This window comes from Miniopterus schreibersii (assembly GCF_964146895.1).
Source record: "Miniopterus schreibersii genome assembly, chromosome: 9".
Lineage (NCBI taxonomy): Eukaryota > Metazoa > Chordata > Mammalia > Chiroptera > Miniopteridae > Miniopterus > Miniopterus schreibersii.
Genome location: NC_138118.1, coordinates 77125918 through 77177169, shown reverse-complemented (window position 1 = coordinate 77177169; position 51252 = coordinate 77125918). Strand labels below are relative to the sequence as shown.

The 51252-nt window shown below is 42.9% G+C and overlaps 1 protein-coding gene across 1 annotated transcript; it reads right to left on the bottom strand.

The window, feature by feature from the left end:
- Positions 1 to 10632: 10632 nt before the first annotated feature.
- Positions 10633 to 43856, bottom strand: GARS1 (glycyl-tRNA synthetase 1; the record flags this gene model as incomplete). The annotated part of the gene is made up of 17 exons (XM_081147135.1): positions 10633 to 10810; positions 12153 to 12343; positions 12971 to 13064; positions 15483 to 15592; positions 17545 to 17630; positions 20724 to 20869; positions 21582 to 21689; positions 23822 to 23986; positions 25065 to 25227; positions 29756 to 29905; positions 31914 to 32059; positions 34795 to 34871; positions 35255 to 35343; positions 36367 to 36508; positions 37892 to 37994; positions 38759 to 38860; positions 43344 to 43856. 17 exons carry the CDS (start codon positions 43854 to 43856, stop codon positions 10685 to 10687), a joined length of 2511 nt encoding a protein of 836 aa, XP_081003261.1. The 3' UTR covers positions 10633 to 10684.
- Positions 43857 to 51252: the final 7396 nt, after the last annotated feature.

The window sequence follows — 51252 nt, the reverse complement described above, 5'->3', positions numbered from 1 at the left end:
GTGCACTGTTCACTGGGAAGGCGCTGGGATGCCCTGACTTTGTCCCTTCCCGAGAGACTCGGAAAGTCTTCCTGCGTACACAGAAGCAGCCGATGGCTGCTTTCTTTGCCATCATGGGGGCTCTTGTAGAGAGAGGAGCCATCAATGGCCTGGCCCCAGATGCTCAAGGCTCCTCAGACGTCCCAGCTCAATACCCCACCTGCTCCCTGAAGGGCCCGCCCTGAAGGCACGAAAGTCTCTCACCTGTTTTCAGCCGGAGGTTGCCCCACTCCCCCTCCGGTTAGGAGGAAGCGCCTCCTTGGTCCCACGCTGACCCTGTATCTCCTCATTATGGGGGCCCCTGGTCATGGTTCCCGGTGAGCTCTGGCCATGAAATGCCACCAGAGCCATTAGGCCCTGTCCCCTACTTGTTGGTCTCATAAGGCACCTGTTCTGGTAGCCAAGCCCCGTCCTTGTTAGTGGCTGACTCCATGTGGACAGCCCCTCGCTGGGCTGCCTTCCTGGAAAGTGTCCTTATTAGCAGGCTCCCCTCTGGGGTTCGGCACCCAGACCCCTGGACCCTAGGCTCTCCTGTTTAACTTTTCACCCCCTCCTCCACCTCTGCAATTAATAAAGCTGGAGGAGGCTCACAAGGTATTCCTCACACCAACCGCTGGCCCCAGGCCCACTGAGACCACCGAGAGAGCCCTGACCCCAGAGCTGCCTCCAAGCCCCAGGCCACCATGAGAGTGGGGCAGGAGCCAGGGAATGACAAACATGCCAACAGGAGTGGCAGGCAATGTCACCTGGGGGAGAGAAGGTTGTGGTAGAGGTCTCACCCGAGGGCCGAAGCCACAAGCCCCCCAGTCTCCTGGACTGATGAAATGGACGTAGGGTGGCGCAAAGACACTCAAAGAAACTGACCTCTCACGTGGGGACTAATGTGGAGACGTGGATACACACAGAGGCTCTCAGACCTACAGGTGGACACTCCTGGGCCATAGAGGGACTCCCAGGAACACACAGAGGTGGGCCTGGAGGCTAGAGGCAAGGGGCTCACCAGTTAGCCATCCTCACAGGCCAGGTGTGGAAACAACACCGCGTGAGACCAGCTTCCTGCTTCAGGAAACTCGGAGACTAGGGAGAGGAAACAGCTCCCACACAGAGCCAGGTGCAAGCAGGAAGGTGTGTGCTCGGTGTCGTACCTGCGAGGCGCTCTGCCTGTCCTGGTGGGGAGGAGGGGGCTCAGGCCTGAGGACTGAGCACGTGTCAGCTTCTGCCATCAGCACGTGCTTGTTATGTGTCTCCGAGCCACACCCACAGTGGCCCCAAGCTAGTCAGGTTTGTGGGACACAAGAACCTCAGCCGCCCTCCCCCATTTCTTTCCTACTTCCCACCAACCAGGACTGGGACATCCCAGACTTAGAGAGACAGATGGGGAAAGGAGCCCAGTGTTTGCTGCTCCTACTTCCTGTGCGTTCTCAGGGCCCCAGGCAGGTGGGCCCATGGGCAGTGAGGCAGCTGGAGCTGGAGGGAAAGGGGCAGGTTTAAAACATATAAATCTATTCATCAATACGCTCAGTGTGGTTTACCAGGCTCTGCCTCTAAGGTACCGCTAGGTCTCCTGAGGGGGCAGCTCCACGTAGGGATGTTAATCGAAGGAAGGGGCAGAGGGTGGGTTCAGATCTCTGCCTGGTGTTGGCTGCATTTCCTCCAGATTTCCTCCTTAGGGATTTCTTTGCTTGGAGCTTAGGGCCCTCCCACAGAGCTGTAGTGTGGCTCCCCCAACACAGAACTATCACAGTGGCCTCCATGAGCAAGTCCCGTCTGTCCTACAGGACCCAGATCAAAGTGCCTCTCTCCCATGAAGCCTCCAGCATCGGGTGGATGTGTCCCCACCAGGCTTCAGGATGGGCAGGGATTGCTGGAGGCGTGGGTTGTGACACCCATAGAGAGAGTTCTGCACCCAGCAGGAGCTCTAGAAACACGAAATAAACTAGCTTTTCCTATTTGTTCCGCCCAGAGCTGGTTAACTCCCAGGCCAGAGTCTTGGGCTAGCAACACAGACCAAAGGCACAAAGAATCCCAGAGATCTATTAGCTTTGCACAGAGAAAACCCATCCTCCAATCCATACCCACCAGCAAGAGAGGCTAGAGGCCTGGCCCTGACCCCTTCCCCGCTTCACACATCAACAGAAAACTGGAGGACAGCCTGCAACATCCTACCAGGGCACCAAGGTGCCACTGCAGGTGTCCACAGAGCCATTTCACCCCCAGGGACCTCACTAGACAGAATTAGCCTTCACCAGGCCCTCTGGAGGGTGACCAGCCCTGGCCAGCTCACCTAGGTTTATGACTGTCACCCTGGTGTGATGACAAGCACATCCCCTCTACAGGTGTTGCGGTTTGAACTATCAAGACTGTGATCACCCTACTTAAACCCCGCATTTGTTGGTGGGCATAGGAGGGGCGCAGATGCTGCTTGAACGGATAAGCGATGGAAGCCAGCTGGGCAGAAACGTCCATGTCACACTGTGGACCTGAGGAGAAGGGCCCTCTGAGGCCAGCTCCCGAGTCCAGCCTTGGTGACTGCTTGTTGGACAGATGAGTGAGCGGGGATGGGCGGGGAGGAGTGGTTCTCGGTGTGGGAGGAAACTGTCCCCAGCCTCTGCTGTGAATACAGCAAAGTAATTAATTGTGCCTCTTAATTAGTTCTGCAGGACACAGAGCAGGTCTCCTCTGCTCACCGAGGCCCAGTCCTGATAAACAAGCCAGCGTCAGGGATTCCCACCAAGGCCCCTCTGCCCAAGAAGGCGGAGCAACTCAGCCACAGCGGTTCCTCCTCACCCCGTCCTGGTTCCCCGTTCTCTAGGGACCGCTGCTGGGGTTCAGGGAGCAGGCCTGCTGCTGTCTCCCTTCCTCCTCCTTCCAGTTCCACCCAAACACCTTGTCCTTTCGGGGCTTTTCCAAAGTGTGCACTACAGAGTCTATGCCTCAAGGCCCTAAGCAAAGGACACCCCCAGCTGTGTCTCAAAAGGCATCTCTGCCTCGGCTTGCAACAGATGCCAGGCTGCCCCCCACACCCTCAGCACCGCAGACTCGGATGTTAGGCCTTTGCAGCTGGACGCAGGAGGAAGCTGCCCAGAAATGATGGGTTCTTTTCCTTAGAAAAATGTAAGTGTATAAGATGTAAAAATACAGCCTATTCAATAGTGCATGAAACTTCTACAGATTCCTCAAAGGAACCACGGATCCAGGTTTAAGAGCACCTGCCCTCAGGGTAAAATTAAACTGCTCTAATTTAGCTAAGTTTTCCCTAATTGGTGGTGCTCAAGCCTGCCTGTTAGAAGCAATGGGCCCTTTAAGCCTCTGGGTTTCTGAGCCCGCTCCAGACCTCCTGAAACACAACGCGAGGTAGGAACTCGCCCTTCTAACAGCTCTACAAGCAGACCTCACACAGGGGGACCCTGGAAGCCACCAGCACGCAAGGCTCTTCGACTGCTGCTTGCTGTGTCCCCCATGGTGCCCACCACCCACTGCAATGGGAGAGCTGGGCCATGCTCTCCTTGATGGCCATTCACCTACTGGACAGAAGGCTGGGTCTGGGAATGGCTTTAAGGCAGGACTGTGTCTGTCCCAGCCCAGAATTCTGAGTACCTGGGAAATATCAGGGTTCCAAGACATTTCATTTGGACAAAAGATTCCAAAAGCATGGATCCGAAGACCACTGAAGCACACAGCCTTAGTCCCTGAGACGCTGCTCTCTTCATGCATAGGGGTAGGAAGTCGTTTTCTAAGTGAGGGGCCTTCTCCAGAAGTTCAATGGGATCAAACAAGACCAGTCATGAGTTTTTGCACTTAGTTAAGACCAGGTGCATCTGGATGGTAGTCCCATTCTGAACATCGAGGGAAGGTGGAGTTGATGGCCTGGACGTAGCACGTGAGAGAAGACGGGCCAAGACTGGCACCCAGGAGCTGTCACTAACCGAGAGGACAGCTAAAGAGAGTGGACCAGCTCACATGCTTGCTTCAGAATCCTTTCCAGAAAAATGGAAGTTCTGCTTTCAGTTTTAAAAAGAACATTAATAAAAATTTTTTAAAGCCTGTTGGTGTTTTTTCCCCTTTCCCACAGTCTCATTTTGCTTAATCTCACTATCAATTAGCTCGCACTCAGATGCAGAACAGTGGGTTGCGATGAGCCAAAAAAGGCTTTAATTAGAGTAAGTGGGTTTAGTTAGCACAACTGCTGTGGCACTAATTGTTGTGACTGAGTTTTAAGACCTAATGAAGGCAGACACTGGCTGGGAAAATTCTATGCGATCATGTCTGCACCAAGTCCTGACCTAGAAGAGGAGAGAGCGAGCTTTGGCTCCAGAAGAGGGCTTTCTTCCCAGCACCAAGCTCATGAAACTTCCATTAGGTTCAGACTCAGGCCGTGGCCTGCACCCAAGGCATGGAGGGTTAGAGCAGGGCTACCACAGAGATTCTGGGACTGGAACCTACTCTATTTCCAGCATGGGGCTCCCAAGTCCCTGTGCACTTCAGCTGCAGCCGCCCTGTCCAACGGGATCAAGGCTGGTCCGACCACCCCAGGAAACTAAAATCCCACTGCTCACTCCCCCGCCTTCACACCTGTCTGTCTAGTTGCCTCACTAAACACAAGGTTCGTATAATTCATACTCTCAAAGGGAAACCCCTTTCCGGAGAGCAGTGGGTCCAGCATTTGCATAACGCAGGCGTTCCCAATGGCACGAGGGTGGGAAACACTGAAAGGAACACAACCTCCTCTGAGGGAGCTCCTCCAGCTCATGACATCATCCCGTCGCCAGGCTCAGGCTCCCAGAGCAAAGGGCCAGTTCACACCTGTGGATTTAAATGGTGCCCTTTCTCCTTGAAATTGCACAGGACATGGAGTGACGCCTCCTTACCCCGCATCCAGGCTGTGGCTCTGCAACATCCCCTCTGGCCGTTGTCCAGTGGCCTTGGATTTAAAGATACACACACACACACACATCCCAAGCTGGAAGTGGCTCGCCAGTCAGCCTTGTTCACTTAACAGAGCCAGTCAGCCCACTGGGCCCCACGCAGGTCCTACACCTCTGACGGTGGTTTTTTCTTTTCTTTTTAACTGAGGACTTAAAGTTTCTGTCATGGTAAAGGACGGTCCCCTTCAGGTTATACTGACTGCCCAGGGAACACTACCTAGGGTGTCAGAGCCCAATTCACGTGTGGACGTGTCTGTCTCCAGCATCTATCATTTAACTGTGATAGTACCTCACCCACAGGAAGTGACACTGAGCAGTAAAACGCAAATGGCTGCAGATTCCTAACCCAGCTATTAACAAGTGCAGGGGAGCCAGGCAAGGGCAGGAGCCTCCCTCTCCACCAGCTCCGACGGAAGCTCCAGGGAGCGAGGGAAGACGTATGACTCAGCTGTTTCATGGACAGATGGACTAAACATTGAAATCATTCCATTCAACTACCTTCAGAAAAAGAAACGCACCCTCAAGGAGGGGAAGAAGGACCGAGTGACTCAGGCGATAACTCAGCTCTCCCCTCTCCAAGCAAGGGCCTTTCCTCACAGTTCCTTCTGTAACGCAGCTCTGCACAGGTCCCTGCCTGGCCGGACGGACCGCTGACTCAACGCCCAGACACATGGTTTCACAAATATAACTCTAGGTATCAAAGCAAATAGGAATGCTCTGCAAGGGCCTTGTGGTGCCAAGTGCTTTGGGTAACTGCCCCAAATGGGCTAATGCTGAGCAGTAAACAGGAGATAGAAGCAGCAAGATGAGCAAGGGCCGGATCAGAGCGAGCGAGAGGACGGAAGCCGGGCACATGGAGATGGAAAGTATCCGTCCTGCTGTCCAGCAGTGGCCTGTGAACAGCCTGGCCCCTTCTCCCTGGTCCTCTTTGGGGTTAGCCACACCCTCCTCCCCTCCTTGAGGAGAGGTCAGCAGACACAGCTTCTCTTAAAACAGTCATGGCTGATAAAATGAAGCCTTCCTAGCCTGGCTGAGAATCTGCTTTGGCCAACTCCAAGGCGTGGGACAAGAAGGAAAGGTCCAGAGCTATAGGGCAAGCTTACAATAGAAGTTAGCACGTCCTGATAGCAAGAAACAGCTTAAGCTTTTTAAGCCTTGCAATAGGGTACAGAGGATGGCTTGGGTGCAGTTGGGACAGTGACAAGGACAGGGAAAGTCAGTACCAGGAGCTCCATCCCTTACACACCTACCAGAAGCCACAAAGCCAGCTCCAAGACTCCACAATAGCGATTCAGTGACTCTCAGCTCCGGGTCAGGCATGTTGATGGTGAGAGATCAGGCTGCCCCTGCGTGTGAGACGGTGAGTGTCCACAGCTGTCGGAGTGATGTCCTCACTCACGGAGGCTGGTAACCCGGAGCACCTTTCTTTCTAAAGAAAAGGTTCCTTAGATCCTTCAAGGCACTTTCTCAAGTCACCTTCATCCCTATATAACCATGTACTTTCAACTTGGTTCAAAATTGCTCCTGCCCCTGCTAGCGAAGTGAACCTGAGAAGGCTTGGTTTCCTTTCCTTTCCTGTAATAGGACAATTATGACACTTCAATTACTGTAAGGATTAAAAGAGATGACCACCTAGGAACCCTCTTAGAACACAGCCTGGTACATGGTAGGCACCCAACAAACAGCCTTTCTCCCTGGAAACACCAAGGTACAGTCTCAGCGAAGTCCCTGGGGAAACAGCAGACCAGGCTCGTGGGGCACAGGAGAGGAATTCATTCACCCAACACTACGCAACAGAAACAGGATGTAAGCTTGGAGTTCATGAGGGCTCATTTATGGTCATCTCAGTAGAGCAATACAAAAACAACGCCCTCTAAACTCATCTTTCCTGGACACTTTGGTGTTGACAACTTGACCCCTATGTCAGAAGACACCCCTCATTCAACAGACCTTCACCCACTCTGGGGGTTCAGGCTCTTTAGGGCTTGAGCAGAGACATCCGCTATGGCATGTTTCTCCTAACGTGCTTTCCAAACAACTTATCTATCTGTCTGTCTGTCTGTCTATCTATCACCTATCATCTATCAATCACCTATCATCTATCTATCTATCAATCTATCTATCTATCATCTATCATCTATCAGTTCATCTATCTGTGTGTGTGTGTGTGTGTGTGTGTGTGTATATATAAATATATACATGGTTTTTTAAATCCTCAACTGAGGGTATTTTTTCCATTGTTTTTCAGAGAGAGTGGAAGGGAGCGAGAGAGAGAAACTTCGTGAGAGAGACACATTGACTGATTGCCTCCTGCATGAGCCCTGACCGGGGCAGAGTGGAAGGGAGCGAGAGAGAGAGAAACTTTGTGAGAGAGACACATTGACTGACTGCCTCCTGCATGAGCCCAGACTGGGGCCAGGGATCGAGCCTGCAACTGAGGCATGTGCCCTTGGCAGGAATCAAATCTGGCACCCTTCAGTCTGAAGGCTGATGCTCTAACCACTGAGAAAACCTGGCTAGGGCTCCAAATAATATCGATGCCCAGGTCCCAGCCAGGAGACACTCATTAAACTGGGTTGAAGGGCACAGACATGAGTATTTCTGTAAAGCTCTAACATGCAGCCAGGATTAGAACCACTGCCCTGGCACTGTTTACTGCTGCAACAGGTTTAAAAAGGTGTGTCCTTGGATCTGCAGGGAAGATACCCATCAAGCTGGGAGAACAGCCTGTCACCAGCAGGAGGGCAGAGCCACAGGCTGCTTCTCAGGCAATTCGGGCCCAAGCTCCCAAATTATATCCCAGCTTCCGGAAAAGACATTAATTCCATCCACATGGTCTCAACACAATTACTGCTTAGAGGGAGCACAATTACCAAGAATTACTGAAGAGGCAACAAGAGGTGAGTTTTGAGGCGCAGCAAAATTATTCATCTATTCACCCACTGCATCTTCGACTAAATTTTTGTGGTGTTGGCCAAATGCCAAAAAACTAAAACAAAAAAACCTGCCTTAAACAGACACCATCAGCAAAAACACTGGTCAAGGCTCCTTAATAGGAGCAAGGCTATCAAAATCTCACCCCACCCCACTCAGGAGACAGGTAACAGTCTTCCCTGGTGATAGGCTAATTGAAATGCAGCGGCATCCAGAGATGATTTGGGTTTATTTCCAAGGCATCTGGTTCTCTTATGAATAGACTCCACTGGCTAAGACAGTCATTGCCATTACCCTAAGTTTATGCTGGTTAAAGGAACAGTAAACGAAGGCCTAGAATGAATCTATGTCGTGATTTACTGAACAAAAACTTTCACAAGTCGTCATCGCCAAGAACGTGGACGTCTGACATCTCTGGTACGATCTCATGCAATGAGTAAGGTCACTTCTAGGCAATGAATTCCTTTTCTGAGCCATCCATCGACATGCAGTATTTCACTATAATGAGCTGTGAGGTGACATTAAGGCTCTTGTCTCCTGCAGAAATCAGGCACAGACAGACCACTTCTCTAGACATAACTCAGGAGTATTTGACTGGGAGGGAATCAATGGGGACAAAAAAGGGGACATCAGTAATACTTTCAACAATAAAGATAAACTTAAAAAAAAAAGTCAACAATAAAAAAAGAGCATTTGACTGAATGTCCTGAATTCCAATCCAAGGTAAGTTTTAAAGAAACCAGTGTTCTTATATATATTCCACGAACACCAGCTAGAATCTGAGCCTTCCTCATCACTATTTGTGGGGGGAGAGATTTCAGTAGTAATTTCTCTGAGACAGTGCTATTTATCTGGCTCTTATTGAGCTAGTCCAGTGATACATCAGATTCATAAATAATAAAAAAGGCTTCACAGGGCATCAAGCTAGAAAGACCTTGGCTTTATTTAAATACACATTGGGCTTGAATAAAAGAGGTGTGTGCGTGACTGTGTGTGTGTACATGTGTATACAACTCACGTACAGAGCCTCTTTGTTTAGAAAACAGCTCTTTACCTGCCTGTACTAAGAAGTGAGCCTACACAGCACAGACAGAACCAGACAGCTCTGCTGCTGGCCCATCCTTCCCCACTCAGGTGATCAATCACTTTACGGACAGTGGCGTTCTCGGGAGAAATCGCGCAGTATCCCTGGAGGAGGCACAGACGAAGGGAGGGCTTGCGGATTTAATATCCAGCATCTAACTCAGGACAAATCTATTTGCCAATGAAAAGTGAAGAGAGCTTTGGTTCCAATCCCTTTATAATCCAAAGTAGGCAAATCCCACTACATATTTAATATATCTTTTCCTATTAGTGAGCTCATCACAATGTCTGAGGTGGTGGTGGTGACTGACTAGGGAGGCACTGGCTGTAAAAAGGAGAAAATGAATGAGAGGAAGACATCTCTTCCGTGGGGGAATTTGGCTACAAATTCCTTGTAGCCACAGTAAGAGCTACAAGGAATTTGTGGTAAAGGGAATTCCCTAGAAAATGAAAGCTCAAATGTATTAAAATCGAGTTCCTTCTCGTAATGAATGCTTTAAAAAGCACCAAGCAGAAGAGAAATTAGTTTCAGTATAAGACTCTTCCCCAAGAGGTTTGTTCAGAAATTCACAACTCACCTGCCTGCAGACTGAATGCTTGCTGGGCAGTGCTGCGGTGGGCGTCGCCGGAGATGAGACGCAAGGAGAGCGGCTCTGGGGATTCTCCACCTCCATGGCTCTTCGTACCCAAGACAAAGGCCAACATTCCGGTCACCCCTCCCCTCCCTATACTGTGAGACAGGAAGCTGGGACACTAGGCAAGGTCTTAACTCTGCCAATAAAGAGCTGTTCAAATTCACCCATCCTGGAATTTTTTCCTAACAAATAAGCCCATGTGCTGAGTGTTCCATACAAAAATATAATAAGAGTGCAGCTCCTCAGAAAACTACTTGGCTATAATGAAGGCACCGTGGTGGCTGAGAATCGCCAAGTTAGATAAGACAGGTGGGGCTCCTGCAGCATTAGGGGTTCAGTGGTTTCCAGGGCTACTTGGGAAGCTAAGTTCAAGCACATGTCCTGCCCATGTACCACCCCCTGGAGACTAAAGAGCAAAGATCTCTGTCCACAGAACATTCTGGTGGCTGCCCTTACATCCCCCACCAGAACGCCTCCTCCTCCTGCTCTCTGCACCTGGGCCTCCCCACAATGCCATCCTCAGCTGTGTCCTCAGCACAATACATCACTTTCTCAGAAAAAATAAGTAGAAAGGCGATCTATAGAAACAGAAAAAACATACAGTCGCTTGGCACTGGGGCTGGAATGTGGAGTGAGCTAAACGCACAGATTTCTTTTTGGAGCGAAGGGAATGTTCTAAAATCGGATTGTGGTGGCTGTTGAACAACTCCGTAAATCTACTAAACGTTACTGAATTACTTCACACGGCTGAATCTTATGGTATGTAAATTATACCCCAATAAAGCGGCTAATTATAAAAATGTATCAGCTGTGTTTAACAGAAAGCTATGAGTGTGTGACCCAAAGGTGGGAGAAACAGCTTTGCTGAGAATGCGGAAACAGGAGCACATGGATGACAAGTTTGTTCGGAATTCCTCCAACTTTAATTGGGTAAAATCAGGCAGCCCCTGAGGATAAAATGCAGTCCCTGGGAGCAATCGCAATGCTGTTTTTTTGTAAAGTGGACATGAACACGGTAAGAGTTATTTTTTTATTAGCGCAAGTGGTCAAAAGTTACCGAAATTTTCCTCATTCCTCGATTGTCTCTTTTTTACCGGTTTCTTGCCCTTCAAAGAGAGGATACCTGGTCTCCACATCGGCCCACATGATGCTGCCATTGGCCAGATCACGGACTACATTGGGCAGTTCAGAGACCTGGGATAAAAGGAAAGAGAAGTCCAAGAGTCAGCCAACTTGATTAGATTGTCAAAAAGGATTCACCCCGAATTCAGGAACCCTTAGAGCCAAACCACTGTTTAAATAATGACAGGATCCCTCTACAAACTGATCCCCAGAGAATGTTTCTTGTCCATCCCTCTACATTCCCCTCATTTATCATACACACCTCCCTCCCAGACCTGGGTTCCTGCTCTTCTTCCAGCCGAATGCCTGCCAAACCCCCGAAAACCCAATTCTCCCACACAGCCCTTTCTAATTATTCCAAGTCTCTGTGTCACGTGCAGTTACTTCACGTGTGCTAAATTTAACTTTTAGAACAGGGGTAACTCAGGTAACGTGAGTGCGGGAGCCAGGGGACACTCGTACACTGGAGAGCCCCAGCTAAGGGGGCAGGCTTAGTCCCAATTGTAACCAACACTAGCCACCACACAGCAGCAGGTCTCAAACCTGAGCAGCAGGACCACTGGAAGATCTTGATAGAATAGTTCTGCCCCTTCTTCCTCTCCCCCCCCAACCCCAGCTTCTGATTCAGTAGGTCTGGGGCAGAGATTCTGCTTATCGCACAAGCTCCCAGGTTATGTGGATGCTGCTGGCCCAGAGACTACCTTTGAGAACCACTGAGAGATGGGAATGTAGGTCCAGAGGAATCAGATCTGGTTTTGTAAAAAGCCAAGCCAGAAATCTGTGACTTCTGAACTAGACTGTAAACTCCTTTGGAGAAGCAGTCTTTACCTCTATTTCTCCTATGACTAACTCTCTGTACCAAGCTGAGCAATTACCAGGCACTTTAAATAAAAACCAGCTCAAGATTAATAAATTAGGAGGCTGTCAATTAAAGTGGCCCCCCCTCTCCTTTCCCTTCTGTACTTTTTCTGTCTCCAGTATTCCATTCTCATTAAGTAAAATTACTAAAACATATGCACTGTTTCAAATGGATTAACATGGAGAAGTTTATACATACACATGCATACATTTATACTGAAATGTAAAGATTAAAAAATCTAAGTCCCTCAAAGCCTGCCAATAAAACTATGGCAACAACTGCTTGGGGTCCTATTTCTCCTGTCCAAATAAACTAACAGGTATAAAAGCAAACTGCCAGAGAATGAGCCCAGAGTGATCCAAGTGGCCATAAAATATTAGAGAAGTGTTAATGGATATTTTCATAATGAAACCAAGGGGACTTGGCAATCTGTGCTCTAAGCCTATGATTAAAATTAAAAAGAAAAAAAAGGAGAGCATAAATACATCAACACCCAGCTCAAATGGGAAGGAACCAGCACATTTCTACAACTACAAAGGCCAAGGGAAAAGGCACCTCTGCTCGAATCTGCCGCATGGAGTCCCGGTCCCGCAGAGTTGCAGTGTGTGGGGTCTTGTTCACGGTATCGAAGTCGATGGTGATGCCGAAAGCCACACCAATCTCATCAGTCCTGGCATAGCGTCTTCCAATGGACCCAGAGGAATCGTCGACTTTGTGGGAGACGCCATTCTTGGTCAGGGCTTCCGCTAGCCAAAATAAATAAAGTAAATTCAAAATAAAATCATGGAGAGTCCCAGTGTCATCTAAATGTTGTCTTACAAGTTGAGGAAACTTGTAAAAGGAACTGAGACAGGAGAGTAATAAGTTACAGTTCCAAGAGAAAGAAAATTCACCAAAGTTTAGTAAGTCCCTTGCTGGAGCCCAACCCCTTACTCAGCTGCAGGGGAGTATCAGACCAACAGCCAAGGCTAGAGGCTGGTCCTGACTCCACCACCTCCACCTGCATGACCCCGAGCTGCTCACTGAACATTCCTGTTTCCCAAGCCTGAAATAAATGAGCCACTCCAGGTGACCACAAGGCTCCTTGTTGGTGCTGTGGGTTCAGGGGCTGGAGATCCACTAGGGACTCCCATGAAGTGAGCAGAACACCAAGGTCAACAAGAGAAGCTAGGCTGCTTTCAATCTGACTACTGGGTCCCACCTCGACTCATTTCTATGCTAGGAGAAGACATCCTGAGCAAGCACACTCACTCTTAGAAATAAGAGCAGAGGGCTAAAATCACTTCGATTTTATTTAAAAACAAAACACATTTCCTAAAGTTCAGTCTACTTGACTGTGTTTCCATGAAGATCGCTCAGTTGGATTTGCTTACATAATTCCCTGACAAATGGCATGAACTCCTGGTTTTGGCTCAGTGGAAGGACGGAACATTTGAATGGAGCAACCACGGCAGGGAAACTGAAGAACTGGATGAAAGAGAGAAATACCAACATGTGAGTTAATAAAAATCTAATTGCTAATGTCCAAATTTCACTATCAAAATAGCAGAACACACACTAGGAAAACTGGCATGACAAAAAGAGAAAAAGGCGGCTAACCAGAACCAGAAAGGTCTGCTTTTTAGCTCAGAATTCGGACCAACTCAGTTGAGCTCTCTCTCTGGACCTTAGTTTCTCATCTGAAAAGAAGGTCTCTACCGCCTGCTCTGCGTGCTCACAGGTCTGCTGTAAACCTTAGGTGATTGGAAAGCACTCTCAAAGGCACCACAGAAGATGCCAATTTTTGGGTACCCTATAAAAACCCTCACAGCCTTCTCTTTCTGTGGAGATTCCTATAGAACCTCCCTCCAATCACCCAATAGTAAGTGGGAGTGGTCCTGAAACAAAACTCTGCTCTGTCCTTGAAGAATTCCAGCACCGCAGACAAACCTATGGGCCTTAGTGTCTGAGTAAAGCCAGCAAGTTTAATTAGCTCACAAGTGTATGTCCAAAAGAAATAATATAAAACAAACAAACAACAAAAAACTGTTTGTGCACTTCAACCAAAAAGTACAGTCCTCTAAAACTGCTCCTGAAACAGGCTTCGGAGTGACTCGGAAATAAACGAAAGTGAGGATGTTCTTTGGAAGGCAAAACTTGCTGCCGTCTGGGGTTGAAAATGAGTTCTTAAATAATGTTTATACCAAGGGTTTGCTTGCAGGCGAGAATATGAAACTCAGAATGAATAGGTCCCATAAAAATAATAAATGACACGAGTTCCAGGTTAGCTCACCCCCAAGACCTAATCAACTTCCGCTGGGAGTAAATCCTGGGCTCCAGCGGTGCAGCTGCCAGAGTCACACACTCAAAATCCTACTTCTCACCTCCATCTGTGATAATTATATGTGAGAGGGAAATGGGGACCTGCCTTCATGGAAAAAAATTTTTTTAAATCTTACTGACAATGTTTTTATACCAAATTCACAGGGAAATGGATTTAGGAACTAATGTACTAATAACTTAAAAACATTTTTGGCTTCCCACAGTCTAATCAAATTTCTATTCGTGACTAAAATCTTCAATTCATTAAACACTGTCACTAATTTACTCTGGCTTAGCCCTTACACAACTTCTACCAGAACTCTAGTTTTATCGATATTGTTAGATTCAAATGAACAGCTAAAAGATCTTTTAAAACCTATTGAAAAAAACACAGAAAAGCTTGAAGCAAACTTGGCATCTAAGAAGAACACATTCAGCTATGAATGCCATAACTCTGAGAAGAGCCAGCCTGTGCCTGCCTGCCTGGTGTCTAGCACAGGTCCTCACTCTGCTGAATGAATGAAAAGCTGCTCCTTAAATGTCAGGAAGTGAAGGTGCAACTTTAGAGCAGAGAATAAAATAGCAAACTTATTAGCTACCTACTACAACAGTAAGGATGCCAGACTGCAAAATACTGGCACTGAGTGCTCATTGGTCCATTCTTTAGGGTTAAATGTTCCAGAAAGAGCTGCAGAGTTATGTCCACCACAACACACACACTTGGCTTTAGAGTGCATGGTCGTGCGGATGAGAATGCTCCTTCTAGTTAATCTAACATACACAGCCCCTCTTCTCTAGCCATTCTTCCTCTGAATTTCTCCTATAAATTAAGGAGTATCATTTCCGCAGGCAGAGGCGAGGTGAGAAAGGTGAAGGAAGGCAAAATGGAGATAAAGTGGCGGACATGAGGCAGTAATTCAGAAGCACCAGAGCCAAAAGGAAACTTATGCAGTTAACAGACTTCTTATAAATATTTCCCTTCAGCAATGCTTGAGTGGTAAGGCTATATCACAAACACCAGTGCCCAATTTACGATCTGTCAATCTCCCAGACTGCAATTACCTGGATTCCTATAAAAAAAATACAGATCCCTGGATCTACGACTTAGTAAATCTAGTTCCCTGAACTAGAACCTAAGAATCTGTCTTTACCCCTAAAGTACCCCAGACAATTTTATGCCATTTAAGATTCCCCTAAATGCGTTACCAGTGCAGATATGTGGTTCTTTTGGTTGGGCCAAATTCTATAGGCCATCCCTTCCTTTCCAATTTTCTAACAATATGAGTATATCCAAAAACTATCATTCCTTCCAACATAGACAGTTCCCCCAAAGTGGTAATTCTATCTCTGGATAGAGAACACCAAGAACTAAACCACTGGCATTGAGAAAAACCACACACCCGAAGCTCAAGTGAAGTAACGTGAGGCAGTGCACTGCTCTGTGGACACTTGACACAAAGATGAGCGGTAACATCCCTAGTACACGGCAGTGACTAACAACTAATTGATCACTCAGTCTTTAATGCGCTTTAGCAAGTTTCATTTCTGACACTGTAAGGAAGATACCTGTATGGGACAGCTTACCGTTCTCTGTTCGTCTCCCTCGCGCACATGGAATGTATGTTCTAATACCGTATACATGATCCTGCCCAGGCCGAAGGAGGGTTCAATTACATTTGGAACAACTTCTTCCACTGTGCGAGAGAGAGATTCAGTAACATTCTCAACCCCACATAATGCATTTCCTCTAAACTATCCTCATTAGCACTAAAAATATCTCTTCTAGATGAAATTTGATCAATCTTGTACATCAGAATGAAGAAACATTCCCAAGAACTACTCTCGGGTAGGAAACATAAAGCCTTTCAAGAGAAAGTTGGGGTGAAAACAATCTCATCAAATTAAATTCTTTGTTAGAATTTATATGCATATATGCACAACCCAAGGACACGGACAATGGCAGGGAGAGTGACTGGGGAGGGGGAAGGAACGGGGGGGAAAAGGGCCAGTGGGGAGAAAAAGGAACATCTGTAATACTGTAAACAAAAATAAAAATTATAAAAAAAAAAAAATTAAATTCTTTGTTTACAGAGTGTAAAAGTGAAACAAGGAACCCCGGTGTTTCTTCCCCCGGGGGTAAGCTGTGAATAGCGGCTATACTAACTGCCTTGCCTGCACAGAAGTTAGTAAAACTCTAGAGCTTTTGTTAGGATTTTTTTAGAATTAACAATCTACCATGATAGCTGGCAAAATTAACTGAAAGAATTCCTACACACACAAGTATCAAATGGTTTGTTTTGCTTCCTATCTTGCTATCTGAATGAGAAGTCTTTAAGACAGCCAAGTTACTGCTGCTGCATTTCCAAGGTTCTGGGGTCAGGGGGCCCCTAAAGAAGAGTGCTCAGGGATCAGCACTCACTCAAAGACATTCATTTACCAGGCACCCCACAGCATTTCCCATGGGGGAGGCTGTAACTGTGGTACACATAGGAAATAGACTCATTAGTACATTTTACTCAGAAAAGAAGCATGGCTAAGCACGTCCAGGTCTAAGGTAACTGACCTTGGAGAGTTTACTTTTCAAGGAAAATGAGGTAGTTAGAACTAAAAACTCACATATGTGGGAGAAAAGAGAGGCTATTTCTTTTGTCTATGTGATAAAGTGAGAAAAATGTATTAGAAATACCATCAAGGCATTTTCTGCCCCTCCTTCCCTGGCATTGAGCAGTGGTATAGTACGGCTCAAAGAGATACTGGATGGTGACTAAGAAGCCCCAGACCATGAAGAATCCCCACTTACTGCGACCACTACTCTGACTGCTTCCACAGCTCACTGAAGCCTGGCTACAAAGCAGGCCGGAAATGAGTGGAAAAGCAGGCCTGCTCTCTCCACTGGCAGGAGCTCCCAAATACCCACTACGATCAGCTTCCAGGACCTTTAGTGCAGCCACAATTAACCATGAGTACCCTCCAAAACACTCATTTCCCAATTCATAGAATTTGTTCTGTAAAAAAAATACACCTCCCTGGATTTTAAAAAAGCATGAAAGATCATTAATCTGCCCGGCCAGGCATGGCTCAACAGTTGAGCATTGACCTAGGATCCAGCAGATCGCGGTTTGATTCCCAGTCAGGGCACATGCCCAGGTTGCAGGCTGGATCCCCAGTCGGGGGCATGCAGGAGGCAGCCGATCAATGACAACTCTCTCATCATTGATGTTTCTCTCTCTCTCTCTTCCTCTCTCTGAAATCAATAAAGATATATTTTTTTAAAAAAAAAGGATCATTAATCAAAGTGAATTTTAACAATTTCCCCTCCCCCCAAAAAAGCAGAAGGGTTGTGAAATCCCTCTTTTGCTTAGGAAACGAAAGCATTTTCAGGCTATTCTTCATATGCACCTGAGGTCACAGGAGGTATAAAGGTGACTTCACACATTATTCTCGGCAGCAGTGCAATTATGTTTCTTAAAAAAGCCCAAGATAATGCCTTATATGCAGTCATCAAATTTAGGGTTATGGCATTAAAGAATTTATGCTTCCTCTTCAAAGTTTCAGTAAAATGGTTATAATATAAAGTAAAACAAAACAAAACTTTAAAGAGTAATAATATTTTTGGTTTGTTTCTTAATCATTTCTACAAACTTACCATATAGTGTTTTCTGGAATCTCTTCACACTGACCATGTCTCCTGTTAACTGAAATGTCTTCCCTTCAGTTTCAATAGTGAATTCCCTACAAGGAAACATTACATATTAGTGAAAACAGGCATCCCTGTGTCTGAATTCAAAGGAACTTTACAGGCTGCTAAAATGTTTTTTACTTTAAATGTAATACAACTTAGTCAACTCTCCAGATATAATAGCTGAAGCCAAACTTAAATTATTTCATAAGAAACACCAAATTAAATATTATTCTAACAATAGCACCAGTGTTCTGGGAGGCACCCCAAAATATGCCTAGTTTATAAAATTCCATAAGTGCTTTAATGGTCAATTCCTTCGGTTTTGGGATCAAGGTAAAACCAAAAACAATATTTTAAAAATTTAGTTTTAGAATAGTGACAAATTTTCAGAAACAGGCCTGCTGACAAAGACCACTGTTCTCTTTATTGTCCCAACAATTGTAAGAATGACCAGCTTGTCACTGTACAGAAATTAATTTCAAAACTCCCACACTATTTCCAAAATAAACTTTGACATTCATGTTGATGATCAGCTGAAAGTTTAGTTATTGTTTGTCATGTCAATATAAAATATCACTCCCCACACCCCTAAATAACTGACCACAGTATATTCCTATCCTGAGATACACCCATTCAGTTTCAGATTAAAGACTTCATTTTTATAAAGCGCTTAGGAGGCATTTTCTCACATTATGAAGATCAATTTGGATTTCTCACAAGCAGCTCAGTGCTCGGAAAAGAGAGCCCTCCTATGGTTGTCTGACGCTGTATGGCTGTGTTTTGCTAGTTTCTAGTAGTGATAATCTCATGCATCACATCAGTGATTTCCATTTATTCCCTCCACTTGTACATTCTGTCTGAAGTTTGTGTGTGTGCGTTAAAGATCCCACTACATGGACAGTATCATATATATTCTCTGTGCAAGCACAGTCTAAGTATAGAGTAGGTAATAGTTATTAAAAAGCTGAAATGAGCGAGGAGGAAGCCATTACTTGAGAATTTAAAAAAGGAAACTGTCTTATTTGTGGGTAACAATATCTAACTGGTGATCTATATCCATTTTAATAAGATTTGATGTTGTTTTAACATAAATAGATGTTAATTCTGGGAGACCAGAAATATTTTAAAATTTCCTACTGAAATGGACAATTGTATCCTCAACTTACAGGGATTCCTCTTGCGATGATTCTCTTGACAAATGTATATCGACATGTAACCACCAAGCTCCAGAGGTTCCCATGTCCCCTACCTCAATCCCCTCCAGCCCCAGTCAACCACTGACGTGCTTCCTATCACTATAAACCAGGCTTGTCGTTCCTAGAGTTTTGCACATAATCTTTTGTGTAAGACTTCTTTCACTTAGCCTAACGTCTGACAGGTGTTGGCAAGCTTTCTGTACAGGCCAGATATAAAACACTCCAGGGTTTGCAGGCCACATGCAATTCCCTTGTGTCCTTTTCTCAAACAACCCTTTGCAAATGCAAAATTCATCCTTAGCTGGAGGGCTGTACAAAAACAACATGGAAGATGCTTCAAGTGCACTTAAAAAAATGTGTATTCTGATTAGACATTCTCCGACAATAAATTAATAGTGATCTTCGACTTCCTATTGTTTTTTGTCTACTTGCTCTACCAATTACTGGGAAAGGGGTGAAGAAATCTCCAACTGTAATTGTCTATTTTTCTTTTCAGTTCTGTCAGGTTTGCTTTATGTATTTTGAGGTTGTTTTTAGTTGCATATACATTTAGAAGTCCACTATCTTTTCAAGAAATTAAGAGATGTCATTTTAAAGAAATCAATGAAAACATCATTTATATTTACCTACATCTTTGGCATTTGTAGAGCTCCTAATTTCTTTGGGTGGATCTAAATTTCCACACTTCTGCTTGAAGAACATCCTCTAACATTTTTTGTTGATAGGTCTGCTGACAATGTATTCTCTGAGCTTTTGTCTGTCTGAAAGCATTTTCTCTTCATTTTTGAAGGATATTTTTGCTGCGTCTAAGATTTTTGTCTGTAAGTACTTTAAAAAATTTCATTCTATTGTACTGTGGCTTGCCTAGTGTTTGATGAGAACTGTAATCATTCCTATCTTTGCTCCTTTTTATGTAACCAGCCTTTTCTCACCAGGCGTTTTCTATTCATTACTGATTTCCAGCAATTTGATTCTTATGTGCCTTTATGTGGTTTTCTTTGCTTATTCTGCTCGGGTTGAACTTCGTAAATCCCTGGGTTTATAGTTTGCATCAAATTTGGAAAATTTTTCAGCTACTGATGTATCTTCAGATATTTTCACTGTATATACTCCCTGTGATTTGCAATTACATGTTAGACTGCCTCTTATTGTTCCAAAGGACATTTTTTTCTCCCAGTCTCTTTTTCTATGATTCATTTTATTCATTTTAAATAGTTTCTATTGCTACATTGAGTTCAATCTTTTCTTCTGCAATGTTTAATCCACTGTTAACCCCATTCAGTGAGTTTTCAGTTGAGATATTGCCTCTAGATGTTCCATTGGTTCTTTTTCTATATATTTTCACCTCTCACCTTATTTGTTCATGAGTTCCCTTATGTCTTTAAGCATATAAAGCATATTTATAACTGTTTTAATATCCTTATATATTTATTCCATCAAGTTTGTCATTTCTGGGTATTTCTTTTGACCAATTCTTCCTCATTATATGAGGGTCACATTTTCATGTCTACAAATTTTTATTGTTTGCCAGACACAGTAAATGTTATACTCTTTAGTGCTGGATTTTGTTGTATTTCTTTAAAGATTCTCCTCTACTGTTTTTATATTTATGCTTAAAACAATTGCAGAGACTACTCCAAAGTTCAAAAACAGAATACTGACTTGAAGACAGAAATAAGTTTCTAACCCTTCCTCAGTCACTACCTTGGACAAGTCTCCTCCTCTAAGAAAGTTATTGGGGGGGAAAAAGTCTTTATAGTCCATTTCAAATCTATTTCCAGCTATAGTATCTAAATCTCAGCAAGCCCAGTACTTTAAATGTAGCCAAGAGATAGTACTTACCTGCAAAGAATTTCTGAAGATACTAATCTCACCCTAATTTCAGAACCTGGCAGAAAAACCATATTTGACTGGAGCCCATGTAAAAGTACACATCTTAAATCTTACCCTTTTTCACTCAGTAGTTTCTCCATTTCTGTAATGTAACACTCATCACAAATGGCAAGGTACTCCATTACCAGCTTTGCGTCCTTCTTATACGCCTTACCAATTGCTCCCTTATTGGGTTCAAACTGAACAACATTGACTGTTTTGTATGAAGTAGTCAAGGAATCCAAAAATGCAGAACTACCTCAGAATTTCGGGAAATGATCTTGAGAACCACAAAAACATTCAAAATAAGTAAAAACCATCATGTTTTTTTCCAAGTTACAGCAAGATAAAGGGATTTATTATCTAATCAGCAATACAACCCCATACATAGCATAATAACTTCTGATAATAATTTATTCATTTCTAAAAGATTCCAACACCGCTGGCCTAGCCCTAAGATCAGCTCACAACTTCACTGTCTGGTAAAGGAAAGAAATGTCCACTGTGCTGATTAACATAACAAGTGAGCTAAATTATCATTTTATCTATCATAAAATGGCAACTCATCTTTTAACAGAGAAAGTATTCACCAGGTACTCTTAAGGTAAAGAGTATGGAGATAGGTGCAGGTGCAGAGAAATGCATTTTAAAAATGGCTGACAACAATTGGTCCATACCCTGAAAGAAATTTAGAGCATATTCGTGAAAATACCTCTTTTTAAGAACCAAACATTGAGTTGGCATATGTCAGATTATAAGTAGAGAGAACAGGAAAGGAGCAGTGATGGGTGAAATAATAGGTTTCATTAACTGTCACCTCAATATCCAACATTCCAGTTTACCCACAGAACAAGGTACAGACCTGCACTTATCTACTTCCAAGATGTTCGTTCACACATTAGTACTGAGTTGAGAAGTAACTAGAAAGGATATGGGCTCTTTCAGGGGCTTCTCCGCTACAAGTGGGACTTTGGTGGCTCGCGCGTGACAAGAAAGGTCATAACAGGACCGATCAGCACATCCGACAATCTCAATCCAGCCCTAAGAAGACAGGATAGATAAAAATGTTCGTTCCTTACATTAGGGTCATTCACAAATGTACGCAGATTATAACTAATCCTTTCATACACTCAGGAACAAATCAATTACAGAATCTCCACTCCACTTTTACAAGTGTTTGAAATGGGGATAGTTTTACATGTGAGGCAGCTAACAGCCTTTCCACACGTACACAAAGCAGTCTTCTTACTTCCTGGACAGGTTTATTTTGCCACACTGAATGTGGGCAAAACTAACAAATTCTAGGATTTAACTGTGGAAATAAAATGTGAAACAAGAAAAACCGCCGGTTTGTTTCAAATTTGTGAGCAGGGTTCAAAATAAATCTGGCAGAAACCACTATGCTCTTTCGATGAAGTGTCTACAGCTCTCACATCTCGGCATCAGATGGCTGTTTCTTCCCCAACAGAAGAAAATTCCGTTAAGAGCAGGAAATGTCTAGGTCACAGAATAAAGCTTAATAACACTTGGGTGCCAGGTTCCATTTCTTGTTAGTACCTAAGATACTTTTCAAAGCACAATCTAAATTGTTTACAAAGACCCTTAAGAATCTGCTCTTTCACCCGGCCAGGCGTGGCTCAGCGCTTGAGCGTCGACCTAGGATCCAGGCTATCGGGGTTCAATTCCCGGTCAGGGCACATGCCCAGGTTGCGGGCTTGATCAATGACTCTCTCATCATTGATGTTTCTATCTCTCTCTCTCTCCCTCTCTTTTCCTCTCTCTGAAATCAATAAAGATATATTAAAAAAAAAAAAAAAAAAAATCTGCTCTTTGAATAAGAACAAAAGTAAAAGGCTTATTTTAGTAAGTATCCAGTTAGTTCTTAGGATTATTTACCATCAAGAGCTTTCCAAGTGCATGTTACCAACATGGGGCACTTGAAATAAAGAGAGCAAATAAAAAACGCATGTAAGCTCAGAAACCGCAACACAAATAACAAAAAAACACACCAGAAAATAAAGAACGAAGCCTAAAAACATGTAACTTGACCATCTGATATTCACTAAGATGTGTATGTTTGCGGTGCATTTTATATGCATCTGGATCAGGGATTGACAAACCAAGGCCCAGGGGGCTAAGAATGGTTTTTACATGTTTAAATGGTTGTAAAAAACCCCCACCAACAACAACAAAGAAGACAGGCAACAGATATCTGTAAAGCCTAAAATATTTGCTACAGAAAATGTCTGATCTAGAAAAGAAACATGAAACACTTTGGAAGAGAGGCATACAATTAGAAGTCTCTTCCTATATAGTGTTCTTCAGAATTACTTTTTTGCTTTTTGTTTTACAAAAAGGAGTAACTGGTTTTTTTTATGACTTATTTTTAATTTAAAAATTAATCTTAAAAAAAAAAAAGACACTTAAAAAAGTACAAAGTGAAACCAAGGGCATATGGGACCATGACCGTGGGCTAGTCTCTACATAGGTGAGAAGACTCTTTAGGACCAAAGGGCTGCGAGAAGGCTCTCCCCCGGGTCTGGATGCCACCTTGTTCCCACTGACACCAATGCAGAAAGTACCTCCTAATTCCAAATGCCTTCCAATCCTAAACTTCAGTACTGATGGTGATGGTTGGGGGACGGGGGTGGAAAGGTACAGTGAAGAGATAACCTGGAGGTCTTCTCTGAATTATTAAATGCATAGAATTTGAGAAAAGGCAGTTCCCAAACAAGAGCTCAGAATCTAGTAGTCTATCCCCCAATCACCAAATAGTTCTCTAAACTCAGAGCACTATGGCTTTCTCTAGTCAGCTCCACCATTTCCAATGTCTGCTGGGGTCCTTGTCAGGAGGGATGCCACCGCACCTCAGCTGCACTCAGGATATTACCAATAACACTGCTCACCCCAGGAATACACACCAGCACTGTGCCATACAGGTGCGTGTTCTCTCTGTAAAAGACATCTAAGTCTACACAGGGATGCTGGGACACAGAGTAGACCCTCCTTATAAGAGCACAAGGGAAAATGAGTTTTCCAATTTGCTCAGGAAAAGATCTCTTATCTTTTTGTTCTGCTCTGACATAAAGCACACAAAAGGCAGACTTTGCTCTCCATGCTTCTAAGTTAACAATGTGAAAACCACACACTAAAAACCAATCCACTCTACTTACATAGGACGTTTTGGATTCGGCATCCCAACAGTCACAGGCATAATGGGCCATCTCGTTCTCCATGTGCTGTCGGAAGCGGAGTTTATCTGGAGATACTCCAACCTTCGTGAGGTAGAGGTAGATTCGGCCAATGAAATAGCCTAATACTGAGTTGTTAATCACACCCTAAAAAATAAATGAACAAACAAATAAGTAAATAACTACGCAAAGCAAGCATGCAAGCAAGCACAGAGAAAGGAAAACACACATTAGCACTTTGGAAGGCCAAGGCACTATATTCCATTGCGTTACTCATAATGTACTGAAACACATTTGAAACACAAGGTAAACTAACTTATCCAGCTTTCCAAATAATCTCAAAACCTAGCAGGTGATCTTGGCTATTTTTAAAGGGGTTAATGTCAAGTTAACAAGTTGATAATAATGGAGTTACTAAACGCCTTTCTACCATACTCAGTCAGTAAAAATTCAGCCCAATACCTTATACCTCCTAGATCTACAATGCTAAAAATGGTGTTCGCAATAATTACCCTAAGGAGTGACAATTATGTTCCTTCTGAATTAACAAAAGTAATAAGGAATGTTAAGTGTTAAGGGGATTTTAATGCATTCTTATCCCCTGATATCTGTGAGCCCCATACAGTATTATATGTAATCTCACAATTTAGTACTGAAGGATCTTAGAAATCATCTAGCCCCATCTCCTACCCACTGAAGGGCCAAGAAGTTATTACCCAGCCTCTACTTGAGTATTTTCAGGGGCAGGAAGCTCATTGTTCCCTGGGGTAATTCATGCCACTACAGGGAAGCAACTGCTATTATAAAAGTCCTCACTCACGCATTTCTCTAAGCAAATAATTAGAAAAATTCTATTACATGTAAGACTCTCTTCCAATTGCCATGAGTAATAGAAAAAGAGTTTAAAATCCAGAGAGCCTGCTCTCTGTGAGTCAGAATGTCTCCCCCAAAGTAGTACATATTGTTGATAAGGCGCAGTTCAAACCAAGATCTTTTCCAAGTGGTCTTCTAAACATTTTCTCACGTTAGCCCCAATGGCCCACCAATTGTCACATTAAGGTAATTTCCCCCCACTGTAATAACAGTGTATAATAAATATTTTATAAAAACAAGTAATAAAATGACTGCTAAAATAAAGTATTTGTCATCCAGTATACACAGATTTGCTAAGTGCTACAAGCCCCAAATAGGTACAATCTAAATTAAGGTACCTATGGAATCTTACCTGTTCAACAGCATCCCCTAGGCGCATTTTCCGAGCAGACTGTCCGCTGACCTGGGCTTTTGCTGAATACAAACAAAGGTGGAGGTCTGCCACATTCTGGAACTTGGGATGGTCTTTCTCACTGGGGTCTACAAAGTGCTCGATTTCTGCCATTGTAAATTCTCTGAAAGCAAAAATATAAGGGACAAAAGTTGCATGAAAAAAAGAGACAAGGCCCTTATTTTCAACTTCATTCTATAGTGATATAGGCTGTCACACTACAGGAATTTAGTGATAATTTCCTATCACTAAACAGGAAATTGTTTCCTAAGGGAACGGCAAAAAAAAAAGTCACATTAGGTTTGTCTTAAGTGGTTGTTAATTTTAACTGCATTAATGAAAACTTTACTACTCACTTAAATAGTATTTTAAATAAACAAACACAATCAAACTTCTCTCAAACATTAATTCCTTTTGTCTAGTGAAAGATTCTTTACTTGACCAAACTTTACTCGGGCTCCTGAACCTTCTCGTAGGCCCATCTGTGCAGTTCCCTGTAAAATCTAGTTTTAGTAAGGACCCTGCTGGTCATCGTCATCCTCCACTGTCCCCCAGCTGATGTCTGATGCCCTGGCCTGTCTTCAGCAAGAACCCTGTTAGGTCAGTTTAGGCAGAATCCCCCTTATCCTTGCTGTTCCCTTAGTAATTCCCCATCCACTGACTGCTACCCTGCTCCTCAGCTATAAATCCCCACTTGCCCATGCCGTACAGTGGTCCCCCCTTATCCATGGTTTTGCTTTCCAAGGTTTCAGTTACACTTGGTGAAGTGAGGTCTGAAAATATTAAATGGAAAATTCCAGAAATAAATAACTTATAAGTTTTAAAATGCGTGCCACTCTGAGTAGTGTGATGTAATCTCACACCATCCCACTCTATCCTGCCCAGGATGTAAATCATGCCTGGGTCCAGTGTATCCACACTGTATACATACACTACCCACCTAACAGTCACTTAGTAGGCTCTTGGTTATCAAATGGACTGTCATGGTATCACAGTGCTTGTCACCTTTACAGTAGCCTAACGTTACATCACGATGCCTCTGTCACTCACCTCACCTTATCTCATCACACAGGCACTGTATCATCTCATGTCACAAGAAGGGTGAGGACAGTACAGTAAGATATTTGAGAGAAAAAAACACATTCTCATAACTTTTATCACAGTTTATTGTTATAAATATTCTATTCTATATGAGTTATTGTTGTTAATCTCTTACTCTGTCTGATGTATAAATTAAACTTATCATAGGTAAAGCATAGTGTATAGGGTTTGGCACTACCTACAGTTTCAGGCATCCCCCGGGGCTGTGGAGCGCACCCCCCATGGGTAGTATCGGGCTGCTACATTCAGAACTGAGCCCTGCTCTACAATGAGGCCTCTTTTTCCCTATTGCAAGACTCCTGAGTAAAATCTTGTTTTCGCCACTTTAAGTACTACCCATCTGTTTTCCTTTGACGTTAGCCGCAACCACAAAAGATTATTACTTTTAACGAAAAACAATTTTTAAAGAACAGATTAACAGTTTTTAAAACTAGAAAAACTTAAGCAAATGTCAGACACAATAAGAAATGAAACACAGAAGTGACTTCCAAATAAAATAGTTTTCCTTAAAGCATTAGCAAGTCTGATATTTACGAGCTCCCAACATTTACTTTTCAAAGAACGGGAAATTAATAGTGAACTGAAATTGTTCTTTGGCTTTTATAGTAGTTTGATTTCTTTTTTATTGCTCTGAACAAGTCAGTGACTGATGATGGCACCATACAGCTGGTTTCTTTGGAGTAACAGCTTCTTAAATAGTGTTATTCAAGGCAGATGACATAGGCATGAGTTGAACAAGCTAACATCAGGCTAATTGCATATGATGAAATAAATATGCACACAGTAACAGTTTCCCAAAGAGATTCCTCTGAATGGCAATTTAGTAGCTATTGGAGGGAAAAGTGTTTTAAGTTAATTTTATGAGTAAAATCAAATCTTTCTTGTTTAAAACACACACACATTTACTAGTGAACTTTCATGATTATCTCAGATGTTTTAGAAGTAATGAAAAATTGCTTAAATGGATCTAAAAATACACAAAATGAATTGCAAAAGAGCTTTAATTTTTTAGTTTTATTTTTTAAATGGCATTTCTTATTTAGTCCTGCAGCACCTATACCTAAACTATCAAATATCTTCTGTGTACACAGAAACATAAGAGAGACTGGGAAGCACAATGTCTGTCCTCACAGAGCTTAGAACTGGGCTGATAGCAACAGAACATCTAAAATGCAGAGCAGATCAAAATAAGGGCCTTGCCCTGCTTCCCAAAATAATCTGCTGCCAGTCTTTGCATCTGTGCTGTCAAATCATCCCAGCTCGCAAACAGGAGACAGAAATCAACACTAACACTGATTTTACCAGGTGCCTTTTGTCTTTGAGTTCAGAGACTGTGCCTGGAACTATGGAAACTAAGATATACACAGGCTGTTAAAAAGAAAAATGGAGTCACTTGTGCTAAGCCCCATGTCAGCAAACCAAGACTTAATACCTCACCTAATTATAGTTTTCACAGTCTCTCCCAGAAATGTAACCTTTAACCAGTCGATCTGGAATTACCCGGTCAGCACTAGTAAGGTAACAGTAGGTCCCTTCCCTTCCCCTTTGGAGGGTGACCTTATCTGAAACAATACATTCTTACTAATAATTTCTTTTTACCACCCCCTTTCTGGCTTTAAAAACCTTTCATTCAGTATAATCCTTTAGAGCTCCTTCTATTTGCTAGATGGGATGCTACTCAGTTATTGAATCATTCAATAAAGCCAATTAGATCTTTAAAATTTACTCGGATAAATTTTTGTTATTTAACAAGGCCTAGAACCAGGCAATCAAAATTCAATTAAATTTTTAAAATTTCATATGAACAACCTAAACAAAAGGAATTGCAGCTATACAAAAACTAATCACCTGATGACTCTATGTCATCAAGAAGTCATAACACCAAACAAATCCTAGCTCTACAACAAAAACTATGGGGATACTGACTCATGGAAGAATGAGAATACTTCTTTCTAGTGAGGATCTTACAGACACACAATAAATAAATAAAAAAAGAGCCAAAACCCACACAGGATGCTTTGAAGTGCAATACAACATCAGGAGGCCCCAAGGGCCCTGTGCCAGTTACCTCCCAGGGTGGCTCCTCAGATATGAGCCAGTTTTCCTATTTGCCACTTTTCTGCACAGGCCTCAAATTTTGCCTTATTTCACCATCCTTTACAATCTTTTTTTTCAATTACAGTTGACATTCAATACTATTGTGCATTAGTCTCAGGTGTGCAGTACAGCAGTTAGACAGTCATGCACGTTGCAGAGCGGTCCTTCCATATTCCGATAGCTACTCAGAAATCCTCTCCAAACACTGGCTTTAGACAGGGTCACACAGCCTCCTCCACATTTTGAAAGCAGGCTTGCGGGCACCAGTGGAACCAAGGGGGAGCCAAAAGAACAAAAGGGAAAGTGATACCAAACCCCCAGATGTTGGGAAATAAAAACGACTCAAATCTGACAAGCTTTCATTGCCCTAACATCTGGTTCAAGCTTTGAACTACCCCCTCTTCCTGCACGAAGGCCCCAGGAGTCCTCCCACCCCATTTCTCAGAGTTGTGCAAGCTCTCTCCTCCACGAAGTCTCCCCTTTCTGGACCATAGGCTAAGGGATTTAGGCCTGCAGATAAGTTTGGTCAGAACACACGCCATTTCCTCAGGAGTGGTAGGGACTAACGAGATTAGGCAGATGGCTGAGGTGCTGTGATGCAGAGTCAGTGGCTGAGAAATGCTAGGACTGAAGCCTGTAATTAGAGCAAGGAAAAAAAAGAGTGGAAATGGGTGGGGCAGTGGGGCTGCGAAGATACTTTTGGAGCCTAAGAAAGTTGTTTACCTACATACATATCTTTTTCTAAATATGGAATTTACTGCCCCAAGGGATGATATCAGTAAGAAAATATATAGAAATCACAAAAAGCTTAAGTTACAAACAGATAAGTCCTAAAATGTTCCTAAAGGAAGAAGTAACTAAATAGTGCCCGTCCACCTTCCCACACATTCCTAGGCACATCTGACAAAGGGAGGTCATTGGAACAGAGGCCACTGGATGTCTAAACAAGAGTAGATGGGGGTAAACTTCCTAGCTGGACTCTCTGTCAGAGAGACTCCCTAAATATCTGGAGGAACACCAACTGGTTACTGAAACACCCTCACCCCAATCCCAGCAATGCTGTCCTAGGATGATCCTCGGGTCATAACCCTCACCCCAGGCCCACCTCACCCTACACTTCCATGCATCACCACCACCAGAAAATGTCTTGGGTTAGATAATCAAGATCTCACCATCCTCTAAACACATGACGAACAAAGGGAAGGTAATTCTGGAGCAGAAAGGCACTTAGTTCTTCACCCTCCCTTCCTGTCCCTTCAGGTTCCCTTTAGTTACTCAGAACTGCCTGTCATCCCAGAGATTACATCTGGAGACACAAATGTAAAACATGCTTTTTTGTAGGACGAAAGTAATTACACAATCATATAAGAATGAAGCACAATGGCAAGTTTTCATGTCCAATTGAATGCCAAGGTCATTTACTAAATTTACCACAAGAGCAACGTGTGCAGTACCTGACTCTGATCAGTCCAGACCGAGGGGAGATCTCATTTCTAAAAGAATTTCCAATCTGGGCAGCAGCAAAAGGCAACTTTCCTTGGTTGAATTCCAAAAGTCTTTTGAAATTCAGGAAAATCCCCTGTGCAGTTTCTGGTCTCAAGTACCTGTAAATTTAAATCAATCAGTCTGTTACAAAGAAACTATGTTTTCCAACAAACCTGAAATTCTAGATGCAAATCCTAGGAGTCCTAAATATACTATTTTCACACAAAGCTGTATGAGCCCTAAGACAAAGTTTTAGAAATAGGTATTTTCCTCGGCAGCAAACATTCTCAAGCAGGTATTAGCAAATGGTAACGGGTATGGCAATAGTACTGTTAGAAATATCATTTTATTTAACAGTTCCAGTGAGTCAAATACTACCTCTCAAAATGTCCCTAAAACATCTGATATTCTGATGACAATGTCGAATCCTTCTGAAAATCAGACCCCTGCCTGAGTATATCTCTGTTAACCCACATATTAAAGCGTAACTGTGGGACTGAAAAGAAGCCCATGTGGGCTAACATTTACATTACAGCTCACTCATCACAATCATCACACGGAGCTGGGAAACTTTTGAGGTTTCTCATTGTCATGTTCTTCTTTGTGGTACTTCGCATTTTTGGCCAGAGGCTTCTACTATTTCTCCATACGTTAAAGATAGAGCCAAGCAAATTTACCATGAGAGCCCTTGTCCCTCTTCTGAATTTCACAGAGAATAGTCTGTGCAAAACAACAACTATGAAAGTCTTCCCAACAGCCTACTTTACAATAAATATTTTATGGAAACAACTTCAAAACAAAGAAAGAAAAACAATAATAAAATTTTACCCTTGTCTCACTCTAACACACCCAACTCTTCTGACTTTTGTGCTCCTTCCTAGGTTTCACCCAAATAAAAGTATGGCTATAGTTTATGTGCATGTTTATAAGTAGAATGTATAAAATTATGTATTCTTCCATTTATTTTATACTTTCCACTTTCCAATTAACTAAAAATTTCTCATATTTAACAGCTGCAGAGTATTCTACAAACATGTTCTACTTGGCTGTCATTTATTTCACCATCCTCAAGTTATAGAACAATTAGGTTAGTTCTACTTTTAATTTGACAAGTATCACTTTCTCACCTTTTGAATTACTTTCTTAGATAAATTCCTAGGAGTGGGATGACAGATGAGGGGATATGACCCATTTTATGACTCTTTGTATGTACTGTCAAAATGAAAGGTATACCTTTGGCCTCCTCCCACAAAATATCCCAAGTCAACCGGTTTCTTATTAAAGTAATTCTAGTAATACATTCTGTCACAATTAACTTTATTATTCTTTAGTTTCTACTCCAGGAAACATGATCTATTTAGTTTCATCTTGCAAAAACCTATACTCTCTCTGACCGTTTAAAATGAGAGCATAAGAAAAATATCCGGAGCTATGAAATGGAATATTTTGGCTAAGTGAGTTAACAATGAACAAAGAATCTGGAAATACAGTCTAGTTCTGGATCATACTATACACTGTTCAGGTTTTCTTTACTGTGTGAAAATCACATCTTTTAAATCAATGAGCTAAACCTGTACTGTACGCTGTGGTAGGCAATTAGTCATGTCTACTTAAATTTAAATTAATTAAAATTAAATAAATTTTAAAACTGTTTCTCAGAAGCACTAGCCCAATTCAAGTGCCTAATGATCACACACGGCCACCAAACTGGACAGTGCAGAGTACAGAACAGTTCTATCTATCCCTGCAGATGGTCTGCTGGACAGTGCTGATCTGGACTAAACAGTTTCTCGTATCCTTCAGCAGTAAGTTCAATGACTTTCAAAATCATTCTTCAGCTGTCTTTCCTGCACTGTGCAGCTCTAACTAGAACACGTGATCACAGACTTTTGTTTACTTCATAGCAAAAAAAAAAAAAAAAAATCAACATATACACTAAAAATTATATTCAGAATTAGAAGAAATCAAATTTAAGAATGTGTGTCATAATGCCTCCTTAATATATTTAGCTCTACACTTTCTATATATCACTTTTCAAAATTTTTCCTTCATGGCCAATACTGATATTTACCTTTTAAGACAAACAATTTTAATAACTTTGTTATACAAACAATAAGTGATACATACCCAGGCATGTTTCCTCCAGGCCCAATGAAGGTCTTGAACATTAAGTTAAAAGATACTGGAGGGGAGAGATCATTTCCAGTAATGGGGGATTTTACATTATAGTTCACAAAAAGATCCCCAAGCTCTTGCTGTCCATAGTTATCGAGCTAAAGAATATGTCAAGAAAATAATCAGTGTAAAAGACTGAAAAAAAAACAAGGCATAAGGTAAGTATTATATATTAAACCCCATCCACCATTAAAACCCACCCAAAATAAGAACATCAGAATTAACCTAACCTTCCAGACACCCATAGTAAAACCATAACCAGTTGACACACTTTTCATTTACCAACAGAAAAATGAAGTATCTTTCTGGGAATGACCTAAAATTCACACACTCATCATTTCACAAAGATAAGGCAAAATACCTCTTGTTCAATTACAATAGTTACTGTACTGGTTGGCAAGAATCTGAAACCACGTAAATAAGTTTTAAAGTTGAGCTTTAAAACTGCATTTTAAGAGTCAGGGGCACTTCCCTGTCTATTAATTAAATGTGCATTTAGCTTTTCTTTCCCACTAGATATGAAGTTGTTGAAGACAATCGGAAAAATGTGAACATTGACTAAATATGTGACAATATAAAATTTATTATTTACTAAAATAACAGCAGTGAGGTACAATATTTTTCTTTTTTTTGGATTTTTGTGTTTTCGAGATAACCTAATGAAATATTTACAAATGTAATAAAATGTTTGAGAGGTGCTTCAAAAAAATTGGGGGGACAACAGATTCAACAAAATTTGGTAACACTGAAACAGGCTGATGGGTATATAAGTATTTATTATATGATTATTTTTATATTTTGAATTTTCCATAATAAGCTAAAAATGACTTTAAAAACTGGTACATACAGAGATGGGTCAGCGAAAATGGACAGAGAAGGGAAATAAGAGAATTCTGAGCTGTTGAACTCACATAACAGGAATAAAGCTCTTCCTACCACCAAGGGTAAGTCGGTGCCTTTTTTTTTTTTTAATCCTCACCAGAGGATATTTTTTCCATTGCTTTTCAGAGAGAGTGGAAGGGAGAGAGAGAAACATCGATGTGAGAGAGACATCTACTGACCGCCTCCCTCACATCACCTGGACCAGGGCCAAGGATCAAGCCCAAAACTGAGATAGGTGCCCTTGGCAGGAATCGAACCTGGGACCCTTTAGTCTACTGGCCAACACTCTAACCACTGAGCCAAACCAGCCAGGGCAAGTCAGTGCCTTTTAAAGAAACTATCATGCTTCATAAAGCTGAAAAGGAGTTACAGGCATTAACAGGTACAAAAATGCTATCATGTGCTCGAGCTATGGATGGGCCTTCAGCAGCGAATCCACAGGGGCCATGTTTGAGTACTAGACCATTCCCCATGGGTCCATAACTTTTCACTGAAAATTAGATTGACAGTTGTGTATATATCTGAGATGGCAAATAAAAAAATAGACTGTTCTGCTAGAACGTGGATTTCAGATGAAACAAAGTCAATGCTCAAACCATAAAATATGGCTTAACAAATCAACTAATTACTTCCTGCTTCTGACAAGTTACTTGGAAATAAATGAAACTGTTATGATCAAAGACATACACACAAAACCTTAGTAAGTCTAATATTCTGAGTAGGAAACAGTAATTTAGGGATAATTAGACATGCTTTTCATATATTTTTCTAATAATAATAATAATAATAATAATAATAATAATAAAGTTCATGCCTTTGGGGGAAAAAAGGAAATGAGAAATAAATGTGTAGCTATAATGATGTCAAAATACAAGAACTGACAATGAACTTCAAGCAAGGAATAAAATATACTTCACAAGGACCCAAAATAATTGCCAGATTAAGATTTTCAATTTAAATGAGGAAGGGGAAAATTTCTCAGCTAATGCTGGAAAGCTAGATAGCACAGAGAAAAATTAGCTCATTAAAAAATAATTAGGACAACAGTGGGAAAATATCCAATAAATTCTCATGAGATAAAAGCAGTTAGGGAGCCCTACATTCAGCCTCACATATTTATATACCAATGTAAAGAAAATATGTATGAACACATCACTGGTGGTTGTGTTTTTGTGTGTGTTTTTTTTTTAACCCAAGGAAAAAGGTAAAATTAAGAGGTGAGCTGTGGTGGACCTCATGATCAAATACGGTGTTGGAGAAATGGACTTTGCTTCAACAGATACATCGGGTGAGAAATTAGCAACATATACATATGGACATGTGCATCCTCCTGGGGCGAAGATGTGCAGTTTTCATTAATCATGTTCTAAAGTGGTCTGTGACCCACAAAAAGGGTAAGAACTACTTCTGATATAGAAGGTGTTCCTGCACTTGGGAAAAGTCAGATTGTCTCTATGGTCTTTTCTGTCTTCCCTAAAATTTGTCAGCTTAAGTAGAACTTTTAAAACTCTAATGGAAAAGCAAGGGTCAGCTCATCAGGTCCTAAGAATAATAACGTGTAGCCAGGGACAGGGCAACCGGAAGCTGATCAAGTGCCTGATGAGACAGTGCTCACAAAAAGATCTGCCCCAAGTCTCCATAGCTACACTGAACACTGTTCATCATTCACCCTCCCCTGGTTTTTGCTATTAAACCCAGAAAACTGATTTGCAAGGAGATTTATGCCTGTTTAAATGAACTTGCTGGTTTTGGCTAAAATAAAGGGTTATCCACAGAAAGTAGAGAGAGAAGAAAATATGCAATAGAAGATGCTATGAGGGACAGAAGGTAAACTTGGCTTCTCGACCACTACGGCCAGGGTCAGCACCATGTGGAATTCAACAGTCGTCAAATGCCGGAAGAAAGACAGCACCTGCTGAGGTACCAGTGGTAACATCTCTCAGGTACTCACCTGAGCCAAGACACTTTCCATCTCTGATTTCTTCTCAGCAGAACACTTCTTATCAGACATCAATTTCTGTAAATGAGCTACAAGAACAATGTTGGTACATGGCAATTCAATCAATGGGGAAAAGGGGAAAATGCATTTTTGAGTTTCAGTGCTGGACAGATAAAAAGAATGAATTCAAGGATAATGTTCTTAATTGGTATGAATCCCTTGGTTTACTTTACAGGGAAAGTCATAACACTGTCTTGATTCTTTTGCTGACTTAGAATTTCTAATTATCTGTATACATTTTTTTTAAAAATAAGAGATTTGATCTGTATACTTAAGATCTGTGTACTTTTGCCTTTGCATGCTATGCATCCCCAAAAAATTTAATAGAAAAAATTTATGAAAGTTTTAATCTGAAACCTTTGTATGGACCAATCCTACCTGAAAAGTGTTTATCTGCGATGAAGAACCGTACCTTTTAACAAGTGATCAGCACGAAAACACTCTCCACTTTTCATGTCTTTTACCATGAAGTCAGCAAATTTGTCTACATGGCCAGAGGTCCTAAGGTAACAAATGCCAAGCCAATCTGTCATTTTCATACAAATTAACACATAGATTTTACCTTTTAAGACAATCCCAATTCTGTATGTTTATCCATAGTTTATATCCATGCCTATCCTGTTATTACTAGCGATACAAGCAAAGGCCAAACCATGGTGAGTGTGACTAGCCAAGAACCTTTATCTCATTACAGACAATGAACCTTTGCTCTCTGCTATCAAAACCTGCACAGACATTGGTATTGTCTCTACACAGTTCCTATCAGTGGAGCAAGTAGCTAAAGAATAGGTTCTCCTGATCTTTTAGATCCATCATCAGAAAATCATCTTGTCTTAACTGGCTGAAATTATTAAGAGAGAGCCTAAAGGGTGGAAAACAGCAAAAATTAGCTCTTTACCAGGCAACATTAAATGAAGTGGTGAAATACAAACCGGGAAGAATTCTTTCTTCAAAGGTTTTGTATTCAAAACATCCTGCTCTTCTTTCAACAATGTTGATGGGAATAATCTAAATTTCTACACTGAACTTCAATACAAATATTTTGATAAAAAATGTATACACACCTTTGTTATTAGAGTTCCTAATAACTTATACTAAGGAAATAGTCAGGGATATACACGAAAATTCATCTATCAGAATGTTCCATGCAGTAAAAAATTAGAAACGACTTAAGTGCCTACAATGTGGAATAGCTAAATAGATCATGGCACATCCATAAAACAGAGTACTGTGCTGTTATTAAAATGCTTTAGAAAACGAGTGACAGGAGTCAATGTTCACCTATGTGAAGTGAAAAAGAGCAGTGTGCTGATAACATGAATACATACATAGGGACTTACAGAGAAAAAAGACAGGATAACTACGATGATTTTAACATGGCTATCCATGAATAGTAGGTGAAGATTTTCTTTGTTTTCCTTTATTTTCTAGATATTTATAATGAACACAGGTAGCTTTTTATAATCAGAAAAAGTTACTTAAATATGCACATTATGAATTTCAGTCCTCAAGCTATAATCTTACTTTAAAACTGGCTCAGGAGTGAGCATGGTGCAGTCAATTTCTAGGATCTGTTCCTCTTGGATAAAGTGCTGCCTCCAAGTCTGAATAATGTTGTTCTTCAAAGCACATCCAACTGGCCCGAAGTCATACAGGCCACTAACACCTGTAAAAAGTGAACAAGGGAAACATGTACTTTACCTTGTCGCTCTGAACAAATGAAGGCAAGGAGACGTGAGAAACCGATACCTGTGAGACTTCACATACTCTCTAAAAATGTGTTCAAGTCAACATTCAAATCCCTCAGTACTGAAAAGTCTTCCCTCCACTAGCTGACAGAAGTAAAATTCAAAAGTTCTAACTCCATTTACTATTTTCATATTAAGAATTTCAAGTAGGATTAGCAAAAAGACTAAAAGCAAAAGAAGTTCAAATTCCTCCATATACAAGAACAGAATGAAAAAAGAGATTATAGTTTTCTGGCACAGAAATTAGAAAATAATTTCTTGCATTAGTTGATAATAATGATAATTTTAGCACCGAATTCTCTAATTTATTCTTCGGTATCTGAGCCACTACTTAAACCTCACAAAATGAAACATTTAAGAGATCTGCTTAGCCAAACTTGAATCAAGTTTCAGTGGCAAAATACCAAAAGTCTAATATTGTTTCAATGATCCCTGTTGACTATGAAAAATACTGTTCTACATTTAATCAGTGAATTATATTCGCCTACATACCTTCACATAGCATTCAGAAAAATGTAGAGATTTATCTATATACCTATGAAAAATGTTCTTTCCTGGCAATTGCCAGAAAAAATCATCTAGGGACTTTGGTTTATCACTGCCTTTGTGTGGAGGTACAAGGTACAAGGTGGCCTGTGTGACAGTGGCCCTCTACTGCTTCAAAGTCTCTACTGCATTTTAAGAAGTCTATCTAATACATAGCTGATCCTTGAACAAATGGGAAGTTAGGGGTCCTGACCCCCATGGAGTAAAAAATCTGCATGTAATTTCTGACTCCCCCAAAACTCCACTACTAATATCCCACTGAAGACCAGAAGCTTTATTGATAACAGCAGATTAAAACATATTTTATGTTATATGCATTATATACTGTATTCTTATAATAAAGTAAGGTAGAGAAAAGAAACTGTTATTAAGAAAATCGTAAGGAAGAGAAAATACATTTACAGTATTTATTGAAAACAATCCACGTATAAGTGGACCCGCACAGTTCAAAACCATGTTGTTCAAGGGTCAACTGTACATGGACACATCAAATGCTTCATACCTGAGCCTCCTATAATTCCCTACACCCTGATGGGGAAAAAAAAAGCAGTCTTCAAGAATAAATAGGGTAGAGGAAAATAAACACAGACTTCACATCAAATGGTTGAATCTAAACAAATGAAAGCAAAATATCTATCCTCTGCTTTAGGTGACCTCATACAATTAGGTATCAATTGGCAAGCCACGTTTTTGATTTAATAACAATATTCAAGCCACTAACAACCCAATTCTTCTTTCCATCACTAATCCCCTACCTCCATAAATAGCAAAAGCTTGATCGTAGAAAAACCTCCTCTTCAGGGTATCTTCCATTTTTGCTCTGTCTACAATGTCATCTTTGGGCTGTAATGCCAGCTCCTATAAGGATTTTAAAATAGAAAACATATGATTGGAGGAATGAGTAGTAATACAAATTTACATATGTGAATTTAGTTTATTCCTCAGCAAAATTCAATATAAAATTTATCAGACAAGATTTTGATACTCTAAAAAAAACACACAAAAAAAACCTTGGGGTTTCTTTTCCCCTTTGAGTTATAGAAAAGATACCTTTACTTAATTACTTAGGAAAGTATATGATCATTTCCAAGATTACAAGACTAAACTTATTTAGATGCAGATACTGATAAATAATATTTAAATTTTTAGTGGATCACTGCAGCAAAATAGAGACTTAAAATTCCAAACTACTGTTTGGTGATGGAAGATTCATTGTTTGAAAAATTTGGGAGCAGGTATCAGATGGAGAGATCTTTCCCTTAAAAGAAAAAAAAAAGTAAACACAAAACTATTATTTCCATGCATAGAAGACTCCATAAGGAAGAGCAAGCACTGTGCCCTTCCACGGAAACTCGTGGGGCATACTGAGTCTATGATATGGGAGAAGGGGCAGGTCAGGGGTCGGGAAGACTTCAAAGAGAAGGTGATATTTTGAGTTGCACGTTGAAAGGATGAGAAGTGTGCCAGGTAGAAGAGGAGGGGAAGGCATCTCGGGTAAATAGAGATAAAGCAAATGGTACTTGTTCAGAAACTTTTCTAGGTCTTTCCCACCCAAAGAGATTAAATAAAGATGAACAATCCTATACCTACTTCCATTCCTGTTTTAGAATCCCATGACTCACCTTTGCTTCCAAAACCCTCTTCCGGGCTTTGAGCTCAGCTACTGCTCTGTCTACATCGACTTGGGGTGCTTTATCTTCTTTCAGCTTTCGCACAAAATCTCCCTAGCCAACAAAGAGAATTTACATTCAGGATTAGTTTCAGAAGTCATGAAAGGTGCCCTGGCCGCTGTGGCTCAGTTGGTTGGGTATCATACCATGCACTGAAAAAGTGTGGGTTTGATTCCCGGTCAAGGCACATGCCCGGAATGTGGGCTCAATCCACAGTAGGGGGCATAAAGAAGGCGGCGGATATCTGTTTTGCTCTCATATCAATGTTGTGCTCTTTCTCTCCCCCCTCTCTCAAAATCAGTAAAATAAAAGTCAAGAAAGGTTAGGAATGTGTTTTTAAGCATGCCTTTTAAAAGTAGCTGTGTAAATAAGGCCATTTGAATGTTTATTAGATGAGAGGTCATTAGGAAAACTAAAGGTCTCTGCCCTCAGCATTATAATCCAGCAGAATATACAAACAAGTATACAAATAACGGTGCCCTCAGAGTTTAAGGTGATTATCACTAGTGTGGTGTGTGTGTTTTCTTTTGGAGAAGGAATCAGGTAGAGAAGGAGAGAAAAGCATTGATAGAAAGTAGGAAGATTAGTACAGAGAACAAAGAACCAAAAAATAGGCTACCCTCTCCTTGAATCTCTCTCCTCTTGCCTTACAAAAAATACTGTCTTGGTCACTGCAGGATAGTAATGGAGAATTCCAAAATGTCTGGAGTAAAAGGGTACACTAGGTCAGACAGTTTCAGAGCCAATGAATTAGTTCCATCCTGACCTCTGGAGCTAAAACACCCTCAGCCACCTTCCAACGTTATTTCAGCTTCTTCAATACACTTACGGTATCTGAAGTCACCTTATCAATGCACTGGCTTACCCATGTAAGCATCTGATCTGTCCTTGTCTTAAGACAGGCACTTTGGCACGTCAATTCGGGCACTCAAATGTTTGTTGACTGATATCACAAATAAACCTAGCACAGTGCCAAGCACTTAATATTCAGTAAATATTATTCATTTACTCTTCACTCACTTGGTGTTCTTTTTCCTTCCTCTACTTGTCAGAGCACCTACCTCCTAATGCTCACTAACAGTGCTTTTTGATGGGGATAAGAACCCGTGAGAGCCTCTGTTCTGAGGAGAGGTGGACAAGTAGTAATTCTCAGTGAATGTTGTAAAGAAGCAGGCAAGCAGATCTTCTGAATATCTCCCCTCAGTGTCAAGTACTGCCGCTCCCCCATATTCCACCTATTTTTTTCTTTTGGAGCTTCACAGTTGAATAGAGGGCACAGATGGGCAAAGGGCCCACCACAAGTAAAAGTAAAGGCAGGAAGTATTTAAAATTAATTTCCCTGAATCACTTTTAAAATCATGACTTATAACGATCCAATTCTGAAAACAAAAGGATTGGAGGTGATCTAAACATGGACAAAAGTCCTTAAGGATTACTAATTTCTAATTATTTTTCTTCTCTCCTCTTCACTACCCAACTATATTTTGGGGGGGGTGCAAGCGCGCGTGGGTGTGTGTGTGTGTGTGTGTATTGAATGAAACTGGTGTGAAAAGTCCTCAACATCTCTACACTACCCTTAAGATATGTCAACTAGAAGCTTAGTTCCTGGGTAAATTCTTACCTAAAGACATATATTTGAAATAACAGCCTGTGATTATAAAGCTAAGCAGTTGTTAGATGAGAAATCATTCCACAGAATCTTCATGGATCCTTTATATATATCATGATGCATACTCAGCTGGCCAAGAAAAAACAAAAACCTCACCTTTGTAAGGTGTTTGGTTTTACACATACGGGTTCTTGTTAAGATTAATGAGTTTGTGTCAGATTTCCAAATGTTCTCCAGCTATTGACAAAAACTTCATAAACTTTTCATTCACCCTCTGTGGCTTAAGCAAGAGCTGTAATGGGGACTCTCTGTGCAGAAAATCAAAGCAGAGAAAACCAAGGGCTCTTCATCCTAAGCTGTCTTACTACTACTAAGATCTGAATTTTAGCTGTGTCTTCCCAATTACAGTAAAAGAAAATATGAAATACTAAAACACAGTAATGTTATTCACACATCTATTCCTATCCCAATCAAGAAACTCCAGGACAGAGTTTTCATTAATACAGGGTTAAAAAAAAAAAAAAAAAAGACAATGTATTAGATCTCTTTTCAAAGTTAAATCTACTAAATATAAAAGACCATTCTTTGCCCGGCAGGGCATGGATCAGCGGTTGAGCATCGACCTAGGATCCAAGAGATCAAGGTTCGATTCATGGTCAGGGCACATGCCCGGGTTGCAGGCTCAATTCCCAGTCAGGGGCATGCAGGAGGCAGCCGATCAGTGATGACTCCCTCATTATTGATGTTTCTATCTCTCTCTGTCTCCCTTCCTCTCTCTGAAATCAATACAGATATATTAAAAAAAAAAAAAAAAGACCTTTATTCTAAGCTATGGTTTGCCTTTTTTATATTAAAATATCCTTTTTTAAAATGAAATGAAAGCAGAATTCAGATGGCAGTTTGATGATTGTATTAGTTTTTTAATGTCATTATTTGGTAAAATAAAAGCTGACCACTCTATGCTAATACATAATTTTAAAAAAATTCAATTGTCCTAAGGTGCCCTTCATAAAAAAACTAATGCATTTTTCTTGATGTTCTGAAAGCCCTCCTAGAAGTTCCGTAACTCATTCTCTCCAGTAAACAACTAAGACTATGCCACAGAAAAATACATTTCAGTCAAACAAACCAGCATCAGCATCCACAAAGCCTAGATTAGTAAATTTAAATGAAACACATAATTACACAAAACACATCCCACTAACAAGACCAGTTGTTAAGCATCTTAAAATCTCCAACCCAAGGATGTCTTCAATTGCACAAACTTCACAATGGAAATATCTAAAATGTATAGATGTGACAGTGCATCTCATTTTCCCATAAGCAAAAAAAAGGGGGGGGGGGTTGGGTGGGGTAACTAGATGACCTTTAAGTTCCCTTCCAGCTGATACTGGCAAAGTTTCAGGTAGTTAACTCATATGAGTGGTTCTGGAAAATTAGAAAGAATCTAACCTAACTTATACAAACTAACATATTCAGAAAATATCTTAAATTAAAAAATTAACCAAGCCAACATAAACAATATGCAAGGCAGTAAGAGCATGGGAATGGATCAAAGTGTACATAAATGCTTCCAGTCTCACTGCAGACATAATTTGCACTGCAGTTCCAGGCTAACGTGGCAGAGGGAGGGGTTTGGGTCCCTGTTTTTTAAAATTAGATGCATTCTCCCTTCTAAAGTGAAGGATATGCAAGAAAAAAATTTGAGTTACAGAAAAGACAAAGGAACCACACCTCATTTAATTTGGGGAGAGTGGGTGTAGGGAGACGGAGAATACGCATACCCAGCGTTCTGATACCAATAATAAGAGAAAAAATTAAGCCCATAGTGAAATTGCAAAATAAAACACTACTGAATCAGTCAGGCTCACACTAGCAAGAAGCAGACACTGCAAAGTGGCAGGATTTGCTGAATTTGTGGCCGATCTGCCCCAATGAATTATGTCGGAGAGGGTTCCACCCTCCGCAGCTAAGACTAGTTATTGCATCAGGCGCCCGCCCGTGCAGGAGAAAGAAACCCGTCCGGCGTTTACTACTAGGTCACCGATCCCAAGCTCTCGGCTCTGCCTGCCTGGATGTGAGGATCCATTTGAAATAACCTTTTCCCTGTCTTCTCTAAATTCTGATATCCATGCCCTGCCCTAGGAATAGGAGGCCTGTCCAAATCGCCAAGTCCTCCACGGCGTGAAACCTCCCTCCATTCCGCAAAATCAAATTTCAAAACGCTCCATTCGGAGGGCGGACTTCAGCGAGTAACTCAGCAACCTCTACGGCTTCCCAGGCTTAGGGTCTGAAAGGGCTCGCTCATCCCAAACGGCCCTCTCGGAACCGAGAAAGGATGACAGGGGCGAAGGTCGAAGAACTCACATCATTACTAAAAGGGGGGCGAAAAGTTCAACACCTCCCCACGCGCGCGTTTCCACTATGTCATTCAGCTAAAAATGAACGCAGGAAGGTGTCAAGAGGGAGCATTATCCAAAGCATCCTGAAGATTATAAAAGAGAGTCCGGCCGTAAACCGGGCGGGGAAATGAGGAGCCTCGCCCCCCAGGATGCACAGAGAACACAGCAGAGATTGGAAAACTGAAGTTGAGGTTACTGAGCCGGGACGGGGGCTCCCAGCCCCATGGGGGAGAGGAGGCGCGGCGGCAACGAGGTCGGGAAAGGAGGACAGATCGCCGACGGAGGGACGTAGATGTCCACGGGGATCCGAGGAAGTCGCCCAAGGAGAGGCAAGGGCGGAGGTCCACCGGGGGGAAGGTGGCCGACGCACGCGGGGACCTGGGTCCAAAGTGGGGGGGGGGGGGGGAGATGCCAAGAAACCCAGGGCTTGCAGAGGATGGAGAGCGGTAACCGGGGAGGAGGGAGGAGAACCAGGAGGAAAGGGGGTGCGAGCCGGGCTGAGGGGAGGGCGCCTGCTCGCCGGTACCTGCTCGCGCACGGCTAGCCTGAGAGGCGCCAGCACCTCCTCAGCCCCGGCGCCGTCCATGCTGCTCCAGGAGGCGGCCGCGGGGAATGAGGTCCGGGCGGGAGCGGGGGCGCGCGAGCTGAGGGGCCGCCGGGGCGGGGCCGGGGGCGGAGGCCGGGCAGGAAGCCGCGGCGGCGGCGACAGCAGCAGAGCGGCGCGGGCGGCTCTAAGCAGCGCCGGGCGCGGAGAGGGCATGAGCCGGCGGGCAGGGGCGGCGAGGGGGCGGCGGCGGAAGCGGCGCGCGCGGCCCGGCCCCGAGCATGATGAAATCGCCGCGTAAACGCCGCGGCGCGCGCGCAGCCGCACACGCCACACGCCCTGGCGCGCGCGCAGCCGCAGACGCCACACGCCCTGGCGCGCGCGCAGCCGCAGACTCCACACGCCCGGAAGCGGCTGCGGGTCGCCGCCAGCAGATTCGACAGACTCCCAGGAGGACCGCGGGTCCCTCAGCCCCCAAGAAGGCGGGGTGCCCATGGTGCGCCCGGGAGAGCTGCGGGGACTCGGGTAGCCCCCCTGCGAACATGTGCATAGTGGTGCGTCAGGCCACCCCAATCGGTGGACATCCAAGGACGCAGCTCCCTCCGAGACCTGGAACTCACGAGGACCTTCAAAGCACAGGCGTGCACACGGGCTGGACGCTCGGGCGGACCCACGGGCCCCTCCCCGGGCCTTAAAGGGTCATTAAACATCGAGTCAGGGACTCAGACTCAGCGCTGCTCAGGCGCAGACGTTCCTCAGATGAGGAAGCGGGTCAAGAGGTAATGCTGTGTCCAGCTTCGCACGTCCGCGCCTTGCCAATGTCAAGACAAAAGCTGGGGAATGGGACGGGAGGAGTGACGGGCTTTCTGGAGAGCAGTGGTCTTCAGGGCGAGCAGGATTTGAGCCAGCGTAGATGAGGAAAGGTAAGAGGCAAAGAGATGACAGAAGGCCGGGAAACATAACGTGGGGAAGTGGGCGGGCGTCCAGGAGCCCGGGATTCTCTCTGCGCGGCCTTGCATCCGCTGACCTGCCTCCTGTGGCCAGGCTGGCCCTGACCACCATCCAGAGATGCCACCCTCCCTCCCTCCTGCCCCAAGGGTGGGCTAACTGGAAAAGCTGAATTCCCTTTGCATAGAGGGGATAGAAACAATGTGTTGGTTATAGAAACAGCGTTGCACAGCCCGAAGAGTATGCCTAAAGTGAAAATGATGGGAAACACCAAGTGATGCGCTGGGAGTCTCCCCCCCTGCTAAGAGGGTCACCTACTGCAGCCACAACTGGAGGGCTGTTTGACAGTACCTACTGACGCCAACCATATATAGAATATATATGCGCTGTTTGTCATGTATAGAATGTATCTGTGCTGTTTGCATTGTTTTATAGAATAAATAACCCCTGCATTTGGAAAATATTTTTAAATGGGGTAAAATGGAAAGCCCTTCAAAATCGGATTCCTTAATGATAAACACTATTATTACTCAGGTCCACAGTTTGTACTATTTCCAAGCAAATACAAGTCCATTTCACATGCACGCACATAATATTCCCACAGAAGTTAGGGAGGCCTTTCTCTCTCATATCCTTCTTCAGCAGGGGAGAAGGGCGGGGTGGGACCTTTGGGGCTCTATTTCCCTCTGTTGTTCTCTTTCTCCTTTCCAGAAGTTTCCAACAGTTTAACCCACTCCTTTGGGTTCTAGCCAGTGGAATGTGATTGAACTTGCTGCGCACCACTTCCCAGCCTGGCCTGTGTGAATTCCCATGTGCCATCCTCCGCGCTGGTCCCTTTTCTGCTAGCTGGAAATTGATGTCCATGCGTTAAAGATGGCAGAGCCTGGTTCCTGAGTGACTGTGTGGAGCGGAACCCATTGCTCTACTTCTTTCTGATAAGCTTTTTGAACTGGTGACATGAGCAAAGTAAATTTCCATTGCATTTGAGCTATTATACATTCTGGTCTCTTGATTAGTGCAGTAAGTTTGCCCTAACTACTCTATGATCACTGGGCCATGTATGATGAAGGTGGTAAGCTAGGACACAGAAGAAGGGAGAGGGTAAAAAGAGTACTTGACAAAAATTCTGTTTGTACGTACCTTTTTAGGAGTATGGAGTTAGGCCTAGCTGGGATCCCTCCCACAAGCAGATGGGGAATTATCTGAGTACCCGTCTCTGGGTCAGTCTTTCTCCAGGTTTCTGATGCCTCCACTAGAAGGTAGATACCTACCCCACTCCTTTGCCTTCTACCTCTCCTGCCATTTGCCATCCAAGCTAAGGTGTGTATAGGATTCCCAGGAGCCCCACCCTGGTTCCCCCCAGCCCACACCTCCAGGATCCTAAGGGATGCTTCCCAGACTTGGACAGGGAGGAAAGACCTCATACACCTAGTTCCAGCTTCTCCTTTAACTCTCTGGCCTCAGTCTCCCCCCTCTGAACCTGCTGCCCTCTGACCCACTCTTATAATAGGTTTGTGAAGTTATGACTTAGGGAAACAAATCCCTAAGAAATGGAAGGAGAGCAGGTCAGTCCAGCAGAGGGGAGCAGCTCCCTACAAACCAGCACCCAGGCAGGGAGAGGGCTATGACAGGGTGTATGCAGGCCTGGCTCTCAGAGGCTTGCAGAACAGAAAACAGCCACTGACCCCAGAGACCTCCCCCCAGAGAGTGAGCACAGGGAAGCCCTCCAAGTCCCTTCCCAGCCCTTACTTAAAGCTCCAGTTGTTAAACTTACCCTGTGTTAGGGACCAAGACTGGACATGGATGATATACCTGGTGTATGTTCTAACCAGTTAAGAGGGCAAGAGTATCACCTCCATGGTTCTGAACTTAATACCTTTGATGATGCAGCCTAAGACCATCTGAAAGACTGTGTTGAGGCTCCAGGAGAGGGAGGACAGATGATAGGTTCTTTGCTACCAGAAACATTTGTACAGGTCCAGGGGTGTGGTGTGAGGATGGTAAACTGCCTGCTGCAGGAAGGAATGGTATCCATCCTTGCAGGTATCCAATATGCCGGTGCTCAAGCCAGAATTCTTGTTTCTGAATTTGACACTTTTCTCTCCTTTACTCACCAAGTACAGTTCTTGCTTATTTTATTTATCTCCAACTCTTTAAACTCTGTTGCTCCTTTCCCCACTGCCTTCATTACCCCTTACCCGGGTCCCTGCAACAAGTCTCCCTGTCTTCAGACTGCCTTCCTGCAATCCTTCTTGTTACACGTAATGAGCTTCCCAATTTGGAAATGTGACCATCTGACCTAGACACACACACACACACACACACACACACACACCCCACCCCACCCCACCCCCAACTCCCCATATCCTTCAGGATAAAGTCCAGTCACCCCACAGCCTACCTCTCAGCCTCACTCCAGCCAGTGTCCTTACTAATCTACAGGAGGTGTGACCTTTTGCCTTTGGCCTCTGCACATATTCAGACCTCCACCCAGAATATTTCATCTCCCCCCCATCTCACCCCTAATCTCCTAGTCCCTTTCACCTGGCTTATGCCTTATACCTGGGAGGGTTCTTGGATACAAACAAGATCCCATTCTGGCTAGCTCAAATGACAGGACATCTATTGGAGGGACAGCTGGAAGGCTCTCAGTCGATGGGAACCTGGGGCACCTGGCTCAAGAATGCACAGACCTGAGAGTTTCAAGTGGCCAAGAAGCAAAGAGTGGTGAATTAGTTAGGAACTGCATTTGACTACAAGTAACAGAAGCATGAGACTTTGTACTAGTCAGGCAGAAACAAGGCTGGCCTGTCTGGGTTTCTGAACAATATGCAGGTGCTGGGAGGCATCTTTCGGGGGCTGCTATTAGCAGCCTTGGGCACAGGACACTTCAGAAGCAGCCATGTCTACAGGAATTTTCCTGTTTTCATTGTATGCGGACAAGGATGACAGAGGGGCATGGAATTACCTGGACTGCAGGCACTTCATTGGGTGGCCTTTGTATTTTTTACTGTAGATGGTCTGAAAAGCTGAAAACAAGTCAGTTTTGTTTCAAGGGCCATAGGGGCCTTGCCTGTGTTGGTTACAGAGCTGCTATATTCCCGGGGCCTAGAATATGCCTGGTGCATCACAGGTGCTTAGTAAGTTCATAAGCATTAGGTGCTGTACCTACCCTTTGCCTAGCTAATTCTTTTAAACTCTTTTATTTCCATTTCATTTTGCTGTTTTTGTTATTCCTGCCTTACAGTATTTGCAGCAGTGTTTTTTCTTCCCTGGGCTAATTTCTATTTTCCTTCATTTTATTTTTCCGTTTTTTCTGTACTCTTTCTTCTTAAGAGGCAATCTTTTCATTTAGTTTTGAAATGCCTGCCAACTGTTTGGTTACAATTCTTTGGCAGCATTTTCCTTTTTAAATGTTTTAAATGCAATTCCTTTTTTAATTAAATTTATCGGGGTGACACGGCAGCAGCATTTTCCTGGTGTGGATTCTACATCTGCCACTTGCTTTGCCTGTCCCTTTCCTAGGCTTCGAGAGATCCTTCGTGGCTTCCTTCCTGATGACTCATCTTTGAATGGAGTTTTTCCTGGACCACTTTGTTGGAGCACCACGTGGGAGAGGTCAGGGCAACGTTCCCCATTAGCTGGAATTTTCCTTCTGACCCAGGGTTTTAGATGTGGGCTTGATCAGCCTTCAGTTCTCAGCACAGGCTCGTCTCGTCATGTTACCTCTGGTAACACGAACACATTGGCCTCTGCGAAGATTTGCATGATTTAATTTTCACTTTTTTCATTTGCTGCCTAAATGATGAGAGCAGAAGTTTATGTCCCAGGGCCTGGGGGGCAGAGACAGAGGGTGGAAAGAACATTTCACTTCTGCCACACAAGGGTGAGGTCTGAGCAGTCTGGGGAGAGGAGCTGCGGGCAGCAGAAGATATAGCCTCTGCTTCAGGTCTGGATGCCCAGGTGAGATGCCCCAGCACAGCAGGGAAGGCAAGAGCTTGTCCCCACTCCTGCCAGGATTGAGGCCTTATCAGCAGGGGCTGAAGCATTATATCAACTGAGATCTCAGGGTACAGGGGACAGAAACTGGCCTAGCCGATGCATGGGGGACAGGGCTGAAAGAGCTATATGCTCTAAAAAGAAAAAGGAAACAGAAAACTTGTCCTCTTTGGGAACTCTTTAATAGTGATGAAGAGGAAAGAATTCTTGGTCACATTCTGGGAGGAGAGCTTGGTGACCTGAAGGCTGTGCCTGCTAGTGTACTGCTGCCACCCGGTGGAAATAATGGTGTAGGACTCTGTCCATCAAGACCATCCCTGAGAGACAGACACTCCCTGGAGGAGAAATACTTGGAAAGAAATTTGCAAGGATTTGCAAGTCTTGCATTCTCAGGTAGGGACAAGAGTTGTAACTGCTACTGTGACCCCTTCTCTCCCCTAATAAGGCTTGGAAAAACTCAGTTATGTGTATTTTCCTACACTTATAAAAATGTTTTCTTTTATACTTTATGATACAGTAAAACCTCAATATCACGGACTAATTCAGGTGAGGGGGTGGTCTGTTAAAGCCGAAAGTCCCTGCCCGGCCAGGCGTGGCTCAGCGGTTGAGCGTTGACCTAGGATCCAGATGATCGGGGTTCGATTCCCGGTCAGGGCATATGCCCAGGTTGTGGGCTCAATCAATGACTCTGTCATCATTGATGTTTCTATCTCTCTCTCCCTCTCCTTTCCTCTCTCTGAACTCAATAAAGATATAATTAAATAAAAAATAAAATAAAAAAGCCGAAAGTCCCTTATATAATAGATTTTCCAAATGCTATGTTAAAAAGCTGACAAATTAGTTTACTTGTTTTTACTTATGTAGACATGCTTGTATAACTGAAATTATGTATGTATGAAAAGTTTAATTTCACAGAAACGTTTTCCATATGTATTACTGTAAATGTACATTCATACTGAATAGGTCTGGGAAATGCGTGCATCACCAGTCACCGTGAGTGAACAAGTGAGATTGGTGGTTTTCTTCTGTGCCTTTCTTCCTTTATGGCAAATCCAACCGCCGAAATCACACTTGCTATTATAGCTAGATCAGACTCCATGTAATGAACCTTCCTCTCAGGTATGAAATTCACAGGCACTGCAGCCTGAGCCAGCCTGGCGCTGCCCATGTGGGCAGACTGCTGATAGTGAGTTCAGGGCCGAGGATGGCTCAGGCTCAACTTGGAAAAGTACTCCCTGCTGTCAAAAATGATTTGCAACAACTATATAGAGTCTAGTGCATTACTTAGGAAGAGGGGTACAATATCAGAGGAAGGTAGTGTAAGAGAAAAATCAATAAGCCTTATATGTATTCTGCAACAAGCATATTGCAAAAAGGGGAAAACCCACAGGTAGGACTGCCCCTGGGCTCTTTAAACCCCAAAGGCCCACCAGGAATTGAGTCACTGTGTCCCTTGCAGGACAGATCCTGCCCTCCTTGGGAGCTTAACTTCTCTCTGATTCTGTTTGCAAACTGGGAAAACTGAAACTTCACTGCAAAACTGGTTGCTTTTTCTACCTTACATAATAGAGGCCATTACTCAGTTATTCACTTATTCAGCTACTCACTATTGAGTGTCTACTCAATAATGGGACAGGTATGTGTACTAAGTGCTGGGAAGTCCTCAGTCTTGAGGGATAGTTAAATGGCCTGCTGAAGCATGGTAAACACTCAATAAACATTTGTTGAATGAATAATTCCTGCCCTCTGTGGTCATCCTGGTCCAGTAGGGGAGGGAAGCATGTCAACAAATAATTAAAATTAGATGGTTTTAATGAGATAGTAAAGGGAGCATCAAGTTTTATAAATACTGAAGACTGTTTTTACCTGGAAGTTAGGGATGGTTTGATAGAGAAGGTAACAGCTATTTAATCTTGGATAATAAATAAGAATTTTCCAGGAAAGTTACGTAGAAGTCTTTGCAGGCAGACCAAAACTATTCACAGCTCCTATTTCTAGCAGGATTCCTTTCACTCCAGTCTAATCCTAATTTGCAACTATAAATATTAATAACTATTTTGCTGAATTTCAGGCTCTTAAATTCAGTTTTGCTTTTGTTCCCCAGGAAGAGGTTGGCAAAGTTAGATGCAAAACAATTCTGCAAAATAGATTATTTTTGACAGAGTGGATGAAATTAATTCAAGAAAAAAAGAGGGTGTATTCTCAGTTTCTTCCAGGGAAATATTTTAATTTCTCATAATTTCTAAGCAAGATGGAAGATAGTCTTCCTAGAAATGGTCCCCCTGTTACCTCTAAACCTTCCTGATGCCTGGATGAGAACCCAGAAAGCACCCCTGGTTCCACGCCAGACAGGTATGTACGATTATTTGCTCACTAGGAGCAGTTCAGGAGACCATCAGATATTGTACACACTACACCAGATTGGCAGAAGGACTTGAGACAGCCAATGCAGTCACCTACTTTGTCATTATCAATTCACTAATGATTATTACACATTGAGACGATTCTGAATTGCATGACAGCATGGAAAACCATACTACACGAGAGAGTAGAACTTGCTAAACCAACAGATTTCTCCAAGTTGGAATTTGGAAAGAGCTCTCATTTGTAGCAGGAAACATGAATCAATACTGACACTCACTAAAATGTTTTAATGAACAAGTTCAAGCATTTTGTTTCAAGAAGATACTGGCCTAACAGGACCTGCCACCGCCACCAATGCTAATTACGTATATTTCCATGAAGCTGTCTAACCTGTCCTACTACACCTGTAAACTGCTTTGACAGCCTTAAAGGAAATAAGAAGCAAAGAAAGGATGGGAAACAGAAAGAGCCAAGGAGCTAAACCTTTTCCAGTTTGATAATTTTAGACTCTATCACACTTGCTTCTCACTCAGCCCTGCAAATTCTTATTTTCACCAGCTTGTAACTGTTACTGCATTTA